Source organism: Sorex fumeus, unplaced genomic scaffold, assembly GCF_029834395.1.
Source record: "Sorex fumeus unplaced genomic scaffold, SorFum_2.1 ptg000030l, whole genome shotgun sequence".
Taxonomy (NCBI): domain Eukaryota; kingdom Metazoa; phylum Chordata; class Mammalia; order Eulipotyphla; family Soricidae; genus Sorex; species Sorex fumeus.
In genome coordinates this window covers 11714566-11786654 of record NW_026606087.1, presented here as the reverse complement: position 1 = coordinate 11786654, position 72089 = coordinate 11714566, and the positions used below count along the sequence as shown (strand labels likewise).

Genomic DNA, 72089 nt, shown 5'->3' with positions numbered 1-72089 from the left:
GAGGCTGCTAAAATCTCAGGGCTGGGACGAATGGAGACATTACTGGCTCCCACTTGAGTAAATCGATGAACAACAGGATGACAGTGATACAGTGATAATATATATTATGTAATATATATTATATATATAAACTGGGCATTTTTGAAGAAGGAAATTTAAAATGTCATTTAAGGGCTTAAAGGTAGCTCTAAAGGCCAGAGAGGCATGTTTTTCATAAAGGAGCCCTGAACCCCAACACTGTATGGACTCTCACACATTGACAAAAGTGAGCCCTCAGCACTAACTTTGGAGAAGCCCCTAACCAACACTGAATGTGGCCCCCAAGACAAGAAAAGACTAATATAAGTTAATTAACTGGTGATATTATGGTTTATACCTGAAACATAAAAATCAGTGTTATGTCAATATAAAATTACATGCATATAAAAATAAAATAGCTAAGACCATATGATGTCATAGAAATAAAATTTTGAGAAGCTTCCTTTATTTCTTTTGTTTTGAATACGAGTATGAATATGAAAAATGTATTCTTAAAGAAATAATAACTTTTTTTTTCTTGTGGGTCACACCTGGAGATGCACAGTGGTTACTCTTGCCTCATGCACTCAGGAATTACTCCTGGCAGTGCTCAGGGGACCATATGGGATGCTGGGAATCGAACTCAGGTCAGCCATGCGCAAGGAAAACTCCCTACCTGCTGTGCTATCACTCCACCCTCAAGAAATTATAAATCTTATAAGTACAATTCAACAAATAAAATAAAAGTTAAATAAATTTGACCTTGTAAGTTTATTTGTTTAAAAGGTATTTGTTTTTAAAATAATCTAGTAGCTCTATAGAAAACATAAAAATCAGTATATATGGACTAGAAAAGTAATGTAAGATTAAAAATATAGATGACAGTTGAGCTTGTGACAATGTAAATCTCTGGGCTGCTTAATTAAAAAGCATTTAAAAGAAAGATATTTTATAATAATTAATAAGGATTTCAAACAGAAGCATATTTTTCATAATTAATTTCATAATGCAGTTTTTTTTTGTTTTCATTTTGGGAGCCACACACAGTTGCACTTGGGGTTTACTCCTATCTCTGAGCTCAGGTATCATGACTGGCAGGGTTTAGGATATAATATGTGGTGCCAGGAGTTGAACCCGTGATGGCTACATTGAAGGCAAGCACCCTACCTGCTGTACTTTTCTCTGGCTCCACCTATTTTTATGGAAATATCAGAAAATTTTAACCGTAGGGTAAAAAGTTATATGGCTCAGTGACTGGAAAGGTAGTATAGGGATTGTAACTGCATTTACCAACTCAGAATCTATTTCCTGGTGCCATATATGGCTCCCTGGGCACTAGCACGGTTTACTCATTAGCACAGACCCAGGAATAACCCTGGCCACACCAAAATACAAAAACCCTAAACCTCATAAGAAGTTAATTATATAACTTAGTGTAGCGTATTAAATTTTAATGCCTATATGATGATTACAACTTGTAATACTCTTTTTTCCCACTTTTTTTAAACACTGTAATTTACAAAGTTGTTCATGATGCATTTGTTACAGGCATTCAATAATCCAAAACCAACCCCACCACCATTCTGACCTACCTTCCACCTATGTCTCTATTTTCTAAGCCACCCTTTAAACCTGTCTCCATGGCAGGCCCAAAATAATTTATTTTATATTGCTTGCTATCACTAAATGGCTAATAGAATGATCAAAATTATACTTTACTTAATTATACTTTAGTAAAATAAAATTTTGAAAATTGTTATATCTTACCATGGGGACATTAAGTCCTTGTCTGAGGATTTACTAAGTTGTTGTGACTAGTTGAGCTTTCTGTGTTAATGTTTTTGCTAACTGAGCTTAGTTGGCTTCTATGTTACATTGCTGTCTCATTTGGTGTGCTTCTACTGTGGCCAGCACTCCAGAAAATCCAGACTATTTAATTGGGTGGTCTGTAAAGTTGGGCCAATAGATGAGCTTACAGGGCAGTTTGTGGAATGTGGGTGTGGCTTCTGAGGCTTCCGGAAGTATGGATGGGGAAGGGGTTGGTTACTTGCTTCTATTCTGAGAAGGCCTCAGAGTTCTCAGGTAAAAACAACAACAATAACAACAACAACAACAAAACAACACAAGAAAGCAGTGTACTATGATTTTTGTGTCTCTGCAGAACTCAGTAGTGACGTGGTTGAATCTGGCAGTTGGCATGGCAGTAGCTGGGTGTGAGTGTAGCTTCTGTGGCTTCAGAAGGGCAATGACTCGGCCTGCCCCCTCCAGAGGGTGTGCCAGAGTTCTCAGCAGGGGACCAGAGTATCAGAGAATTTTTGTGGCTAGTTGATCTCTTCGGAAATTTAATCATGAGTCTGTAAAGCTGGGCCAATAGATGAATTTACAAGGTGGCAGTTGTGGGATACAGGTCTGTAATAGTGTATTTGACAACCCCTCCTTACCCTCACCAAAAGAGAGAGAGAGAGAGAGAGAGAGAGAGAGAGAGAGTCGAGTCCCTATCCTTAGGAATATATAGTTATGAGGCTAAAAATAATGAAGACTAGGAAAGCAAAACAAGTTTAAATGAGTTAGAAATTTTTAGTTAATAAATTACCTTAATCTCTAAAGAATTGAACTAAACATTATCATATGGCTTATGCAAACATAATCTATTATATAGTTTGAATTAATTAAAATTGAAATTTTTAAAGTAATTAACATTAAAGAGATGCAGATATCAGGGACTGGACATTTGGTTGAATAGTAGGGCAGATGGTTCAAGGACCTAGGTTCGATTTCAGGAAGGAAGGGAGGAGGGAAGGGAGGAAGGAAAGAAGAAAGGAAGGAAGGAAGGAAGGGAGGAATGGAGGGAGGGAGGGAGGGAGGGACGGAGGGAAGTGGGAGGGAGGGAGGGAGTGAGGGAAGACAATTACATCAACAAACTGATTAAAATGTGTGAAGTTGTTTCCAAAATACTGGGGTAATAATTTGTAGTATGTTGTCATACTTAAACTCTTGGTAGATCATATTTCATTAAATCATCTATTCCATGTTTTTGCAGAGCCACAAAATATCCATCAATCTTTTATAATTTAATTATGGGTAAATGAAAGCATGTACTAATAGGATATTGATCTCACCTTTTTAAATTAAAAAATATGGAGAGTGCTGTTGAAAATTAGGAAAAATCCTACAAATTCAGAAAAAAGTATTTAAGCAAAATATGTTTTGTGTTTTCTTGTCAATGCCAATCCTTCTTTTACTTGAAAAAAGTAGCTTTTAGTGAACAGTCAGTAGTTTTCCTTAAGGCCTTACTCACAAGTATTATGTGCAAAAATTATATAGGACTAAAGAATGAAATTATATGTAATTACATGTAACATCAATGTACATATATATTTGTATGTTAAATTATATAATTCAGTTATCTTCCTTTATTGAAAGTCTCTTAAAGGATATATTTGAAGTAATTCAAATTATATTTTTCCATGTAATTGTATGTATATTTAAATATAGAATGAGTGCATAAATTAAAAAAATAATTTTCTTTCTCCCTACCATGACAAGTTTTAAATGCTCTTTATTAACTCATTTCTATTAGAAGTTAAAAGAAGTCTCTCACTCATATTTTTCTGAATTTCAAAAGCAATGAAATGATATAGTATCAAGTTTATAAGAAATCAGTTCTGTATTCCCCTTGGAGGAAAGAAGATCACAAGCATGGAACTGACTCTAACAGACTCTATTTAAGACAGAGAAAACTTTTACATTTCCTCTCTAAGACAAAGAAGACTTTTAAAATTAAAGGAAAATTGAGAAATATCTTTCCAATAAAACTTTAAACACTAATTGGATAATGTTTGATTATTTTTTAACATCATAAAAATAAAACTATTTTATCTTTGACTAGTCTATTAGAGTCCTGAATATTTCATCTACTGCTTATAAAAGCTTAAAGTCTGCTATAACGGCATGTTTTCTTTGCTTTCTTATCCATAAATGTCTGTTGTTAGTATATTTCTAATTACTAACTTTAACCAAATTTGGTATTTTTTGAGGCTGAGTCAACTGATGGAAAGAAAGGAAATGTGTGTGTAGTTTCAGTAAGAATTTTCTCTTAAGAAAAGAGCTCGGCCACTTGTCATGGTTTTTTTAATGGCATCCTTGGCTTCCTTATTCCTCAGGCAGTAGATGATAGGGTTGAGCATGGGGGTTAAGACTGCATATATAGTAGAGATCAATTTGTTAGAATTGAATGAAGCAATGGCCCGTGGTCGAACATACATGAAGATCACAGCTGTGTAGAAGATGACCACCACTGTGAGGTGAGAGGCACATGTGGAGAAGGCCTTTCGCCGCCCAGTAGCTGAGGGGATATGCAAGATGGTAGAGACAATGAAGGCGTAGGAAAGGACAGTGGCTGAGAGTGGAAACACAAGGATGACAATGGCTAGTGCAAAATCTACTAACTCAGCCTTGGAAAAATCCTTGCAGGCTAACTTGAGAATAGGGGATACATCACAGAAAAAGTGGTTCAAGACATTATTTTCACAGAAAGAAACTTGGGAGATGAAGTATACCTTAGCCATGGAGATGGTGAAACCACTCACCCAGGAACTGATAGTCAGCTGAACACAAAACCCTGTGGTCATCATCATTGGATAGCGAAGAGGCCAGCATATGGCCACATAACGGTCATAGGCCATAGCAGCCAAGAGCACACATTCAGTACAGGCAAGTGAGATGAAGAAATAAAGCTGGGTCATGCATCCCAAGAAGGAGATGATATTGGGATGAAATAGGAATCCAGTGAGCATCTTAGGAACTGTTACAGATATATACCAGGTTTCCAGGAAGGACATGGTGCCTAGAAAATAGTACATAGGCTTGTGGAGGGAACCAGTGACCCATACAGTGAGGATGATAACTGAATTTTCCAATAGCACAAATAGGTAAGTGATGAGGAAGATGAAGAATAGCAGAGTCTGTAACCAAGGGGAAGTAGGGAAGCCCACCAGGATGAACTCACTTAAACGGGTAATATTTTCCTTCCACATAGTTAGGGCACCCAAAATCAAAGACTTTAATGATAACAGCACCAAATTGAAGAGTGAGATCCACATTAGCAGCGAAGAGCCTTCTAGCTATAGCTACTTTATCATTAAACTTGATCCTACTGCCAGAATTTGTTTCCAGGTTATGGCTTGAATGTCACAAGTTAACTGGATCCAAGAAACTTTGTGGAATATCAGTCGTCAGAACAGGATCTAAAAACAAAATCCAGCATAAACACAAAGTTAAAAATATCATAGCAGAATCATGAAGTTAGAGTTGAAGTTCATATCTTCATATTCTTATCAAAAGGATCTTTAGTTATTACTGGAAATAAATTTATAATCAATATATTCCCAGATTTCAGGGGAAACTATAAGATAGGCAAATATAGTGATTAAAATAAGTGTCAATTATGGTCCTAAAAGCAAGGCATGGAAGCAGAGAAGTTCAAAATCTGAAGAAAATAAAAACAGAACATTAAATGGGTAAACACTCCTATATAGAAGAATCACTCACACCAGTCTACTTCTAGCTAAGTAAAGACTTTTGAAGAATCTGTCTGGAGAAAGTGATTAATAATTTTCAATTTATAAGATTGTGGTTGAAAAAATTAAATAAAAATATACTTCCTCTTATAAATTTTTAGATGGATTATAAAACTAATAACATATACATCTGTGTATATATGTAACTGCAGCATTTTGTATATACCTTTTAATAGCTATATACCTATAAAGGTTTTATTGTACACATATATAAATTATATGCATATGTAGTGATTATATATTATTTTAATTTAGAATTTTAAGTAATATTCAAAATTCATTTATACAATTTAGCTATACACTTTCCAAATATTGTTTCAGAGCTTTTATACTCCAGCTAGAATATTAATGAATTTTTTATTCTGAAATTTATTTTTTTGGTTTGTTTTGTGGTCACACTTAGCAGTGCTCAGGGGTTACTCCTGGATCTATACTCAGTAATCACTCCTGGAGGTACTCAGGGGACTGTGTGAGATTCTGGGGTTGGCCACACAAAGCAAACTCCTTATCAATTGGCTAGGAAACTCCTTACCAATCGTGCTATTTCTCTAGCTCCTGAAACTCCTTACTTTTACGAACACTACTTGAAGACAAGTTGCACTGAAGGAACTGCCTTGGAATTAGGGGATGAGGAGATTCAATATCTCAGAACAGTCCCAAACATTTTAGTGTGCATTAGAAGCTGAAAAGAAAATTGAAATTTTCTTCTCTAGCTGGAATAGAAGAAATAGTTGAGTTAAATTTTGCTTGAGATTATAAATGAAATTGAAAAAAAAAGAGAAACATGCATTTCAAGGTTAATCAAAGAAATGACTAGTAAAGGGAATGATGGAATTCAGGAACCTGGAAAAGAAGGTAAATGTAGAATTTCCTAGATGTTTAACAGTTACTTCTGATTTACAAATACTTTGAAACCTAATACCCTAGATATACAATATAGTATTTTCCTGAGTTTGTTGAGAGATTATCACAATGAAATGAAACTCAATTTTATTTTTTTCCACTATGAAGTATTATTATTTGATTAATTTTAACAGCTCTCTTTGGGAGTTAGTTTGTACCCAAGAGGTAAGAGGCAGTATGGATGCACATAACCTAAATCTCTAAGCCTGAACAATTACAGAACAAGGCTGTGAAGGAATTTTTACATGTGAATGCACACTCACTCTTGTCTGGTATTTCTGAATCACAAATAATGAAAATAACATAATTAGACTCAGCACATTGAAATCGTACTATTTCTCTAGCCCCTGAAACTCCTTACTTTTTTGAACACTACTTGAAGACAAGTTGCACTGAAGGAACTGCCTGGACCCCCTAACATTGAAACTATACTAAAACCCACATTAAGGAAGAGTGAATTCCAGTTCATGATATAATTCTTACTAACTTTACAAACAGAAAAAATATTTCAACTTATCTAACTTTTAAATATGTTAAAACTGAAAAATGTCTATTATAATAATGTAAGCAACAAATGATAATGCAGATTATTTAAAGGATTGTAAAATAAATACCTTAAGAATAATAATTGGAGTTTTACTGTATATTGAAAATATAAAGATTAAAAAGGTCATATATTGCCATCCATTCTGAGAAGGAACTAAAAAAAAGTAAAGAAGTCATTATATTTTACTTACATTATATTTACTGTTGTCCATGTTGTCAGACAGTACATGGATGAAAGTACTAATCCTGCCTTTAAATTAGCCTTCAAAAAGTTCCTGCCATTGAGGCAGGCTGGGAGGAAGAGGGTGGTGGGAGGGAAACTGGGGACATTGTTCGCGGAAAGTATACACTAGTGGAGGGATGGGTGTTGGAACATTGTATGAATGAAACCCAACCATAAACGGCTTTGTAACTGTGTATCTCCAAGTGATTCAATAAAAATACAACCAAACAAATAAATAAATTGGCTTTCAAAGACAGAAATGGGATTGCCTCCTAATCTATACATAGGCAACTCTGTCCTACTGGGGAATAGATCACAAAGAAGGCAGATGATGTCAAAAAAATTATAGTCATGGAATTCAACTGGTTATCAATAATAACTTTGGCTCTTCTGAACTATTCACTATTTTAGATCAAACAAAGCTGTACTTGCCTCAAATACTCTTGTCTCTACTCTCAATCTGCAACTTACTCTTCCCCAACTCTCTGCAGAAATTCAATTTCTTAATTTTCAAAGACAAATGAAATGGTCAGATGTGTGTTTACTTAGCTTCTAAAGATTAAATCATTATGGTTAATTCACATGACTCCATTAGTTCCTTTCTTATCTAAATTTGATTTATCCATCTTTCCTACAAATCTTTTTCTTAGGAAACTTTATCCATCAGAAATATTGTCTATATGTATATTAAATCATTCTTTCAGACTGAAGAGACACCTCAAAGAGCTGGAGTGCCTATTTTGCATATAGGAACCCTGGATTTGACACCGCATAGTTCTTTGAGAAGCGAGAGCGATAACACAGTGGTAGGGCGTTTGCCTTGCACGCAGCCAACATGGCCGACTTGAGTTCGATTCCTCCACCCCTCTCGGAGAGCCCGGCAAGCTACCGAGAGTATCTTGCCCTCACGGCAGAGCCTGGCAAGCTACCCATGATGTATTTGATATGCCAAACACAGTAATAACAAAGTCTCCAATGGGGATGTTACTGGGCCCCCTCGAGCAAATCGATGAACAACGGAAGGACAGTGACAGTGACAGTTCTTTGAGAACTATGAGAAGTAGTTCTGAAACACTGCCAGGGGTGACCCAAAACCAAAAAAACAGTAATTCTCATTGCAAATATTCATTCAGTTCCTAGACACTGACAAACATAATTTTAGATGCTTGGAATAACAAATCAAAGAAGAAGAGCAAAAATAGATTTATTTTTAAATTACATCTTAACAGAGGAATGCAGGTAGCCAATATGTTCCTTTTCAAGACTTCAAATAAAAGAATACAAATTTAGCACTTGATTAGTTTTATGGAGAAAATTAACAAGATAAGAAAAACCAGAAGTTGGGACTGGAGTGATAGTACAGCAGGTAGGGTGTTTGCCTTGCATGCGGCCAACCCTGGTTTGATTCCCAGTGTTTTATATGGTCCCCTGAGCACCACCAGGAGTAATTCCTGAGTGCAGAGTCAGGAGTAACCCTAGTGCATCGCTGGGTGTGACCCCCCCCAAAAAAAAAAGAAAAGAGAAAAAAGAAAAAACAGAAGCTTAGGGCAAGTTCACAAATTAAATAGGATTGTTGGAATGATTTTACTGAGCAGTCCATAGGATGAAGATATTAGTCATCTCACTACCTGGTGGAAGAGCTTTTCAGACAAGGAGTATGTGTTGTTAACTCAGTGACTTCAAAGAACAGCAAGACTAACTAGAGGGAGCAGAGACAGTGAAAGGCAGAAATAAAGTCAGAAAAGGTGAGCATGAATTTATCCACAAAATCTTTTTAAGCCATTTGATCCTGTTGATTCTTACTCTAAGTGGCCTGGGGCTATTTGGAAGATTTTTCAACAATTAACTATACTGATCTTATCAATGTACTAAGAATTCTTCAGGTATATTCATCTTATTTAAATGATTTCTTAAATTCTTAAATATATTCACTCTATCTCTCTTTCTAAAAAATATCATCCCTTACTGTTCATATTTTTATATCTACTTCAGAACAAGGTGCCATCAATAGACCCTTCTCTTTCCTTATTTTGGACTGCTTACTTTCTACAGCTACTTCTAAATCTCTGGTAATATCCAGATTGTTCCCATGTTTAAAGTTATAGTTTTGGTTTTCTACTCCCTGACTACTTCCTTCTCTACAGCCCCTAAACCTTAAATCCTGCCATGGAACAGGTACTTCCAGGCACTGAAAATACCAAGACAGCTAGATATGGAAAAAGAGTTACATAGAAAAAGAGTTAGAGAACAAAACTAATTATTGGGATCTATTAGGATCTACTTTAATAAAGCATTACAATAAGATACTGATTACTGGGAACCCAGGTTGATAGAGAATAGCAATTTCTGTTGGAGAGGCCCAAAAGCCTTCACAAAAGAGGTGCTATGTGAACTAAAACGAAACATTATAGATTTTTTGATGAGGAGAAATATCGAGAGAAAATAAAAATAAATATACAAAAAAAGATAAAAAGGAATTGAAAGAGTATTTGCATTTTGATTAGAAATAATTGGTGACTTAAAGGTGATAAATAGACCAAGAGAAGGCTTGAGAATGGGTTAGATACATGTACAGTAATTATACAACTGTAGCACTATAGCACTGTTTTCCCGTTGTTCATCGATTTGCTCGAGCAGGCACCAATAACGTCTCCATTGCGAGACTTGTTGTTACTGCTTTTGGCATATCGAATACGCCACCGAGAGCTTGCCAGGTTATGCCGTTCGTGTTGGATAATCTTGGTAGCTAGCCAGGCATTTCGAGAGGTACGGAGGAATTGAACCCAGGTTCGCCGCGTGCAAAGCAAACACCCTACCTGCTGTGCTATCATTCCAGTCAGTCCAATTATACAATTAGCTTTCTTGATATTTTTTCCCTGTTTACTAAGTCTTCTCATTTCTGACATGCTGAGTGCTACACTTAAAAAAATACCTCCTGTGCTTCTTGCATATGGGAAACAATGTGAGTCCCATTTATATATTTTCTTGTATTTGCCTAAATTCTCTTATATTTAAGATTTATATTTTATTTTTGAAACTGAGTAAGTTATTAGTACCGTACTGACTGTCCCGTTGACTAAATCTCTGCATATACCCCACCATTCTGGATACATGAATGAAGGTACCATGGGGCCTCCTCCTTGCTATACAAATGCTCACTTAGTTTTTTATCATAATTACTCCTCATTGTGTATAGATACATACATTACTCCTCAAATGTTGTGTATAGATACATCTATAAATAGTAGATATCTCTCATCTAAGGATTTGTAATTATTTGGGGGTATAATCATTTGGGGATGGTTTGGGATCACACCCTGTATTGCTCTGGAGGCTCCTTCTAGCTCTTACTTAGAGGTTCACTCCAGGCAGTGCTCAGGAGATCATGTGGTGTTGGAGAAAAAAGTGAAGTTGGTCACATACAAGACAAATTTCTTAACTCCTGTACTAACTCTTTGATTCCCCTTTCCATATTTTATCTTGCTAAATTCTCAAAAAAGCACTAACAACTAATATTATTTAACATATTACATATAATACAGTAATTGCTTTGGGAAAAGTTTTAAAGTTAATAGGCAGTACATAGGATTATGTACTAAGACTAGTCTCCAAAGTCAATTATCTTTGCACTAAATAATAACCCTTCTTCTTGAAGCATTGCTTCCTGTCTCATTCTCTGCCCAAGGACATAAAACCAATTTACATTCCAAATATTATATATCAATAGTCTGTCCTTTTCCTACATCTTTATCATCTTACTCTTTTCCTGATTCTTGCTATGTCAAGACCTCATACTGAAACTTATTTTTCTTTGTGTTAGTCTTTCATGTTCAAACTCATATATAAATTTTATGATCAGTTTGAAGCTTCCAAAATCGAACTTTTCTATGGTTTTCTGTGAACAACTTGCTTGTCAGATCTATCTAATATTCAAGACATCTGTACATATATGATATTTTATATGACCTTTATGTATGTTTAGAGTCTGAATCTAGACAAACCTTATATGATATACTGAGCTTCAGTTTAGCCAATGACCTGGTATGTCCTGTTTAGTCTTTGTCCACTTCCTACCTTTAAAAGTTTCTTTTAGATAGTGTTGGTTATAAGTGGTGGGCTCATCTGTTGAGTCAAAGGAATAAATTAGTATGAATTCTTTGGATAATATAATAGACAAAAAAAGATTTTTCTCTTGGTGGAACAAGGTGTTGGAAGAGAAGGAGCAATATAACACAAACAACAGGCAAGAGGTAATTAAATGGAAGGTAGAATAAAAACAAAAGTTTGAAAGTTCAAGTTTTGAAGATAAGAAAAGAAAGACCCTACAAGAACAGTATATAGAGACTGAAAAACAATCAGTTGTCTGTTTAAGGCAATATTTATAGGTGTTAAATTGTATTCCTGTCTTTCTACACTGAGATAACATGCAGAAATATAAAAATGAATATTTATTTCTCCTAGTTAAATTTTTCAATGTTTATGCATAGCAAAACTTTTCACCTTACATTGTGGGCTCCTCAGGATCTGAACCCCATATTCCTAATGTTCAGTTAATCTCTTTTTATCAAATATACAACCCAAGTTCAAGTCACACAGAAAAAACTGCATTTGTGTCTTCATCCCTAACCAATTTCTATTATTTATTTATCTCCTCCTATCCCCAGCAATCTGATCTTGTAAAATTTTGGAACTTAAATAATAATATAACACACAAAATATTACCTACCAGTCACCATACTAGATCTACGAATGCCTAAAATATATACATTTTATTCAATTTCAGATTGTCTTTTATCATCTCTATTTTGTAGTAGTTTCTGATGTGTTGGAAATCAATAAAAAAAAAATTAACTATTTTATTAAGACCAGTCAGCTTACCCTAGTGCATTCTATTTACTTCTGTTCAGGAACTTCTTATGAAGTAAGTCATTGTTGAGTCTGGCTTGAAGATCTTGGTGCAAGAGACCAATGAGTTGATCTGTGAGGAGGTGTTCTCATGAAGATAGCCTACGTCTTCCCTGTGAGTCTTTACTTCTCCATTCAAGAGAAGTTGCAGGTAGGTCATCAGATGGAAAAGGAAAAGAGAAGGAAATAAAAGAGATGACTTGGAATTATCTGAGTTATATTTTAGAAAACCACAAGAGTTCTATAAATTTTGCCACCTAGGAAAAACTCTAGAATTCAGATAAATGATAAATTTTTTTTTAAAAAGTTATTTTTCTATTGATTCAAAGAAAGAGTACCATCAACCTAATTCATATTTGTGGTAATACATTTAAATTAAAAAATCCAGTGTTTACTTCTAGACCTGTTAGATGCCTCTACTGATTTTTAAGTACTTGAGATGAGAGAGGTTTTTAATCTGTTTTTTCTGTTGTAAATGGATTTTTTCTTATCTATTAACTATTTATTTTTTCCTACTCTCTCTCTTACTCTCATTTTCCCTGTTTCTCTACCTCTCTATACTTGAGCTAGTTTTGGATATTAACGTCTCCACTGTCCTCTTGCAGACAGAACTGAGAACTGCATAGGGCCATGATACAATGAGTACAGACAATTATTCTTTAAAAGGACCATCCTTGGGGGATCACTTTCACAAATGGTGTAGGATTTTCAAGAATCAGAATGGCACAGTGTTAGAGATTTTCCCTGGTGATCTCCAAAGGTCAACAAACAGACAATATGATTATCAGAAGGAGAAACAGACGAAAAGTTTGCAAGTTTATTGCAAGTCAGTCTTTACTAATACTAATACTAGTGTCATACATTACTTATAATACCTTACTGACTCTCATACTTTATTTACTAATACTAATACTAGTCCCATCTTGATTTTTCTTTTGTTCTCAGTTCTAGGAAGCAACTAAAGTCAATGCTTTTCATGTGTAAGGCTCTGGGTTTGTTCCCAAGTACTACCAAAAAATAAAATTATTCAAAACGGATAATATTGAGAGATTTAAAATACATTAAGCATGATTTAAAACTGTTAATTATATATACTAAACTCTAAGGAGAGAAATAACTTTCAACTCCCTCTACCCAAGATCAGAGCTGCCCCCATAAGAATCACAACTTAAGAAAGTACTTTCTTTATTGCCTATTAAATACTATTTTATTCAATATGAAATGAACAAATATAAGTGGATTGACATGTGCAATTTTGATGCCATTTTTCAGTTTTCATGTAAACATTTTACTAGACTAAAATTAATGTGCAAGAGCAAAGATTTTTATTTTTATAGAAATAGTTATATCAGTTCATTCTATTAATACCATTTATTGAAAATGCAATTATGTAAAATAATTATAAAATTCAGCAGAAATATATAGGCATTTCTATAATAACCTGTGTAGAATTCACCTAATATACATGTTTATTTTATATTCTCCCATATTTGCTTTGAAAGAAACCTACTTTTTACTATTGATAAGATTTACTACTTTGATTATTTTGCTTATCAGTTGCTAAAACATTATAGTTATAGGAAAATTCCAGATACTTTAGGGATTATTAACATTATATCTTCAATATCATATGTCATAAAAACTTAATTTTTTCCTAAATTTTATTATATTCTTACCCAGAAATATGTTGGTCAATCAGACTAAGAACACCTCTTCTTCAAAAACTAAAGGACACTCATCAATAGAGATAAAAAGTATTAGTAACTACGTAAGAGCAATTCTTTGCAAATAACTGGGGTTAACATTGTAGCACTGTCCTCCCATTGTTCATCGATTTGCTCGTGCAGGCTCAGTAACGTCTCCATTGTGAGACTTCTATTACTGTGTTTGGCATATTGAATACGATATAAAACTACTATGTGATTAAAACAATTTTACACATTGTGTGACCTAATTTAACCCTTCTGAAAAGTTCATGAAGTATTATTAATATTTTTGGTTTTGAAAAAAATTGAGGCTCAGAATAAAACATAATTTTTTAAGGGTAATTGTATCAGTATAGATTCTATTACAAGTAATGCAAATTACCTTAACTCATTTAAGTTGGTAGAGAGTTTTATTCTTATGAAAACTAGAAACTGTAAAGGAGAATTTATGCCATACCTCAGGAACATCTGAAATGTGTTCTAGAAGTCTATTAAAGTCTCTTCTCTCAACCACATGAGAGAAAGTACTGCTGTAAGAACAGAATTAGCTAATTCTACTGCATGAAAGAAGCTATCCAGCTGCTGACTTCTGAACTTTGGCTATAAAACACATCAACTAAATTAATGCCTTACAAGGGTTTAGATCATCTTTGAATTATATTGTAAAGGGGAAACTGAAAGAAAAGAAAACAAAGTCTTGTTTTTTTTTTTTAATTTATTTTTTTAGTTAATTTAACTGCACTGCACTATAGCACTGTCCTCCCGTTGTTCATTGATTTGCTCAAGCAGGCCCAGTAACATCTCCATTATGAACCTTGTTGTCACTGTATTTGGCATATCGAATACGTCACTGGTAGCTTGCCAGGCTTTGCCATGAGGGCGAGATACTCTCGGTAGCTTGCCGTCCTCTCCGAGACGGGCTGAGGAATTGAACCTGGGTCTGCCTAGTCGGCCGCATGCAAGGCAAATGCCCTACCATTGTGCTACCACTCCAGCTAATTTAACTGACGTAGTTAAATTCCTTAAGTACACTGAGTACTTATGTGTACTTAAATACACCTAAGGGCCTGAAAGCTAGGTCCTAAAGAGATATGATTAAAGAAGACTGAGTGTTTGCTTCATGTACTTCTACTGTCACTGCTTGCTTTTTCAGCTTCTGTAACAATGTTAACTTTGCTGCACTTATGTACCAGGACATGATGATGTAGACCTTGTAAGCTAAACAATTTTTGCAAGTGCTTAGGAAGGTGCTCAGGGCATCAGGATGAGGTTTCTTAACAAAAGGCCAGTGCTTCTGCTTTGTTCGAGGTTGCAGCTCTTATCTCAAAGGACATCCCGCCACCTGGTGTCAATAAAGACTTGTCCAAATTCTGATTTTTGGTCTCTGGTGGTCTTTGGATTGCGACCCTACAACATTAAGTAAATTGAAAAGAGAAGCTAAATATGAATGAAAACCTGAGAGTGGCAGTTCAGTATAATTTGTGAATATTTTGAGAGTACAGATTTAAAATTGGAAATAGTAAAGTAAAGTAAAGTAAAGGCCCTCCCGTTGATCATCGATTTGATCGAGCAGGCCCAGTAACGTCTCCATTGGAGACTTTGTTGTTACTGTGTTTGGCATATCGAATACATCACGGGTGGCTTGCCAGGCTCTGCCGTGAGGGCGAGATACTCCCGGTAGCTTGCCGGGCTCTCCGAGAGGGGCGGAGGAATCGAACTCGGGTCGGCCATGTTGGCTGCGTGCAAGGCAAATGCCCTACCGCTGTGCTATAAATATGTTAAAAATTTTGGAAAATGTACCAGTGAGTATATAAAGATCATAAATGATAATACAAGAATTTTTCATAAACTATCTATTGACCAATTTAATATAGATTGTTTTTGTAAATGAGTCATAAAACATAATGAGATGCTTGTAATATAAGAAAGTTATGTTATATATTTGCATAATTGTCAATATAAGAAAAAGATTGAGAAAATTTAAAAACTAAGATAGTGTTGCTTTTTTAGTGAAGCAAATAGTTTTTATTTATTTTTTTCCTTTAAATTTTTTTATTAAAGCAACATTGATTTATAACATTATGTAAAAGTTTTCAGGTGGATAGCATCATATATCAACATATGTATATACAACATTAAGCTAGTCAAAAACCTAATTAAATCCAACTGTACATTTGACGGCCTCTTTTTTTAAAATTTTTATTAGTGAGACACATGAGGTACAGTTGTAGACTTATGAATTTTTGTGAAGCAAATAGTTTTTAATAGAATGAAATTTAGAGAAATATGATCAGAGAAAGAGAGAGAGATACATGTTCAAAAAATCATGGATTGTGGGCTGGAGCGATAGCACAGCAGGTAGGGCGTTCGCCTTGCACATTGCTAACTGGGGTTCAATTCCCAGCATCTCATACAGTCCCCTGAGCTCTACCAGGAATAATTCCTGAGTATAAAGCCAGGAGTAACCCCTGTGCATCACCAGGTGTGACCCAAAAAGCAGGGAAAAAACGGTGTGGTAGGGGGTGCTACTCCAAGGGGAAAAAGCAAAAAATGACTTTTGGGAGAAGGTTCTATACAATTTTTCCAAATTGTCTTGGCCTGGACTTCTCTGTATACATAAAGGTTACTTTGGGAAAGGCCTGAACTCTTTCATATTCTCTCTCTCTCTCTCTCTCTCTCTCTCTCTCTCTCTCTCTCTCTCTCTCTCTCTCTCTCTCTCTCTTTCTCTCTCTCTTAGTGAAACACCAAGAGGTACAGTTGTAGACTTAAAACTTTCGTGCTTGGGTTTCAGTTATACAATGATCGAGTACCCACCCCCCACCAGTGCCTATTCTCCACCACAATGATCCCAGTAGCCCTCCCACCCCATTCCGCCCACCTCACCTTGCCTCTGTGGCAGGACATTCTGTTATGCTAACTCTTTCCTTTAGGATGTTTGGTCTTATAGTCTACTTTCAGCACACATCTCGCATCCTGAGCGAGTCCTCCAAACATCCTTTACTTGGTGTTCCCTTTACTATCTGAGCTGCCTTTTCCCCCATCATGTGCTGCCAGCTTCCAAGTCTTGGAGCAGACCTCCTGGTACTTGTCTCAGTTTTCTTGGGTGTTCGACTCCCATTCTGTTACTTTATATTCCCCAGATGAGTGCAGTTTTTCTGTCTGTCCCTCTCTTTCTAGCTCATTTCACTTAGCATAATACTTTCCATGTAGAAACACTTGTATGTAAATTTTGTGACTTCATATTTTCTAAAAACCTTGTAGTATTTCATTGTGTAGATGTACCAAAGTTTATTAACCAGTCATCTGTTCTCGGGCACTCGGGGTTTTTTTTCCAGATTTTGGCTATTGTAAACAGTGCAGCAATGAACATAGAAGTGCAGATGTAATTTTGACTGTACTTTTTTGCCTCTCTGGGATATATTTGCAGAAGTGGTATTGCTGGGTCTAAAGGGAGCTCAATTTCTAATTTTTTGAGAATCGTTCATACTGATTTTCAAAAGGGCTGAACCAGTTGGCATTTCCACCAGCAGTGAAGGAGAGTCCCTTTCACGCCACATCCATGCCAACACTTGTTGCTTTTGTTCTTTTGAATGTGGTGTGTGAAGATATCTCATTGTTGTTTTGATCTCCATCAACCTAATGATTAGTGATGTAAAGCATTTTCCCACGTTTCTTTTTGACATTCGGATTTCTTCTTTGGGAGTTTCTGTGCATTTCGTCACCCCATTTTTTATGGGGTTGGATGTTTTCTTTTTATGGAGTTCAACCAGTGCTTTGTATATCCTTGATATCAACCCCTTATAGGATGGGTATTGGGCAAATATCCTTTCCCATTCTGAAGACTGTCTTTGTATTTTGGTCACTGTTTCCTTTGAGGTGCAGAAGCTTCTAAATTTAAGATAGTCCCATTTGTTTAATCTCTGTTTTCACTTGCTTCACCAGTGGTGTGTCATCTTTGAAGATACCATTAGCTTCAATGTCATGGACGATTTTGCCAACTTTGTCTTCAATGTACCTTACGGATTCCAATCTGATGTTGAGGTCTTTAATCAATTTTGATCTTACTTTTGTACCTGGTGTTAGGTAGAGATCTGAGTCAATTATTTTGCATATAGCAGTCAAGTTTTGCCAGCAAAATTTGTTAAAGAGGCTTTTCTTATTCCACTTCACATTTTTTGTTCCCTTATCAAAGATTATATGATAATTTGTTTGGGGGAGATGTCAGTATATTTAACCCTGTTCCATTGGTCTGCAGCTCTGCCTTTGTTCCAGTATCATGCTGTTTTAATTATTACTGCTTTGTAGTAGAGTTTGAAGTTAGGGAGGCTGATTCCTCCCATTTTCTTTTCCCCGAGAATTGCTTCAGCTATTTGTGGGGACTTATTGTTCCATATAAATTTCAGGAGTGTCCATTTCTTTGAAGACTGTCATGGGTATCATTATAGGGATCACATTGAATTTGTACAGTGCTTTGGGGAGTATTTCCATTTTGACAATGTTAATTCTCCCAATCCATGAGCAGGGGATATCTTTCCATTTCCTCATGTCCTATTTTATTTCCTCAAGTACCATTTTGTAGTTTTCTTTGTACAGGTCTTTTACTTTCTTAGTTAAGTTGATTCCTAGGTACTTGATTTACTGGGGCACAATTGTGAACGGCATTGCTTTTTTCATATCACTTTCTTCTCTCTCAGTATTTGCATATAGGAAGGCCATGGACTTTTGGGGATTGATTTTATAGTCTGCAACTTTACTATACAAATCTATTGTTTCTAGAAGTTTCTTGGTACAGATTTTAGGGTTCTCTAAGTATAGTATCATATCATCTGCGAAAAGTGAGAGCTTGATTTCTTCCTTTCCTACCTGAATTGTCCTCAATATCTTTTTCTTGTCTAAATGCTATTGCAAGTACTTCCAATAGTATATTGAACAGCAGTGGAGAGAGTGGTCATCCTTGTCTCTTCCTGATCTTAGAGGGAAGGCTCTCATTTTTTCCCCATTGAGAATGATGCTTGCCATAGGCTTGTGATAGATGACTTGAACTATATTGAGGAAAGTCCCTTCTATCCCCATTTTGGCAAGGGTTTTTTATCATAAACAGGGGCTCAATCTTGTTAAATGCTTTCTCTGAGTTTATTGATGTGATCATATGTTATTTATCTTTTGTTTTATTGATATGATGGATTATGTTGAATAATTTCCGAACGTTAAACCATCCTTTCATCCCTGGGATGAATCCCACTTGGTTGTGGTGTATGATATTTTCGATGAATTGTTGAATTCTATTTGCTAGTATTTTGTTGCGTATCTTCGCAATTGTGTTCATCAGGGATATTGGCCTGTAGTTTTCTTTGTTTGTGGTATCGTTGTTTCCTTTTGGTATTAGAGAGATATGGGCTTAATAGAAACTCTTTAGAACAGTTTCTGTTTCTTCAATTTCCTAGAAAAGTTTGAGAAGAACTGGCAATAGGTCCTCTTTAAATGTTCAGAAATATTTGCTAGTGGATCCATCTGGGCTTTTGTTTTTGGGAAGACTTTTGATTACAGTTTCAATATCCTTGATGTTAATAGGACTACTCAGGTAACCTAGATCTTCTTGATTCAGCCTTGGGAGATTATAGGAATCCAGGAGTTTATCCATTTCTTCTAGGTTCTCTTGTTTCATGGCATACAGACTTTCAAAGTAGTCTCTGATGATCCTTTGAATTACTTTGGTTTCTGTTGTGATATTCCCCTTCTCATTTCTGATTCGGTTTATTAGTGTTCTCTCTCTCTTTCTTTGTGAGTCTTGCTACTGGTTTATCTATCTTGTTTATTTTCTCGAAGAACCAGCTCCTGATTTCATTGATCTTTCGGATTGTTTCTTTGGTTTCCATGTCATTGATTTCTGCTCTAAGTTTTATGATCTCTTTCCTTCTGCCTGGTTTGGGCTCCTTTTGTTGGTCCTTTTTTAAGATCTTGAGCTGTGAAGTCAAGTTGTTCATATGAACCCTCTCTTCATTCCTGTGAAATGCTTGCAGAGCTATAAATTTTCCCATTAACATGGCTTTAGCTGAACATAGGTTCTGGCTGCTCGGGTCCTCATTCTCATTTGTTTCCAGGTTTCTCTTGATTTCGTCCATGATTTCCTTCCTGACCCACTCCTTGTTCAACATTGAGTTGTTTAATTTCCAGGTGTTTGGTTTGGTTCTCCGTGTCTGTGTGTAATTCATTTCTATCTTCAGTACATTGTGGTCTGAAAAGATTGTTGATATTATTTCTATCTTCCTGATTCTATGAGGTATGTTTTGTGTTCTAGCACATGGTCTACTTTGAAAAATGTTCTGTGTGCACTGGAGAAGAATCTGTATTCTTTATTTTGGGGGTGTAAAGCCCTCTATAGGTCTATAAACCCTCTCTCTCCTATTTTTTTCCTTCAAAGTCAATGCTTCCTTGCTGAGTTTTGTTCTTGTTGATCTATCCAGAGGTGATAAGGCGATATTGAAGTCTCCGGCTACTATTGTGTTGCTAGCAGTGTGCTCCTGAAAATCTGTTGGCAGTTTTTATTTTAAACATTTAGCTGTTCCCTCATTAGGTGTGTATACATTTAAGAGTGTGGTTTCTTTCTGTTGTATGTATCCCTTGTTAAATAGAAAATGACCTTCAATGTCCCTTGTAATCTTTTTCAACCTAAAATTTATGTTGTTGTATACTAGTATGGCCACCCAAACCTTTTTTGAGGGAGCTGTTTGCTTGACAGATTGTTTTCCATCCTTTAACTTTGAGTCTGTGTTTGCTCTGACTGTTCAGACGAGTTTCTTGTAGGCAGCAGAATGTTGGGTTCCATCTCTGAATACATTCTGCCACTCTGTGTCTTTAATTGGTGCATTTAGACCATTAATGTTGAGAGAGATTGTTGTTATAGGGTTTTGTGTCATCTTTCTTTAAGGGTCTTTTGAGCTTCTAGGGTTTGTCTTGTATTATAGCCCTTCTTTTAGGTTTGGTTTTGAGTCTATGAAGTTCCTGGGATGCTATTTATCCATAAAATAGTGTACTGTTCCTTTGAGTTTGAGTGAGAGTTTAGCTAGATAGAGTATTCTTGGTGAAGTGTTCATTTCAGTGACCTTTTTCACTATATCCCACTATTGATTTGGGCTTGGAGGCTTTCCTCTGATAGGTCTGCTGTGAATCTATGGGTTGCTCCTTTGTATGTGATTTCCTTCTTTGACCTTGCAGCTTGCAGTATTGTGTCTCTATGGGCGGCACCCATCATTCTACCTATGATATGTCTTTGAGTGTTCTTGTTAGGGTCTCTTTTAGCTGGCACCCTTCGGGATCTTTGAATCTGAATGGCTGCATTGTCCAGCTCCTGGAACTTTTCAGCAATGATTTGTTTAACCGTTACTTTTTCATTGGGATTGTTTCCCTGAGCTTCTGGTACTCCAATGATTCTAATGTTGTTCCTCTTAGAATCATCTCCTAGGACTCTGATTGTCTCTAGAGCTATTTTGAGGTCTCTTGCCATTGTTTGTTGTTGCCTTTTGACTTGGTGCAACCGATCTTCCAGCTCACTGATTCTGTCTTCAGTTGTGGTCATTCTGCTGTTGAGGGCACAGACTGAGTTTTTTTTATTTCATCTACCGAATCTTTTATTCATGATATTTCTCTGCATAGCTTTCCAATTTCTGCTCTCATTTCTTCCTGTATTTTCTCTCAATTATTTCTCTCCTTTAATTTACTGGATATCTGTCTCACTGTTTCATTGAGTTTATTGAACATCTTCATTACTTCATACTGAATTCTTTCTCAGAGACGTCCCTTAGGTGAGTAGCACCTAATAATGCTTTTGGACTCTTCATCATCCTCCACTGTTGGTGGGGATTTGCATTGTTTCTTCATGTTTGTGTGGAGGTACAGAGCCTGAGATGTTACACAAGAATGCTGGGTCTGAGTAAATTATCTCTGGCCACATGAGCTTCGCCAGCACCAAATTAGCCCATGCCCACTTCTGAAGAGGCCACGCACACTTCTGAAGAGACTGTGACCCCTATGGGAACCTGGTTTGTGTGGGGTGTACAACCTGGGGGAGGAAGAAGACCTGGCACAGCGTTGGGGACAAACAGGAAGAGGTTCGGGGATGGTGAACAGCCCAGGGTCCTAGAGGCCACCTGGGGCACATAAAAGAGGAAAGCCAATTCCCAGGTTTGAATAATGACTGACCTGGGGGAGGTAGAAGACCAGGCATGGTGTTGGGAACAAACAGGAAGAGGCTCAGGGATGGTGAGCATTCCATGGTCCTAGAGGATGCCTGGGGCACATACGCGAGGAAAGCAACGTCCTGGGTTTGAATAATGAATGGCCTGGGGGAGGAAGGAGAGCAATTTCGGTATTGGGGACAAACGGGAAGAGACTCAGGCATGGTGAGCATCCCAGAGTCCTAGAGGACACCTGGGGCGCATACATGATGAAAGACAAGTCCTGGTTTAGAATAATGACTCAGTCTTTCATATTCTTATCATGACCTTTAGATTCTCCTGAGTTCTTTGGAGAAGGAGGGGAAATTCTGTATCACCAAAGAGCTCAGGATTTGCATCTCAAAAGCATTCATTCCTCATACCTTTGGTCTACTTCAAGACTAGGAAATTTCTTCTTAAATTTTATTTCCCAAAAGCTTATTGCCAGCATCTCCTCTCCCCATTTGGAGATTTCATCTCCTTCCATTTTCAAGGGGTAATGGATGAAGGTCTGGGTCTGTCTTCTGTAATTTCTTTATGCTGACAAAAGGACACAAACCCTGCCTAGTTGAAAGTGTGAAATCTCATGCTAATGTAGCATTAAAAGGGACCTAGGCAATGGTTTATTGGGTTTCAAAGTGAAAGAGAAGTTGTATGTATATAAAGGTAAAAGGTAAAGGCCCTCCCGTTCGTCAATTTGCTCGAGCGGGCCCAGTAATGTCTCCATTGGAGACTTTGTTGTTACTGTGTTTGGCATATCGAATACTTCACGGGGAGCTTGCCAGGCTCTGCCATGCGGGCGAGATACTCTCGGTAGCTTGCCGGGCTCTCCGAGAGGGGCGGAGGAATCGAACTCGGGTGGGCCATGTTGGCTGCATGCAAGGCAAACGCCCTACCGCTGTGTATGTATATAAGTACATTTAATTGGAAACTAGCACTACTGATAGAAGAGAGAATTGATGTAGGCAGGTAGATTAGAAAAGTACCCCTCCCCCCGGTCACACACACACACACACACACACACACACACACACACACACACTATGGCAATGAAATTTCTGGGAAGTAATAAAGCCACCGGTTCTAAGTTATGAGCCATCTTGTGAGTACAGAACTCAATACTGATAAGACCTTCTCCAGCAGTAGACCCTGTGGATACTGGACCCCTCCTTACAGAAAGGACCTGAGGGAATTACATGACTACCCTCAATTCCTTCCTTTAATCTGATTAACCCTCAACTAGTCCAGATCAGAAAAGGCTGGACCTACCCTCCAAGAGAAGATAAAGCAGGAACAAAGGTCAAAAAATGGAGTTTCAAAGAAGATCATTCCCAACTCAACTGACTTAGCAACAACCATGGTAACACACTCTATTCTAGCTAGAAAGCCACATCATGTGGAGTGGCTTGGAAAAAACCTATAAAAACCACCTGTGTTCCATATGAATTTCAGGAGTGTTTGCTCCATTTCTTTGAAGAATGTCATGGGTATCCTTATAGGGGTCGCATTAAATTTGTACAAAGCTTTGGGGAGTATTGCCATTTTGACAATGTTAGTTCTCCCAACCCATGACCACAAAATATCTTTCCATTTACTCATGTCCTCTTTTTTTTCCTGAAGTAGCGTTTTGTAGTTTTCTTTGTACAAGTCCTTTACCTCCTTAGTTAAGCTGATTCAAAGGTACTTGATTTTCTGAGGCACGATTGTGAATGGGATTGATTTTTTTTGTGTTCATTTCTTCTCTCTCATTATTTGCATATAGGAAGGCCATGGACTTTTGGGCATTGATTTTATAGCCTGCAACTTTACTATACAAGTCTATTGTTTCTAGGCGTTTCTTGGTAGAGGTTTTAGGGTTCTCTAAGTATAGTATCATATCATCTGCAAATAGTGAGAGCTTGATTTCTTCCTTTCCCATCTGAGTGCCCTTAATACCTTTTACTTGTCTAACTGTTATTGTAACTACTTCCAGTACTATATTGAACAGAAGTGGAGTGGGCATCTTTGTCTCATCCCTGATCTTAGGAGGATGACGCTTAGTTTTTCCCCATTGAAGATGATGTTTGTGGTAAATAGCTTTGACTATATTGAGGAAAGCCCCTTCTATACTTATTTTGGAGAGAGTTTTAATCATAAACGGGTCCTGGATCTTGTCAAAATGCTTTCTCTGCATCTATTGATATGATTGTATGGTTTTTAGCTGTTCTTTTGTTGATATGATGGATGGCTGGAGCAATAACACAACAGGTAGGACGTTTGCCTTGCATGCAGCCAACCTGGGTTCGAATCTTCTGCCCCTCTCGGAGACCCCAGCAAGCCACTGAGAGTATCCCACCCAAGTTAACTATGACGTATTCCATATGCCAAAAACAGTAACAACAAGTCTCAGAATGGAGATGTTACTGGTGCCCGCTTGAGCAAATCAATGAACAATGGGAGGACAGTGACAATGACAGTGATATAATGGATTATGTTGATTGACTTCTTAATGCTAAAACCATCATTGCATCTCTAGGATTAATACCACTTGGTCATGGTGTATGATCTTTTTGGCGAATTGTTGAATTCTATTTGCTATTATTTTGTTAAGAATCTTCGCATCCATGTTCATCAGGGATACTGGCCAGTAGTTTTCTTTGTTGGTGGTGTCTTTGTTTGCTTATGGTATTAGAGAGATATGGACTTCATAGAAACTGTTTGGGAGAGTTTCTGTTTCTTCAATTTCCTGGAAAAGCTTGAAAAGAACTGGCAATAGGTCCTCTTTATTTTTTTTAACTAATTTATTTATTTATTGAATCACTGTGGGAAAAGGTACAAAGCTTTCAAGTTTAAGTCTCTGTCATGCAATCATCAAACACATTTCCCTTCACCAGTACTTATTTTTCACCACCAAGAACCCCAATATACCCCCTCCTAACCCTCCCAATGCCTGTGAGGCAGATGAATTCTAGTTAACACTCTATCTACTTTGATTAGATTCACTGTTTTGACAAAAGATGCACAACTATTATTTAAAGTTTACACCCCAAAATCAGATCTGCTGAAAAGGCATTGTGAAATAATTTGTTTTCTACAGCAGGTTACAAGAAGCAAATGATGTCGCGCGGCCGCAATAGCAGCCACGTGATTTTGGATTTCTGATATTTTACTTATTAAGCCTGGAAGTATTTCTGCCGAGAGTCAGATAATTATAAGATTGGTCTCTATGGCTCTAGAGCCATGGCCGTGCTGAAGAGCCGCTCATGGGGGGCAACTCATGACCGACCTCGGTAGGGCGTGAAGTGTGAGCCAGGAACGCCTCCCTTCCCATGAGGTTTCATCTCATCATGACCGGCTCATACCTGGCTTTCCAAAAAGCTCAGAGGCGGCCACCACCTTGTTGTCCAGAAGGAAAAAGGTGGAAGGGAACAACACCCTTTCCTTTCCAGGCAGGCTTGGTGGCGTGGATTAATGCATAGTCCATTCACTTTTCTGCTGCAAGCTTCCGGGCTCTGCATTAAGTCCTTGTGCTTCTGGAGCCATGGCCGTGCCAGAGAGCTGCTCATGGGGGGCAACTCGTGACCTTGGTAGGGCATGAAGGATGAGCTGGGAACGACCCCCTTCCCATGAGGTTTCAGTCGCCCTGTCATGACTATCTCATACCTGGTTTTCCAAAAAGCTCCGAGGTGGCTGCCACCTTGCTGTCCAGAAGGAAAAAGCAATAGGTACTCTTTAAATGTTTGGAAAAAATCGCTAGTGGATACATCTGAAACTGGGCTTTTGTTTTGGGGAAGACTTTTGATTACAGTTTCAATTTCCTTCATGTTAATAGGACTAGTCAGGTAATCTAGATCTTCTTGATTCAGCCTTGGGAGATTATAGGAATCCAGAAATTTATCCATTTCTTCTAGGTTCTCTTATTTCGTGGCATACAGACTTTCGAAATAGTCTCTGATGATCTTTTGAATTTCTTTGGTTTCTTTTGTGATATCCCCCTTTTTCATATCTGATTCCATTTATTAGGGTTCTCTCTCTTTCTTTGTGGGTCTTGCTAGTGTTTTATCAATCTTGTTTATTTTCTCAAAGAACCAGCTCTTGGTTTCATTGATCTTTCAGATGGTTTTTTGGGTTTCCGTGTCATTGATTTCCGCTCTAAGTTTTATAATATCTTTCCTTCTGCATGGTTTGGGCTCCTTTTGTTGGTCCTTTTCTAAGATCTTGAGCTGTGAAGTTAAGTTGTTTATAAGCCACAAGAATATCTAAAACAATTCTTAGGAAAGAGAAAATGGGAGGAATCAACCTCCCTAACCTCAAACTCTACTACAAAGCGGTAATAATTAAAACAGCATGATACTGGAACAAAGGCAGAGCTGCAGCCATTGGAACAGGGTTGAATATACTGACACCTCCCCCCCAAATATATGATCATCTAATATTTAATAAGGGAGCAAGAAATGTGAAGTGGAACAAGGAAAGTCTCCCATTTTCTCTTTCCTAAGAATTGTTTTTTATGACTATAATGCAAACACAAAATTTCAATCACTTGTAACTGTACCCCATGGTGATTCACTAATAAAATAAATTTTTTTAAAGAGACTCTAAAGTCTCTTTAAAGTCTCTTTGCTGACAAAACTGGACAGCTACATGCAAAAAAAAATGAGCTCAGATCTCTACCTAACACCATGTACAAAAGTCAGATCAAAATGGATTAAAAACCTCAACATCAGACCAGATTCCATAAGGTACATTGAAGACAAGGTGGGCAAAATTCTCCATGACATTCAAGCTAACGGCATTTTCAAAGATGACACACCACTGGCCAAGCAAGTGAAAACAGAGATAAACAAATATCTTAAACTAAGAAGCTTCTGCACCTCAATAGAAAGTGACCAAAATACAAAGAAATCTACAGAATGGAAAAGGATATTCAAACAATATCCATCGAATAAGGGGTTTATATCAAGGATATACAAGGCATTGGTTGAACTCCACAAGAAGAAAACATCTAACCCCATCAAAAAATGGAGTGATGAAATGAATAGAAACTTTCTTAAAGAAGAAATCTGAATGGCTAAAGAGCACATGAGAAAATGCTCTACATCACTAACCATCAGGGAGATGCAGATCAAAACAACGAAATATCTTCACACACCACAGAAACTGGTTCACATCTAAAAGAACAAAAGCAACCGGTGTTGGCGTGTATATGCGGAGAAAGGTACTCTCGTTCACTTTTGGTGGGAATGCTGACTGGTTCAGCCCTTTTGGAAAACAGTATGGACAATTCTCAAAAAATTAGGAATTGAGCTCCCATTTGACCCAGCAACACCACTCCTGGAAATATATCCCAGAGAGGCAGAAATGACATCTGCACTGGTATGTTCATTGCTGCAGTGTTTACAATAGCCAAAATCTGGTAAAAACCCGAGTGCCCAAAACAGATGACTGGTTAAAGAAAGTTTAGTATATCTACACAATGAAATACTATGCAGCTGTTAGAAAAGATGAAGTCATGAAATTTGCGTATAAGTGGATCAACATGGAAAATATCATGTTAAGTGAAATGAGTCAGAAAGAGAGGGACAGGCATATAAAAATTGCACTCATCTGTGGAATATAAAGTAACAGAATGGGAGACTAATAACCAAAAGTAGTAGAGATAAGGACCACGAGATCTGCTCCACAGCTTAGAAACCGGCCTCACATGCTGGGGGAAAAGGCAGCTCAGATAGAGAAGGGAACACCAAATAAAGGATGTTGGAAGGACCCATTCGGGTTGAAAGATTATGCTGAAAGTAAACTATAGACTGAACACAATGGCAGCTAGATACCTCTATAGCAAACCACAACACCCAAAAGGAGAGAGAGAATAAAAGGGAATGCCCTGCCTGAGGTGGGGTGGAGTGGTGGGGATGGGGTGCTGGTGGGTAGTGGGTAGTGGGAGGGATGCTGGGAACATTGGTTGGGGAGAATGGTCACTGGTGGAGGGATTGGTAAATGAACATTTTATGACTATAATGCAAACACAAAATTTCAATCACTTGTAACTGTACCCCATGGTGATTCACTAATAAAATAAATTTTTTTTTAAAAAAGCCACCTTGAACAAGGAAGGGGATATGTATGCTGCCCCAGCCCATGTGCTGCCTGTGCCCATGTCACATGTGGCACCTGAGCACATGTGGCACCTGAGCATATGTGGCACCTGAATCTCCCCACTTGAGGTGTGTACTTTCTATCTAATGCTGGGGTGTGTGTAGAGGCTTTCTCTGCCCCGGGAGAAGCTCAACTTCTCCTTTGAGCTTATTACTCTCTCCCACTTTGCCTTCTTCCTCCCTTTCAAAAACTTCCAAATAAAATCTGTTTCACTTTATGCTCGTCCATTCCTGAAGTTCTTTTCTGTGAGGCAAGTCAAGAACCTGGTAACCCTGGGTAAGGTCTAGGGTTTTCTTTTCTGCAAAGAGCAATTTCTTGCCCAACCTGACTTTGTAGCTCCCTACGAAATATGGTGGCAGGGATCAACTCCCTTGCGGAGAAGACCAAACAGATATCAGATGTAGCTTGGCCCATGCTGAGTAGGGGCTCATGACAGACTTTATGAGTCCTAATCTAATCTACCAAGATGGGTCTCAGGGTGGTAGAGGTAGATCTGGAGAATGTGATAATTTCTCTCTCCTCGCTTCACATAAGCCACTCAGGATAATTCAGCATAAGGGGAACTATGAAAAAAATTTAAAAAAAACAAAAACAGGGAAAGAGCCATGCAAGAGTTGGGATTGTGACTAAGTTTTAAATACAGAACCAATTATATTTATCTTGCTGTTTGTGAAATAATTTAAAATAGTGTGTATTAAGATGTATTTACATAAATTAATTCTAATATAATATTCATACCAACTTTGAAGGGCTGGAGCTATAGCACAGCGGTAGGGCGTTGGTCTCACATGCAGCCAGCCTGGCCGAGCAGGGTTCGATTTCTCTGCCCCTCTCAGAGAGCCCAGCAAGCTACCAAAAGAATTTTGCCCACGCAGCAAATCCTGGCAAGCTGCCTGTGGCGTATTCAATATGCCAAACACAGTAACAACAAGTCTCAAAAAAATGGAGAAATTACTGGGCCCGCTTGAGCAAAATTGATGAACGGGAGGACAATGTTTGTTTTTAAGGTAGATATTATGACCCACATTTCATAAATAAACTAAAGCTCAAAGGAACTAGTTGTAATCACTCTTGGAGAACGCATGTTAACAATTGCTGATGCCGAACTCTTAAGTTCCAAGCACCATTTTTCTCCAGTTACCACTGACTTAGTTCCCAGTAAAACTTTTATAAAATTTCTGCATCAGATATTGATTAGAAGATAGTTAACTGTGAGTTAATTAGACATGCCAGGAAATATGCTTTGGAGGAAAGGTCCCCTAGAAATCTTGAAATAGTCTGAATAGTCTGATTTGCCTTGATAAGAGAAGTAGGACCAACTGCCCCCCTCCACCCCATCCCCAGCACCATGTAATCCCATCAATGGCCAAGACCCAGAGACTATAAAACCCAGCTCCCAGAAGAGAACAGTACAGAATCTCCTGCTCCAGCACATGGCTGTCCTCGCCGGGGCCCCTTGGAGGGGGGTGGGTTGAGCTTCCCTCCCCGCCTCAAGCAGAGCCCCGGCAGTCAAAGACCTCCAGAACCAGCCACAACTATGCTGAGACCACTCTCCACACGCATGAAGGTAACCGCAGAGGAACAAAGGCATGCGGGTCCCAGGGCTGAGATCTCCAAGCCTGCTCTGATTGGGGCTGAGCATCCTCCACTCAATCCTCCACCTTTCAGTAGGCAGGGGTCACAGCCACCAACTACCCCCCAGCGCCGTGTAATCCCATCAACAGCCAAGACCCAGAGACTATAAAACCTAGCTCCCGGAAAGGCGCAGGCGAATGCTTATTATCTCATTCTTACTTTGGACAACCTGGCAGGCTACCGAATGTAACATGCCCACACGGCAGAGTCTGACAAACTCCCCGTGGTATACCCTATATGCCAAATACCAGTAACAATGATGGAACTCATTCTCCTAACCCTGAAAGAGCCTTGAATATGGCACTTTTAAAAATCTCAGGGCAAGGGTGAAGGAGACGTTACTGGTGCCTGCTCAAGGCAATCGACGAACAACAGGATGATCGTGATCGTGAAGAGAAGTAGAAACTAAAAGGGGGAAAATACAGGGTATGTTCTGTGCAGTAAATTTACTTCAACAGATTATAAAAGAATGGTAGTAAAGTTGGACATAATATATTCAGCACCTAAGTTTATATTTGCTAAATGTGTTTATTCAGAGATTGCAGAATGAATCCCATTTGACATCATATGGGTGGAAGAAAATTAAATGTTCTTTATAGAGAACTACTTGAAAATGTAATCCTGTGGGCCCTTATGGAGCTGTTTTTATTCAAAACACTCCATTGAAATGTATTTCCATGTCTACTGTCTTATCATTTGGGATTCCATAAGAAACAAAAGTGTACCTGATAGAATTTTTTTTTGCTTTTTGGGTCACACCTGGCGATGCACAGGGACTACTCCTGCTCTGCACTCAGGAGTTACTCCTGGTGGTGCTCAGGGGACCATATGGAATGCTGGGAATTGAACCCGGGTGGGCCACATGCAAGGCAAACACCCTACCCGCTGTGCTATCTCTCTAGGCCCCTGATCGAATTTTTGAGTAGAACTAATTGTCATAATTATTCACTGGAGCAATAGCACAGTAGGTAGGGTGTTTGCCTTGCATGAGGCAGACCTGGATTCGATTCCTCCATCCCTCTCAGAGAGCCCAGAAAGCTACCAAGAGTATCCCACACACAGGGCAGAGGCTGGCAAGCTCCCTGGGGCATATTTGATATGGAAAAAACTGTAACAACAAGTCTCACGATGGAGACATTACTGGTGCCCACTCAAGCAAATCGATGAACAACAGGAGGACAGTGCTACAGTTCAGTGCTACAATTATTCACTGAGGTTGAGCAAAGTGAAGACAACCAAGAAGGGTGTTGACCCACATTTGGACAGTGCAGAAACTCATACTGCAGCCTTGAAAGGGCACCTCAGTTGCAGGAGTTATAGTTGGAGCTGGTTTTGAAACAATGGAAAAGGGAAGAACCCTTTGTTATCTCTTTTCCTCAGTTTCCTCTTGTTGCCTTCAATTGGCCCAGCAAATTGGAAGTTAAGAAGGCAACAAAGTCAGAGTGATGCATCAATTCCTTTAAGTCCTAGAAGCAGCTAAACAATATAAAGAAGTGGGAGGTGGAAAAAAAAGATATTCAGCCCCATTGCCAGGCACTGTGGCTGATATTGCAGATTCAAGAGCAAGAAGAGCAAGTTTAACTTTAGTTCTAGAAGAACTCAATCCAGTGGGAATTGACATCTGTCTCTCAGAATGGAAGAGCTCTGTCGCGAAGGCTGAGTGATCAATCAGTCAAGTCACCTTGTCCCTACTTCTGTCAGTAACTGCCTTATTTTCCTGGTAGATGCACTGAGTTCAAGATTCATTCTTGCAGAAGCTGAAAATGCCTCTCAATGGCTCATTATATACACATGAATCTATATCACCTATATTGTTTTTTGGGGATTGGGGATGGGGGCTCTTTTCCTTTATTATTTGGGGTTTCTCTGTAAGGAAACAGGTGACCCCCAACCCATGCCTCAGTGCCTCTGGTACTAGTTCCTGGAGTGTTCTCTTAAAAGTTACCAGTGTAAAAAAAGGGCGGGTGGGGGGACCTGCCCACCATCCTGAAGAAGTGACTCGGAGGGGCAAGACATAGAACAGGAGGAGGGACTGAGGAGTGACTGGTTTCTACAAGAGAGGGGACAAGCCTGGGGTCCCTGCCCGTCCAGGCCGCAGACAGAAGAGCTAGTGGTTATGGTTGAAAGTCTGTGGGGAAATCAGTGTGAACTCTGCAGTGAAACGAGGGCACAAGCAGGGACTATCTGCTCCCCCATCTCCAGCGGAGGCACCAACAAGCAAGGGGACTCCCAGACTTGGCAAGGAGCCCCCAGCTGTTCCTGGAGCATGTGGCTGAGAAGTACCAGACAGGGAGCCAGGAGGGCAGCTTCCCCTGTCCACATGCAGTGTGGTGGGGCGGGCGGGAGGGGATGAGGTGGGATGGGGAGATTTGGCAAGTGAGGGAGGACGAAGGACGCAGCTGGGGTCCGGGTCCCATCTATATCACCTACATTGTGAGAGGAAATTCACAATCAGTAAGAAACTACTTTCTTCTGTAACAACTTCTCATAGCTCTCTAAATTGTCAAAAAAATTATCATTTTTATAAGAAACACCTTTTAGTTATTTGAGTGTGCTCTTATTTCTTTTGACTCTTAGATTTTCTTCTTTTTAAACATACAAACTTTATTAAAAAAAAACTATATTGTAGTCTAGGTAATATGGTTACAACAGTGTCAAATGTTATAGAATTGATGCACGAAGTTTTGCACATCACCACCACTGAAGTGCCTGTGACCCTCCACCACTGACCTTATGGTCTGATCACTCTTATTCTCAGACCCTCCCACTATTTGGCAGGGAAGGGGTCCACATTCAGCTGTGCTTAGGGCTTAGTCCTGCCTTGATGCTCAGGGATCACTCCTGGGTATGCTCAGGAGACCTTATGTGATAATGTCGATCAAATCCAGGTCAGCCATGGCACAACAAGCACCTTACTGCTGTACTCTATCTGTGTACACACACCCCTTATTCTCTTTCCCCACCCATTGTTTGTTACAAAATTTCGTATCTAAATTCAAAGGAAGGCAGCAGAGGGTGAAAAACAAATATTGCATGATATCATTCACCCCAGCTTTCCTCCTGACAGCCCCCAATTTTCCTCTCTGTCTTTCTCTCTGACTCTGTCTCTGTCTCTCTCCCAGCCTCTCTCTCTCTTTCTCTCCTTCTTTTGGACATTATCGTTTGCAATACAGAAATTGAGAGGTTATTATGTTTTTTCCTTTACCTACTTTAGGCACACAGATCTTAGTGCAGATCTATATGCTCATGTATGATGTTCATTAATTTGCTGATAGTCATAAAATTTTGTGTCCAAAGAAAGTACCCAAAAAGACAGCAACTGCCAAAGTTGACATAATACTGGATCTTTTTCTCTCTTACAAAAAAGTTTAATTCTGCTCTTATGTTAAGAAATTAGCTAATCTGAAAGAAGGAAAAAAAATCCTAGAAGTAGTAATATGCAATGATCAGCATTCTTATTTAATATTAATTGTTGCTTGTCACCACTAACACAATTTAAATGCAAATAATATTCATCAATACTATCATTTATCACCATTACCACTCCATTATCAATTATCATGGCATCTATACATACATTACTGACTGGATTATTTGTAATCTTCAGTTATAAGTATTTATTAACTAATATGCCTCTAGAACTATTAAAGACTGTCTGTAGCACTGTCTTCCCGTTGTTCATCGATTTGCTCGAGCGGACCCAGATCAAATCTAAACAACATACTATAGTGCTAAGCTGCTTGTATTAAAAAAAATTAATATAGTAAGTGTGCAATCTTGGAAGCTTTTGCTTCATTTTTTTTGGGGGGGACACATCTGGCAGTGCTCAGGGGTTATTCTTGCTCTCTGCTTAGGAGTCACCTCTAGTGGTGTTCAGAAGCCTATATATGGTGCCAGTAATTCAAACCAGTCACAGCAAGTGTCTTACCTCCTGAGCTCTCTAATTCTTAGTCAGCTTATTTAACTTCTTTGTGTTCTCATAAGTTCCCTGATCTGTTAAATTCACGATCACGATCACAATCATCCTGTTGTTTGTTGGTTTCCTCGAGCAGGCATCAATACCATCACCTTCTTCCTAGCCCTGAGATTTTAAAAGAGCCATTTCAATGCTCTTTCAGGATTAGGAGAATGAGACCCATCATTGTTACTGGTATTTGGCATATTGAGTACGACACGGGAAGTTTGCCAGACTCTGCCGTGCGGAGTTAATCTGTTAAATTATATACGTAATAATAATTAACTCATAGAGGTGTTGTCACTGTCACTGTCCTCCCGTTGCTCATCAATTTGCTCGAGCGGGCCTAACAACATTGTAAGACTTGTTGTTACTGTGTTTGGCATATCAAATATGTCACGGGTAGCTTGCCAGGCTTTGCCGTGCAGGCGAGATACTCTCGGTAGTTTGCCAGGCTCTCCGAGAGGGACAGAAGAATTGAACCTGGGTCGGTTGGGGCTGCATGCAAGGCAAACACCCTACCATTGTGCTATCACCTATGACAATAATTAGAATAAAATTGTTTATTATTATAATGAACATGTATAAGTTTTGGTCAATATTTATCATTTGTGATTTCAAAATAATTTTAACTATATATAGTACATGTTAAAATAATTTAATGGTAAAACCATATATAATAGAAACAGTATCCTATTTCCATTACTTTTTCTCTTTCCAGCTTGTGATTTAAGAATCTTTATCTATAGAGATACACTAAGATAAAAAGTCATAATAAGAATTATAGGAATGCAATCTTCATGGGACATTGTCACTTCCTCCACATGACAGAGTTTAGCTTAGCAGAAGACATTTTTTAACCCCCAACGGTCTTCTTGATAGCATTCTTGACTTCCTGGTTCCTAAGGCAATAAATGAAAGGATTTAGCAAAGGTGTGAGGACAGCATACACAGCAGAGATCAGTTTGTTGGAATTAAAGGATGCAATAGCTCTGGGGCGAACATACATAAAAATCATGGCTGTGTAATAGATGATGACTACAGTGAGGTGAGATGCACAAGTGGAGAAGGCCTTCTTCCTTCCTTGGGTGGAGGGTATACGTAGAATGGTGGAGACAATGTAGACATAGGAGAGGACAGTAGTAATAAGAGGGAAGACAAGAATGACAATAGCCAAGGCAAAGTCCACTAACTCAGCTGTAGACATGTCTTTGCAGGCCAGTTTGAGGATTGGTGAGATGTCACAGAAAAAGTGATTCATAACATTGGAGCCACAGAAGGCAACATGAGAAATAAAGTAGACTTTGATGACGGAGATCATAAAACCACTGAAATAGGAGAAAGCCATCAGCTGTAGACAATAACCAGTAGTCATGATGACTGGGTATTGGAGAGGGTGGCAGATGGCTACATAGCGGTCATAGGCCATGGCGGCTAGGAGCACACATTCTGTGCAGGCAAGTGAGATGAAAAAGTAGAGCTGAGCCATGCACCCTGTGAAGGAGATGCGCCGTCTCTGCAGGAGAAATCCATCCAACATTTTAGGAACTGTAACAGATACATACCAGACTTCCAGAAAGGACAAACTACACAGAAAATAGTACATGGGTTTATGGAGGGAGCCAGTGACCCAAACAGTAAGCATGATGATGAGATTCTCTGCTATCACCAATAGGTAGACCACAAGGAAGAGAAAAAAGAGTAGAATCTGTAACCATGGGGCAGTGGGAAAGCCCACCAGGATGAATTCACTGACCAGAGTGATGTTTTTCTCCAGCATGACAACAGCACTGAGAAGTACAGGAATCTTCTATGATAATGACACAACTGATGGAGTTAACTGTGTATCAGACAGGAGACCAATATAAGTTATCAAATCAGTCTTTGTTATGAATGAAACTAAAAAGTAACTTCTTTTCATTTGGAGTATGGAATCCTTCCAATTGTGATGGATACATTTCTGTCAATTTATTATAATGAAGTTTCAAGAATCACAGTGATTTCCACACCACTCACTCACCTGACAAAAGACGTAGTATTACTTCTCTCACTCTCTTCTGAGTTTCCTTGTCAATGAACTTAGACTACAAATCTCCCTGTTGTTGATTCCAGATCTTTGTTTAATTAATAAATCACAGGACATAGAGGTTTTCCTCTATAAGGAAACATGGGAGATATTGCTTCAGAAAATGTTCCTTGAGTTTAATATTTGAATTTTCATTATCTTCCTTTTGTCAGTTTCTTCAGCATAGTCTATGAATATTATAAAGTGATAGTCACTTGAGACATCCCTTAATAAGTCTCCATTGCCTTTAGAAAAGAAAATGGAAATGCTTTTGCTACTACATAGAGGAGCACTACATATTTTAATCCCTATTTGTCTAGCCTTATTGTTATGAACCTATAAATGGTATTCCATGTTCTAGACACATCCTATTAATTTTTTATCTAATGACTCCTATAGACATATAATATATACACATATATATATATATTATTGTATCACTGTATCACTGTCATCCCATCCCGTTGTTCATTGATTTGCTCGAGTGGGTGCCAGTAATGTCAGTAACACCAGTAACATCTCCATTCATCCTAGCCCTGAGATTTTAGCAGACTCTCCTTACTCTTCCTTCCCAACGGTGCCGCATTGGAGGCTCTTTCAGGGCCAGGGAAATGAGACTCATCATTGTTACTGTTTTTGGCATATTGAATACACCATGGGGAGCTTGCCAGGTTCTGCCATGCAGGCAGGATATTCTTGGTAGCTTGCCAAGAGTTCTGCCCTGACTCCCCAAAGTGGGTACTGGTGTTGGTCATCAGGAGCGCCCTGCTGAAGCCTGCGAGCAGCAGTGGGGAGCTGAAGTCGCCACCACTGCTCATCCTCACCAGCCCTGGGTGAAGAATATATAGAGACCGGCAAGCTACTGAGAGTATTCGATATGCCAGACACAGTAACAACAAAGTCTCCAATGGAGACGTTACTGGACCCGCTCGAGCAAATCGACGATCAACGGGAGGGCCTTTACCTTTACCTATATATATATATATATATATATATATATATATAATAGTCTGGCAAACTCTCCGTGGCGTACCCAATATGCCAAATACCAGTAACAATGATGGGTCTCATTCTCCTAGCCCTGAAAGAGCCTTGAATATGGCACTTTAAAATCTCAGGGCTAGGATGAAGGAGACAAGAGTTACTGGTGCCTGCTCGAGGCAATCAACGAACAACAGGATGATCGTGATCGTGATATAATTGGCTTGAGGCTATACCTACTGGTGTTTAGGGGCTACTTCTGGTTCAGAACTAAGGGGAAATATATCAGGAATCAAATCCAAAATATCCTTCTGTGTACAAAATATTCTTCAACCCACTTATCTATCTCTCTAGCTATCTATAATAACTTTGTACTTTGTGTATATTCTTCCCTTCTTCTATTAAATCCATTGTTCAGTCCTTGTCTGCTGATTAAAGATTCCAGTTAAGAAAGATCTCATCCAATCTGTGTCATGTACCTGAACAGCATTTGCTCCCAGTGCATCATCCCTCATGCAGTGAAATTTTTTTCTTACTGTGCTTTACCATTCAAAACTCAAAACTCTGTCCTTCTAGACTATGATCACAATTTTTGGAATAGTGACTGACTAGCACAAAAATATTAAATGAATATGCAATAATACATAAATTATCTAATTTCTAGGACCTCTGCAACTCACAGAAGTAAATCAGAGGCAAAGTAATACTATCCTCAGTATATTCACCAGCACAAAGCATGGACCCCTTAGTCTATACATCTTTGGGCACAATCCCAACTTGTACATATAACATACTTCCATGCCAATCATATCTGTGGTATCTAAGGACACCGAAGAGTCTATGGTTGTCTGACAGTCTCTGGTCATTTGGTAGGTTAGGTCTTTTAAAAATCAGCCATTGTTCTCAGTTCTACCTAATCAAGTAAGTGAAAGGAGGCAAGAAAGCTTATGAATATAAATTTAGAAAAATAATCTAACACCAAAGGAAAGAATTATATGTGAGATAGCCCAATTACTTAAACTGTATTAAAGGAAATATGTCATGAGGAGTAATTACTTAAAAAATTAAATGACATATTTTTATTAAATACCATGCTATTCCACAAAGACAGAACTCAGGTCCTACCTTCATATTATTCTCTGCCAATCAACTTGTCACCATATTCCCATCAAGCACATAGAGAGCGGTAGGTCAAATAAGGTTATTTAATTGGACTACAAATATTCTATATTCTGACCGTGATTCATGAAAAGGGACAGAAGAATAAAGTACTAAAATTCCTAATATTGGTGCCACTGTCTCTTTTCCATAACAGCATATGGTGGCAGAGTTTAGTATAATTGCAGGGCAGAAAGAGACTTTATCTTATCCAGCTTCCCGACCAGCTCCTTTATCAATGAGGCAGACCAACAGTGAGCAGTTCTGATCTTGATCCTTGACCCAATATCTCACTTTGGAAAAATCTCTGGTTCAGAAAGTAGGTTTTCCCTTGTTTCTGTCCCAATAGCGAAAGTATAGAGATTTTGCTTTAAGAAAAATAAAATTCCATATTTTTAATGTAAGCGGCACAATTTTCCACACACCTAGCTTTGTACACACCTGTTAAAATTACTGATTTTTAGGAGAAAGTTCATTACCTATGTCATCCTAAAGAGAATATTTATCAATAACATACTTCATATCTATTTCTATTAATATACAATTATATTAATAATGACTAATTTCCAATTTGCTATAAAAGTAAATGTGATATGCACCAGTAAGTACTTAATAGGGGAATTGGCCCGTGATAATACTCTTTCTGCTAACATGTATTTAGTAAACTCATATATGCTGCTTACATATGTTTATATAAACATACTACTGTTTATCTTATTCTGTTATTCATATTTCTCTGCTTCTAGGAAAATGTGATAACCACATTTCCTGAGAATATAATTATAGTATCTTTAAAGTGCTCTGACAGGATATCATTTATAATTTTTTCATGGTCTTCTCTCTAACATATTGATTTTATATATTTAAGCACAACTGTATTCTCCACATTTTACAATGAATATTTTTTACAGGCTCTATTGTGAAACGTGGAGAGATGCACAATTCTCTCTTACTTTTCTTACTTTATTTTTAGAACTAAAGCATTGAGTTCTAGAATTTTCATTATATTTGGGTAAAGAAATCATTTGTCTTATAGTGTACATATTTTGAATTCTCTCTTACTTCTCTTACTTCATTTTTAGAATGAAAGCATTGAGTTCTAGAGTTTTCATTATATTTGGGTAAAGAAATCATTTGTCTTATAGTGTATATATTTTTCTTTTCAACAAAACACTGCAATGCCACCAAAAGACTTTTCTGGTGAAAATATGTCTATTTTTTTGTGCCTTGGTCCAGTAAAAATCCCATGCCTGCCTATATTATCCCAATCTTGGGTACATATGTGCTAAATTATCATTTCCACAAATATTCTTGAAAACGGCTTTTCTTCTATCTGCTAACGGTGTTTGCATAGATCTCCTCAAATATCTTTATCTTTCTTGTGACTTTCGACAGGAACCAGCAAAACTTACCTGGTACCTTCAATCTCTCACTGGAGTCCACACAACTAGTTTTTGAGCACAAAAAAATGTTCAGACATTTAATCTATGTATGGCAAAGTAGATTGTTACATAGATTTTCTATTCCCAAGAGATTGATGTCTGAACTCTACTTTCTGCAGCGTAGGTATTGCAGTACCAGTACAAAAAGGCAGGAAAGAAAGCAGGAGAATATATTTAATACACCCTGTAATTTGGTCCACATCTTCTTCCCAAGAGGCTAGTTCATCCTCTTCTGACTCTAGGGAAACTTTCTGCTGCCAAGACTTTGTCCAGGGGACCTGGACAGGAAAGCTGAATCTACATCCACCTATTAACTCCTTATACCTGTATGTAGGGTGTGACCCTTTCTTTATATTCGTGCAAGATAATATAATACTAAATTATAAAAACTAACACATAAACAAAATATTAATAATTAATAATAAGGAATCCATTACATTTATTTTCTCATTCTCTAGAAAAATAGCATCCTTACTTTATAAAGCTCTTATGAATAGGGTACTGTAATATCAAAAAATGTGTAGAATGTAAGTCATGCCTTCATAACCTAACATTCTAAGTAAAAAAAGGTGGCACACTATACATGTACATTTATATAATTATATAATAATTAATACATAATTTAAGAGCACATAGCACACATGAGCTATAAGAGAGATGCAAAATTTAAAGTGCTCTAATATCTCCAATGACAGAGGAGATGATTCTGTCTGACTTAGGAACCTAAAAAAGTATGGAAAGTGACATTTTATGCAAGGAAGTTAGTTTGGAAGTAATATGATGGAAAATAATTTTAATTTAGACATCAGAAAAAATCTGGTTCAAATCTATATTGCTTCATTTTTAAGACATTAAATATTATAAAAATATCTTTAATACAGTTTCTTTTCTTCTTTTATTATTTTGCTTTTGGGGTTACACCCAGCAGTTCTCAGGGTATACTACTGGCCCTGAGCCCAGAGGTCACTTCTGGGTGGCTCAGGAACCCATAAGAGTACCAGGGATCAAATCTGGGTCAGTCACTTACAAAGTCAAAGCTCTACTGTACTACCACACCAGTTCCATAAACCACAGTTTTTTCTTATCCATGAAAATGAGACAATAAAACCTTTTTAAAACCAATGTCATATCAATGTTAGATTCAAAACTAATGTGTAAAAATATAAGGAGCAATTATAAAACTGCTTTATGTAATATAACAACAGATATGTGAAGCAACACTTTTGTTGAACTATGAACCACATCCACAATTTGATCAGTATAAATGAAGTAAAATGGGGCCAGACTTATAGTGCAGTGGGCAGGGCACTTTCTTTGCATGTGATCAACCTGAGTTAGATTCCCCAGCACCCCATATGGTTCCCTGAGCTCCAGCAGAATTGACCTCTGAGCTCAGACCTAGGAGTCAGTCCTAAGAATAGTCAAGTGTGGACCCCTCAAAAAATTGTTTTTTAAGTAAGTGAGGTGAGAAAAGTTTGAGAGGAGAGTGATTGGCACAAAAAGAGTCGTCATAACAAAAGGTGAGGCAATGGGCTAATAAGGCTCCACAGTGACTAGAACTCACTGCTTGCATTCCAGACAACATTCACCCATTTGATGAATGCTTGTAAATTGTCAATCGTGCTCAGAACAGTGCAAAGTGAGGACCCTTATCTATTATTGGTCAATGCATCTACAAATGAGAGAGCCTACAGATCACTGTTCTGAATTGTGCATCAGTCACTGTAAAATTAAATAAAAATACATGCTAGAAATTTTATAAGAATGATGACACAGAAGAGACACTTGTTTCTTTGTGAGTAACCAAAGGAGAATGAAGAAAGTAAATCAGCGGTAGATGAGTATCCCAATCTGCTCTGCCCAGCAGTGGAGTCTAGGTTTGATGCCCTACCCAGTGCTCTGGGTGCCAGAAATCTAACTTCAGAACTCATGCATGTAAAGGCTTCAGCTGCTTTGAGATATATTGCCATGTTTAGAATTGTCATATTTTTCAGGAAGTTTAAAATTTTTTTCACTGTATACTGTGTTCAATATGAAATGTTAACAATTAAAAATTGGATTACTAAGTTCAAATAAAGTTCATTACAATCTAAAATTTATTCACATGGTCTAAAAACTATATAATTTTTAATTATCCTCAAATTAAAATAAAAGTATATGACTTTTAAAATAAAAGTAATTATCCTCAAAGTAAAATAAAAGTCATACTGTGAAGAAAGATAAAAGGTAGACTAAGCAATGGAGTTTATTCAAAGTTGTAGAAACTGGCAGATATTTTTAAAGCACAGATACTCATACTTATTCCATGACACAGTTACCTCTGACTGCACAGTGTTTCTCTTTTCTCAGTGATTTTAGTCTTACCCAGTACAGCTACCTTCTCTGATATAAGAGACACTGAAAACTTTCCCAGACAAAGCTCTGGAAAAGAGGACTTATAATGAGTCATGGTTTTGTTCACTATTTCAAAAGATTGACAGATAAATCATATACATTAGTTTATTGTCAATAAACCACAATAGGTGGTCTGAAATAGAATAAAATGTATCAGGGATAAAATTAATTCCTTTATTAGATTTAAGAGCAAAAAGCCAGTTCTTTCAGCGGAGGAGGAATACTTAATCTAATAATTATTAGTCCAGTTGAAAAAAAATATCATGTTTCATTGTAATACATTTTAATGTGAGTCTTGAAGATCACATGACTGAAATCCATATCGAGTTCACTTCATATCTCTCCTGTCATAATCCATATGAATTCTAACATCTCATTTATTGGCAGTACAATAGATCTTAGGAAATTAAACAACACTTTTCTATACCTTTGTATTTTATTAGAGCTGAACCATCTAGTTTCAAAATTTAAGTAAGAATAAGAATTTTTTTAAATATTAAACAAAAATGATTATTTTATTGTTAAAAAAGATCAGGAATGAAGAAAAGCAGTATCTTTTTTAAATTTCTTTTCTATTAGCTAGATTTAACTTTTAACGTTGCTTTAATATCTGTAATGGTGATGCCCACAGGAGGACACTCAGTCTAGATTACTCCCTCCCCAACAAAACACAAAAACTCCATAGAAACTGTCTCTGGGGGAAAGTTGGGAGATGGACTTTTGATGCATTGAATTAGCATTGTCACATAAACTACTATAACAAGATACTTATAACTTTATAGAACTGTATATTTTGGCACAGGTAGGTCATATATCATAATTTTAGTAAGTAGGGACTAGCCACAACACTAACATCATTGCTAGTAGCCTTGAACATACTTTATTAAGATGAAGGTAATTGTGTAGAGACCGTCTGTAGCTACATAGCATCATAACTTTGGGGAGAGAAATTTTATGTTGCTTGTTGCCTTCAGAGTTCTGGTTCTTCAATGCTTTAAGGAGCTAAATTTATGTAAATTATTTTTACCATCTTCCCAGCTATGTCAAGAACAATAAAATTTTGCTTCTTACCCATCTTACCTGTTGATAAGTGTTTGCTTAAATATATGTGCTTTAAAAAATATCTGTGGGGTCCAAGAGACAGTACAGCAGGTAGGGTATTTTCCTTGTATGTAGCCAACCTGAGTTCAAGCCCCTGCATCCCATATGGTCCCCTGAGTACCACTGATTCTTGAATGCAGAACCAGGAATAACCTCTGAGCATCATCAAGTATGGCACAAAACAACAACAAAAAAACCAACAAAATCTTTGGTCCAGAATGTCATTTATAAGAGCAACGGAGTCCATTGCATAATTGCAGCCAGTCAAATTCCTTCAAGTTTTGTTTAAACAAATAAAAAGGTGATATCTTTAATACTGTTGTGTAGCTTACTCTTGTCATGCATTCTATTAGAAATATTTTTCTTCTATTTAAATGATGCTATTTTATTTTTATATGTTCCATCCAGTGTATAAACTATAACATATTTATCCACATTTTCTTGTGTAGTATATTTTCCATAGATGTTGTGAACAAAATTACACAGAACATTTGAATCATGTTTTCTTTTCTTTTCTAGCTTTTATGACATATGTTGACAAATTTTTTTCCAGCAAGGCTGAGATCTTTTGAACATCCTCAGACCCTAGTAAAGTATGAAAGGCTGAACCTGCTAACTCTGTCTACAGGTGTTACACATATGTCTTACCTAAATTATATTCATTTATTTTATGACAGGTATTATTCAAGGTCATGGTAATATGATCCAGCAAATATTATCCCCACTGCTGTGAGGCTTACAGTCAACTTGAAAATAATGTTAGAAAGCCTGCAATCCTGGAGATGTTGCCAAGAGAAAACTCTCTCCTCACCTTACAACTCACACTAGCATAATCACCTACAGCAACTGTTACCTCATAGACAGTATACTTTATGAATAGAAAAATATTCTTCTAGAAATCTTCTAATGCTTTTTAAAAATGAAGTTGTGTTTCCTTGTAATTTTTCTTCCATCTTCTTTTTTTCTGCACCTCTGCCTCAGAATGAATGCCTGGGGACAAACTCAGGAAAGGTCATTGAGCGAGACGCCAGTTTTACCTCTTAGCTTGTTTCACTACTGCAGTGCACAGAGTCTTGTCTTCTACTCATAATCTGTGTTTCTCTCACCAGATGCATATTTACCTCCACTGTGCGAATTATAATGGAGCAGAAAACAGGACCAGCCTCTAGACTGTGTTTTATAGTCCTGTCTTACATGAAATACAGCTATTAACTGATGATATATCCTTTCTCCTTCTGAATAGTTTCTTGGTGGATCATCTAAAATTCTAGTCCCTAAGAGTTCCACTGGAGTTCAGAGAAAGTATATCCCAAGTATAACAAGCATTTTCTAAGACTTAAGCTTCCCTTCTAACCATCTCTGCTAGTTTACCCAGACTTAGTGCCCTGGTCCTGGTGCATATGTAAAGTACGCCGTAAAGCTCTTTTGACCTCTTGGTTACGTAGGCAGTAAATTATAGGATTAAGCAATGGTACAATGACAGCATAGAGTACTGAGACCAGCTTATTGGTGTCAAAAGCTGAGAGTGCCTTTGGCCGGGCATAGATGAAAATACTGGCTGCATAAAAGATGATCACCACAGTGAGGTGAGAGGCACAGGTGGAAAAGGCTTTATAACGACCAGAAACAGAGGGAATACGCATTACAGCACCAGCAATGGCCATGTAGGAAGCCCCAATTACAGTAAGTGGCCCCAGCAATATAAAAATGGCCAGAACAAAGTCTGTAAGCTCCGACGTAGACATGTCAGTGCATGAAAGGTTGAGCAACGGCGAGACATCACAGAAAAAATGGTTGATAATGTTGGGGCCACAGTAAGAGAGGCGAGAAATGAGAAAAACTTTGACCATGGAGATACCAAAGCCTCCAGTCCAGCAGCCAGCTGCCAGCTGCACACAAAGCCGGCCACTGACAATAACAGCATAGTGGAGAGGATGGCAGATGGCCACATAGCGGTCATAGGCCATCACAGCGAGAAGCGCACACTCCGTGCAGCCCAGTCCCAGGAAAAAGTAAAGCTGTGTCATGCAGCCCTCAAAGGAGATGAGCTGTCCTTGACCGTCTTTGCTTCCAATAAAGCCAGCCAGCATCTTGGGAATAGTGACAGTCACATACCAGTTCTCCAAGAAGGACATATTAGCCAGGAAAAAGTACATGGGTTTGTGGAGGGTGGAGTGGTTCTTAATGGCCACAATGATGAGTGTGTTCTCCGTCAGCACCAACACGTAGGCCAGCAGAGAAAGGGCGAAATACAGAGCCCGCAGTGGGAAAGGAGCTGGGAAGCCCACCAACACAAACTCACTTACTCTCCCACTCAGGTTTCTCCGCTCCATGGTGTCGTTCTTGTCCACAGTTCTTCAGGAAGGGGAAGAGAGTCTTCAGGCAGCAGTGGCAGCAAGAACCCAGCTTTTCTCTTGGTGGGTTCCTAATGGTAAATCCCGACAGGATATTTGGTATATCATTCAGTTAACTCATCACTGAGCTTAATTCACCTCAATGAGCAGAGGCCACTGCTTTATTTAATCTAAAAAAGTTAAAGCAAAAAATAGATAAAATAAGTTGCTTTGTATTGAAAATAGAATAGGAGATTATTCTGTCTCTTGAATAAGAAGACATTGATAAAAACCAAATAAATGTGGCACTAGTTGGCCTATTAAGAAAATTGATTATAATTTTCAAAGTAGTAATAGTCTGGGTTGCCCAAATATGAGTTTATTTCAGAGTGGAATCATCACTTTGTTTTGAAAAATTAAGTTACAGATGGAAGATTATAAATAATATAAGTAAAACTATTTGATATGTGTTATTTAATATAGGTACTGTTCTAAATCACTGTGATACAGTGATACTGTTTTAAATATTTTCAGTTAGTGAGTCATTTAATTTTCAGAATAACCCCTTGAGTTAGAACTATTATTTATTTATTTATTTATTATTAGTGAATGAGGTACAGTTACATACTTACAAACTTTCATGCTTGCGTTTCAGTCATACAATGATCGAGTACCCATTCCTCCAACAGTGCTCATTCTTTACCACCAATGATCCCAGTATCCCTCCCACCACCCCTACCCCATTTCCCCCTCCCCACTCTGCCTCTGTGGCAGGGCATTCCCTTTTGTTCTCTCTTTCCTTTTGGGTGTTGTGTTTGCAGTAGAGGCATTGAGTGATCATTGTGAGTTAGAACTATTATTAACTCTACTATACATCTAAAATAACTGAAACTTAGATTTTTGTTTGTTTGTTTTTTTGTTTTCCATCTCTGGTGCTAGGGATTGAATCCAGGTCAGCCACATGCAAGACAAGTATCCTACCTGCTGTACAATCACTTTGGCCTGTGAAACAGAGTTTAAGTGACTTGCTCTGGTCACACAAATAACAAGATGTAATGTTAGTAGGTCAGAATATATGCCATAATATTTTAGATCAATGAAGGAAAGACAATAAAATACATTGTTTATATCCCAGAGAAAAAATCTCTGGTTCAGGCTGTGGAAACTGTTCTTTTCCACCAGAAAGAACAGACATAGAAAAGGCCAAGAAGTTCATAAAACTTTCAGGATAAATTCCACAGAGGTTACTGCTTAAGAAATATCTTATTCCCAGGTGGAAATGATATTAGAAAGTTAATTTTTGATGCCAGAAGAACCGAGAATTCCATCAGTTTTGAAAGTTTTACTTTCTTGGAATAAAGGTAAATTGCCATCCTTTTGTATTACAAATGGATAAATTGTTGTATTAAAATTCTTTTATTTCTTTGTTTTTTTATTTTGGGCCTCACTCTGAGATGCTAGGATGTTACTCCTGGCTCTGCCCTTAGAGATCACTCCTGGTGAGGCTTGGGGAACAGTATGGGATTTCAGAGATCAAACTTGTATGTCACTTGTGGCAAGGCAAGCACCCTACCAGCTATACGATTGCTCAGGTCTCTTGCCCCAATATTTTAAAAAGTTTTATTTGAGCAAATATGAATTCATATGTGTCAGGCTAAAACTGAGTGGTTAGGAACATTCCTATATCAGAAATTTGTATAAAGTTTTTAATAGAGCAGGTGAGGATACAAATTCAAGACATAACTTAATTAACTATAGTTTAAGTGCTTGCCTTATCAAGAAAACCTAGTTAGCTGTTATTATATTCCTAGTTTTCATTATTATTAATTTCATAATTTTAACTGTGTTTCATTATTCTTGGGCTGGAGCGATAGCACAGCAGGTAAGGCGTTTGCCTTGCACGCAGCCAACATGGCCGACCTGAGTTCGATTCCTCCGCCCCCTCGGAGAGCCTGGCAAACTACCGAGAGTATCTCGCCTGCACAGCAAAGCCTGGCAAGCTACCCGTGATGTATTCGATATGCCAAAACACAGTAACAATTAAGTCTCACAATGGAGACGTTACTGGGCCCAATCGAGCAAATTGATGAACAATGGGAGAACCGTGACCATGACCATTATTCTTAATTTTCACTTTCTTGGATATGAGTGCATTTCAATTGATTATAAACTTAAACTTAACTTGCTTACATAGGCTATCAAAGCTTTTAGAGGAACCTCGCTATTAAGCCTCCTAGTTCAATTACTTTGTATTAAAGCAGATAGATATAAAAGCATGTGTTTAGTAGACAGCTTTCTTTGTTTATTTTGGTATGAAACTAATTTTTCCAAAATTTCAAACTTCTTTTGGATAAGATGAAATAGAACTTAAACTTTCAGCAGGCCAACTGTTATTTTAAAAAAATACTGCCCCCCTAATATATCTGTAGTCATGGCACTGAAAGGGAGTAGAGAAATGATAAAGAAGAATGTAGAATCAGTTGAGCACCTCCATATTCTATTGCCTTGAAAGATTCCTTAATATTTAGTACTTATAAGGTTAGTATGTTTGTAGTATCTTCACACTTCAAATGTCATCCTACTATTGAACTTAATTGACATACATTTGACACCTAACACTATATACATTAAACATATGCAGTATAGGGCTAGAGTGATTGCACAGCGGAAAGGGCATTTGCCTTGCATGCATTTGACCCAGGTTCAATTCCCAGCATCCTATATGGTCGCCCGAGCGACACCAGGAGTAATTCCTGAGTGCAGAACCAGGAGTAACCCCTGAGCATCATGGGGTGTGACCCCAAAAGCAAAAAAACATGCAGTACAATGATTTGATATACATATATGCTATAAAGTAGACTAGCTACACATTTTTTACCTCACATAATTACCATTTTGTTGTCACAGCAAGAAGCTAAAGTTCTATTCCCATGGTAAATTTCAAGAATATGGTATTGTTAACTAGTCACTATGCTGATCTACTCATCTTATAACTCATAAGTAAAGGATGTCTCATTTTACATTGTCTCATTTTACACTGTGCTTGTATCTGTAAATACCAACTTATATGTTTTTATTTTCCTTTTTTTACTCTGGTGCCAGATATTAAACCCAAGCCCCCACACAAGAGAGGAACTCTGCTACTGTACCATATCCCTGGTGCCATTCTCCTTCAACAAGAATACAAGACGTGGGGAAAAAAGCCTAGATATTTATTAATAGATAAATGGATCTGTAAAATTTAGTTCTTGTACATATACAATGTAATATTATTCAGTCATTGAAATTAACAAAGCCTTTCATTTTAAGACCAGCATATACCTTAAGGGCATTATGCTAAATCAAATAAATTGACTGATGCCATATGATAGGATTTATGTATGTAATTTGAAAGCATGAAAGTTTCTCTTCTCTTTATGCTCTGCCACAATACTTAACCATTATTCATTGCTTGCACCGTTAGCATTTCAACCCTTGGGAACTTTAATGCAACTACAAAAATCCCTATACCCCCATACTTCCTAGCTAGCATTTCTCAGATTCTTTTATTTATTTATTTTTTAGGCATTCGATATTCTAACACCTTCCCACCAACATTATGTCCAATTTTCCCAACCACTCTTTAAGCCTTCCCCCATAGCGGGCCCTCAATAATTTATTTTATATTGCTTGTTACTAATAATTTGCTAATGGAATGATCAAAAAAAATGTTTACTCAGAAGAAAGTTTGAGGATCTCACCATTGCACCAGTAAGTCTTTATTTAAGAGATTACTAAAATGTAACAGGTTAAGCCTTCTGTATTTATATTTTGTTAATCGAGATTGATTGCCCGCTACATTACATCCCATTCAATCTGGTGTGCTACTCCTTGCTTATCAGTATTGTAGAATTTAAGATGTTGCTCTAGGAAGTTCAGAATTTTTAATGGGGAGATACAGCTGGAGTTAAATTTTTAGGATGATATTTTGGGGCTTTTGCATGACTGCCTAAACTTTCAGATTTACAAGGAGATGGGGAAGGTAGCCCATCCCAGACTCCATGAAAGCCTGGAGATCTCAGTCACAAGACTAGCATACCTGAGTTTTTTAGCAGATTAATTTCTGAGTGAGGCCCATCTGGACAGTGGAGTCCATCTGGGAGCATGGTGGCAATTGTGGAGTGTAGAGGTTTTCAGCTGGCCAGGGTCTGTTTGGGTACATGGTGGGCTGATTCCCAGTTTCTTACCATGCAGACTCACAATTTCATTTATTTCAAATATATGATGAATTAACTGTATTCCAGACCTCAAGCTAAGAGTTGCAGCACATAAAAAAATTAACATGATAAATATTAAAACCTTTATAAGCTCATAATCTAGTAGTGGGGAGATATCTTCATCTCTTCCCCAAAAGTAAACTACTCTGTCTACTCCTATACCATATATGGCTTTGTAAATGAAAACTTCAGAATTATAATTGTTCTTCCTAAAGGCCTTGGCTAATGCCAGACTCATTTATGATTTATTGTGCATTTTATCTCTAAATCTCAGACTTTTCTGCTTTTCTTTTAGTCTTCTCTACCTTCATGTCTGATGCTTTACACTTGCAAAAAAAAAAAAAAGGTTAGTCACTCACATGCTCACATGTAAACTCCTAATTGGTCTTGCTGCCCTTGGTCTCTTCACCAAAGTTCAAATTTCACCATTATATTGCATCCTATTTCCTATACAATAATGTTGAAGCTCTTTAACTAGGCATATAAATTCATAATCTGCCACATCTATCACCAAGTAAGAAAATCTTGTCTCTTTCTAAAACTGACATTGTATTTTCTTCTTAGTGCCTCTTGTCATACTAAAAGTTTACCATCCCTGTAGTTTTGCTGAAATCGTCATCATCATGGCTTCACTACTTAGCCTTAAAAATCTTAGTTCATATAGCTTCTCTTTATAAAGATAGCAATTAATTCTTTGTTTTTTTTTTCATTTCCAGATCACTGGTTTGGTGAATTTGTTGTAATTCTTCCAATTGGAGTCTGTGAAAATTTATTTACCTTTTTACTAGCTACATCACTATTGCTATTTTTCAGATAAAAGTGTGTGGCAGAGGCCTCCTTTGTTATCAATAAAATAGAAAAAAATAGACATTATTTCCTGATGTTGTATGATTCCTCGAATAAATTGTGTTGAGAAATATCTTCCTTAAGTTTTTCATTTCTCCATTACAATGAATGACATTAGCTTTTGTGTAGCCATCTGTAGCAGAGGTCTGAAAACTTCCTCAATACTCTCTACCTGTTTCCTAGCCCGTATATATATCCACTCACAAAAACTAAATCCTCTTTAATTATCTCTCCTGTTATATGTTACCTGTTCTAAATTTAAAAAAAAAAAGTAGCAAGGACCTGCCTTTCTCCTTACTCACTTATACCAAACAGATCTTGAATGAATGGTTTCAGTATCCTAGTATGCAGGGTTTTTTTTCTTTCTCTAGCCTCAGTTCTGATCAATCTAATCTCTACTTCTCTTTAGAAAAAATATTTTAAAAACTAAAATCATATCACTGATCTTAAGAGCACCCAATTTGGGGGAAACATACAAAAAAAAATCAAGAAAGAATCAGAATGTATTTTTTAACTGTCCTACAACAGTGCAGTCATTTTTCACATTTTTCTTTTACAAGATTTATCACAACGTTCCTTAACTCTGTGACTTATACATATTGTACGTTTTATCAAAAACACCCAATCTGTTCTTAGAAATTCTTATTTATCTTTCACATTACAGTTCACTAATTATCACTTTATAAACAATCCATGTTTATACAAAGATATATTATTTGATGCACATCAAATGTCTATATATTTATCACTTGACAATAAAAAATTGTGTAGAAATTAGCATGAGTAAATAAGTAAAATGGTCTAGTAAAAGAATGTGAGAGTTGGAATAATACATAAGAAAAACAGACAAAGAGTGTGGATCTGTATGGCCCAAATAAAACATAAGAAAATTAGATTAAGTTCTGAGATTGAAATTTCTGAGAATAATATGAATTATGTGGAGAGGATAAATGTGCTATATAAACATGCTATATAAACATGTCCAATGAAATAAAATTAGATGAAGATAAGATAATGGTAATATGAAAAGTATAGATGAGGAATGAAACATAAAGATGTCTGCCAGAAAAAGACAAACACAGTATGATATCACTTATATGTGATATTGAGAGTAACATGATAAGGAAATGCAGTGGTTTAAATGGGTGATGTTTAGATCATCCTTGGCTCCAGTGTATAGGCAGGAAAAGAAAAGAGACTGAAAGGGAAGGATAGAAGAGATAGATGAGAAGCAAAGTGGGAAGAAGTCAAAGGGACTTAGGTATATATAAGGAAGACTAGAGCTAAATATTCAAATCACAATTGCAGTTTGAATATTGCAATTTTAGTGTTGTTTACTACTTAAGTAACAAAATTTAAGAGGCACCTGTTCAGATAGTATACTAGGGCTGGGGAGAAAGATGGAATCTTGGAACACTGTTGGATAGAAGTTGAAACTGATGTCAGGATCAGTGATGGAACATTGTCAAATAAAAACTAAGAATAACTTCTAATTCATGGTTCTTTAATTAAATAAAATTTGGGGAGAAAAGAAATGGAAGATCATTAAATCTGTAGAAGCGGAGGCAAAGTAGAAATAGAGTTAAGCTATGAGTAAAAAGGGTAAAAAAAGTATCAAGAGAATAAACTTAAATATAGAAAATGCTGATAGGGACTGGATTTTAGTAGGTATAGAGAAAACATCTGAATATAGTGGACAGAAAGAATACATGTAAATATTGGTTACTTTCAGAGGCAAATAAAGTAACCCACTCACTTTATCCAGGTGGCTTTATTATGGTCCTCCTAAAATGACAAGGTTAGTTAGGAATAAAACTACTGTTTGTTAAAAAAAAAAGTCAAAGGATAAAAATAAAGAAAAATACTACATTTTCCAAGAAAAGACTTCATTTCTCTTCCTCTCATTATGAGAGAACCCTTACAAAACAAGAATGATTCTTATATCCTGTAACTCCTTCATTTAGCTCCTCCTACTACTGATTTGGTCTAACTTTGAAACAGAAGCCCAGGAGACCAAAAACGATACAAGAGGCAAGAGAATACTTGGGCAAAAGACAGCAAAAGACAAATATAGGAAACTTGGGAAATGGAGATTGATCAGGAAGAAGGAGAAGATGAAGAGGGTATCAAAACCTCCATAACTTCATGGCTTTTCCTTCTGACTTCTACTTTTCCTTTCTGATCAGTATCAAGATATTTTTATCAAGTCAATTCTAGCTCAAAGAGACATAAAAATATTACCTTTCAGGTTATAAGAGATCAGGTAAAAGAGTCTCAAGAGAATATGATCGAACAGTACTTAAATAATTTATAAAATTTCCCAAAATTTGCAATATATATTTCTTTACTTATTTTAAGCATGTTAACAATGGCTTAAAAATCATATATAATATTAACACTTTTAAAAATTTTAACAGCGGAATCTACTGGCTTCTAAAAATTCTTTCGGTTTGAATAGCACAGCGGGTAGGGCATTTGCCTTACACGCGGCCAACATGGCCGACCCGAGTTCGATTCCTCCGCCCCTCTCGGAGAGCCCGGCAAGCTACCGAGAGTATTCGATATGCCAGACACAGTAACAACAAAGTCTCCAATGGAGACGTTACTGGGCCCGCTCGAGCAAATCGACGATCAACGGGAGGGCCTTTACCTACTATGATGAGTGATTTCTCTAGAAACCAGGATGTAGAGAACATTTTCTTTTGAAACTTGGGAATTATTTAAACCTATTTAAGTTGGTCTCCTTTGACACTTTTACATGTAAAGTAGGCTCAACCTTGTTATTGTCACATGCAGCAGAAGTCTGTATTCATTTTTCATTTCCCCCCCTGATATCTAGTATGGATCTTCTTATTACTGTTGGGCACAGATGGGAATTCTGACTCCCTGTTACCCCACTGATTCACTTCCCTGAGAGGAGATAAGAGTAGGTGCTTAGTTATTGCTACCATGTTGCCTCCACTGACACCACAGCCTTTTGCAGCATAGTGGCAAAAGACTTCTTCAAACACAACATTAACATGAAGGGAAAATGTATCCTTTAAAAAAAAATGACAGAGGATCTGTGGTGGTGGGAAATGGGTACTGGTGGAGGGATGGGAATTTGATCATTGTATAATTGAACTACACTACTTCCACTACCCAGCCGTCGCCACACTCCAGGACGCTTTCCGGACCCGCGCGGCCGCTTACGGCCGTGGGACACATCATAAGACACTAAATACCCATCTTCTGGAATTGTCGTACCATATTTGATAGGGTTCAAATATGGTAACACCTACAAAGGTGATTAGAGGTCACCCCAAAAGCCTCTATCCCTCTCGGAAAGACTGGCAAGCTACTGAGAGTATTCCGCCCGCACGGAAGAGCCTGGCAAGCTATCCGCTGTGTATTCGATATGCCAAAACCAGTGACTACAACTGGTCTCATTCACCTGACCCTGAAGGCTTCACCGACATGGCAGCACTGAGAAGGATGAGAAAGGAGAGGCCGACAAAATCTCAAGGCCGACCTAGGCTGCCACAATGAAAGAAGACAAAAATGATCCTCTGTACTCTCAATGCACGTACGCTAGCATCAGATGCATCCATCGAGGACCTGATGGTACAAGCGCGAATGATCAAGTACGACATCATTGGTCTGACCGAGACAAGAAGGCACGAATCTCGCCATGCCGTTTTCGACACTGGAGAAGAATTGTTCCTCGGAACATGCGATAAAAGAGGTGTTGGAGGCGTTGGTGTCCTTGTCAACACAAACTTGGCCAAGAGCATTGATTCATTCGAATGCCTAACAACCCGAATCGGACGTTTACATTTGAATAGATGTGGCTCACTGCCTGCAGTTTCTATCTTCGTTGTCTACGCACCAACATCTCATTATGACGAAAGAGAAATCGAGAAGTTCTACATGGAGCTAGAGAAGTTCTATAAAGAAGACCACACCTTCTACAAGATCATTGTGGGTGATTTTCATGCCAAGATAGGACCGAGAAGATCAGCTGAAGAACTTCACATCGGGACCCATGGCCTAGAATGGAACAAACAGGGTGAGAGACTGTCAGAGTTCATCATGTCGACCACGACCATCCATGGTAACTCACAGTTCCAGAAGGCAGAATCTAAACGATGGACATGGGAGTCTCCCGGTGGACGATTCCACAACGAAATAGACCACATCATATTCAATCGATGGTTTTGCCTGACTGATGTCGCTGTTGTCCCAAAATTTCAAATGGGATCGGACCACCGTCTCCTTCGTGCAAAATTCTACTTCACAGAGCAGGGAGAAAGGGCTGCAAAGTTCAAAAAGAGAACTCCCAGAATGACCACCAACTGGGAACTCTTTGGTACTATTGCGGCAACATGGGAAGATGCCATTGTTGACAACATTGACGAGGAATACGATCGACTGGTTCAGCACCTCCATGAATGTGCAAGGAACGCCAAGAGAGAGATAGCCACAAAAAATCGCCTATCTTCGAAAACTCTTGAGCTAATTCGCCAGCGTGGTTTGGCGCATGCCTCAGGCAACCGCAAGCTAACGTCCGAGCTCGCAAAGCAGTGCAGAGATGCGATCAAGGAAGACCTCAAAGGGAGAAGAGCAGAAGTACTGGTAGATGCGGCAGAAGCCGGGAAAAGTATTCGTAACGCCCGCCTGTCCTTCGCCAACTATAAGACCAAGATGACTGCCCTCCGACGTCCTGATGGATCCATCACATCCTCCAGAACGGCAATGGAGAAGATTATCCATGACTTCTACTCAAATCTCTTTGATAGCCATGTCCACTTGCCGACATACCAAATTCCACAGGAGGGTATGTCGTTCCCAACGTTCTCCCTTCCGAAATCCGACACGCCATTTCATCGGTAAAGAAACAAACAGCACCCGGCCCAGACAAGGTCAGACCTGAACACCTGAAGAACCTGCCGTCAGTACTCATCAATACACTGGCTCGGCTCTTCATTTGCTACCTGTCTGAATGCAAGGTTCCGTCCCAATGGAAAACCAGCAGGACCATACTACTGTTCAAGAAGGGAGACATCCATGACATTGGCAACTATCGCCCGATCTGCCTATTGTCTGTCATCTACAAGTTGTTCACTCGAATCATCCTAAATAGGATTGGCAGAACACTAGATGAAGGACAACCATGCGAGCAAGCAGGGTTCCGCAAAGGATTCAGCACCATCGACCATATCCACACAATAACCAAGCTCATTGAGGTTTCTCAGGAGTTCAAGATGCCGCTCTGTTTAACGTTCATTGATTTAAAGAAGGCCTTTGATTCTGTTGAGACGGAAGCGGTCATTGAAGCCCTAGCCAATCAGGGCATTCAAGCCCAATACATCAGGATCCTCCGTGAGCTGTATTACGGATTAACTACCAAGATCTCACCATTCTACAAAGAAGTGATCGTTGATGTCAAGAGAGGGGTGCGGCAGGGTGATACCATTTCACCGAAACTCTTCAGTGCCACCCTCGAGAACATCATGCGACGACTGGAATGGGAAGGAATGGGAGTGAAGATAGATGGTTGGCAATTACACCACCTCCGCTTTGCTGATGACATTGTTTTAATAACACCAAACATCAGCCAAGCGGCACAAATGCTGGCCGACTTTGACCGTGAGTGTGGAAAGGTAGGACTACAGCTGAATCTTACGAAGACAATGTTTATGAGAAACAGCCTTGTTCCTGACGCCCCATTCGCTCTCAATGGAACGACCATCTCCGAATGCAATAGCTATGTGTACCTAGGTCGAGAGGTCAACATGACAAATGACCTGGCACCCGAACTGCGCAGGAGGAAGAGAGCGGCTTGGAACACCTTCAAGAACGTCGAAGAAATAGCTAAGAGGACGAATAACCTCCGGCTCCGGGCACATCTCTTTGATTCCACTGTTCTTCCTGCATTAACATATGCCTCAGAGACCTGGGCCCTACGCAAACAAGATGAGAACGCTATTCAGGTCTCCCAAAGAAGAACAGAAAGAGCTATGCTTGGAATATCACGTTTCACTCAAATGAGAGAACAAATCCGGAGTTCTGACATCCGTCGACGATCAAGGATCAGGGACGCTGTCTCATTTGCCAAGGTGTCAAAAATCAGACTGGCTGGTCACGTAATGAGATTTAAAAACGACCGTTGGACTAGAGCTGTTACTGATTGGATTCCACGGGATGTCAAGAGACCGCGTGGCCGCCCACCTACCAGATGGTCAGACTTCTTCGTCAAGATCGTGAACGATCGGTTTGAGACCCTTCATGTTCCCGGAGCGAACAGATGCCATTGGGCTACACTAGCACGCGACAGGGACAAATGGAGACGTTACTGGTGCCCGCTTGAGCAAATCGACGACTAACGGGAAGTTAAGTGATATAAGTGATTTAAGTGATAATTGAAACCCAAGCACAAAAATTGTAAGTCTACAACTGTACCTCATGGTGTCTCACTAATAAAAAAAAAAGAAGGGGTGTTTTTATATAAAAAGAAACAGAGTATATAATTTACTGGTAAAATTAGAATATCAGGCAAACCAATAATAAGCTACACAGCGGGTAGGGTGTCTGCCTTGCACGCAGCCAACATGGCCGACCCGAGTTCGATTCCTCCGCCCCTCTCGGAGAGCCCGGCAAGCTACCGAGAGTATTCGATATGCCAGACACAGTAACAACAAAGTCTCCAATGGAGACGTTACTGGGCCCGCTCGAGCAAAGCTATAATCAAAGCCATTAAATTAATCAATATTCTATATACTAATATTAGTGAACTAATCAATAAAATTAGAAATATTAGCAAAGAAAAATTAATTCATAATACCAAAAGTTTTCATATTTACATAAAATCCTAAATGTGAATGCCTCTGATAGTAAAACTTCTAATAATATTAAACAAACATGGCAGAATTTAAGAGATTATGACAAGTTTGCAAGTATAGTAGTTTCACTAATACTCTCATTTATTTATATAGTCAGTAAAAAACAATTTAGTAAGTATTCAAAATATTTTAACAGCATGTGTCACTCCACATATTTTGGTTTATGTATGAGTTAATGTAGTAAAACTAAAAATAAAAGCCCTATTGGTATAACTTGATTAATTAAATGGAATTTCACATTATATTTCATATGATTTTCCCTTTGTTTAATAACATAGTTTCTGCACTTTTTTGATATACATGCACTTTATTTTGATAGAAAATTACTTCATACTATTTGTTTATCAACATAATACACAAAGTAAATTTTATGATAATAAAGATCTTTATAGTTATTTCCAATTACTTTCCTTAAGAAAGTAACTTTTATATAAATTTGTCAGTATAAATATCAACTTGTGGGTTTGAGCAATAGTACAGCAAGTAGGGTGCTTTTCTTTCATGTGGCCAGCTGTATTTGATACCCCTGCATCCCATATGGTCCCCTGAGCATTGCTAGGTGTAATTCCTGAACACAGAACTAGGAGTAACTCCTGAGCATCTCCTGAGTAACTCGTGACCCTAAAACAAACAAAAAATAAATAAAATAAAGATAAACGTTTGTTAAAATGTTGAATGCATATTATTTTAGTTGTAATAAATTTAAAAATAAAATACTAAGATACATATTTCAAAAAAGCATTATTTTTTATTATCATAGTCTAGGTATTTACAATAGTATTAAAGTTTATGACATCTGCATGCAAAATTACTAAACCCCACCAAAATGCTCGAAACCCTCTAATACTGACCCTTTATCTCATCTGGTCTGGTCTTCTGTTGCTATTTACACTATTTGGTAATTACACTACTTGGTAATTGGTTTTGTATTCCAATGCCCAGTGTTTGTTATTGTTCAATACCCTATTCACTCGTTTTTACTTTCTATACTGTAAATCGGTGAAATGATAGACTAATTATCCTCTCCCTCTGTTCTATGGAGACATCTCAAAAAGGAAGTACAGATAAAACTATCATAAGTCCCAAAGATACCATTTCTTGGCATCTAAACTTAAACCACAAAAACATTAATTCGAAAGGATATACAAATAACACCTATAACCAGTGCAGCGCTTAGTGCAATAGCCAAGTTATGGAAACAATACCAATGTCCAATTATGAATGAACAGTATTTATACACAATGGAGTGCTGTGCAGCTATAAGAGAAGATAAAGTGATGCAGTTTGTTGCATTGTATGAGAAAAGCACCAGTATTTACTTATTTATTTATTTATTTATTGCTTTTTGGGTCACATCTGATGATGCTCAGTGGTTACTCCTGGCACTGCACTCAGGAATTACTCCTGGTGGTGCTTGGGGGACCATATGGGATGCCAGGGATTGAACCCAGGTCTGCCATATGCAAGGAAAATGCCTTACCTACTGTACTATCACTCAGGCCCAGCAACAGCATGTTTTAAAAGAAAAAAATTTTAAAGTTGTATTTAATTAAAGAACCATGATTTAAAAATCTATTGATAGTTGAGTTTTAGGAATATAATATTTCAATACCAATCTCACCACCAATGTCAACTTCCCTCAATCTGTGCTCCTATACTCTCTCCCATCCCCCATCTCTACCCCATGTGCCACTTTGACAGGCATATTTTAAAGCTCTGTAGTTGTAGTTTAGATCTCATATTTCCAGTGTAGTTTTATCTGTGCTTTGGATATATAGTTATATCTATCTACTTTATCATGGATATATCCAAAGCCTAGGACCTCTGTTCCCCTTAACTTCCCCTTCTTATCTTTTCACTTTCCCCCTTGATTTCTTTCTTTCTCTGTCCTTTTCCCTATACTCTGGGATCAAGAGTGATCTAGGAATCCCCTCTTTGCCACATTACATTTCCTAATCCAGCTACTCTATGTACCACAGATAAAGTGATATCATCCTGTGTTTGTCTTTCTTTTTGTAGCTTCACACAACATAGTATCTTCCAGTTCCAACCAGATCACAGCAAATTGCATGATTTTATAATTCCTCGCAACTGCAAAGTATTCTGTTGTGTAAAGGTACAATATCTTCATTGGATACCTAGGTTGATTCCATATCTTAGCTATTATACTAAATGCTTAAATGAATAATGGTGTGCATATGTCCTTTAGAATGAATGTTTTTCATCTTGAAGTAGATACCCAAAATTAGACAAAATGTTGTAGACAAAATTCATACAGAAATACAATTTTTTGTATTTGATGTCTTCCTAAAAAGTATTACTGAATTAGAAAATATATGAGACAAACTAGTTATATAATAAATATAAAAGTTAATTTTAATAATAAAAATAATGTTCATTCTAAATAAATCAGAATCTCTTGATATTGATATCAATCTTGGATATTAGCCCTTTGTCTGATGTATGATGTACAAATATTTTCTTCCAATTAATAGGATGTTTTATTTTAGACCTCATTTCTTTCAAAGTGCAGAAGGCTTTTGGTTTTATTGGTCCTATTTATTTCTGCTTTAACTTTCATTTGTCAACAGGATGTATAACTAAATACTTCCATGCATTCAAGATTTAGGATATCTTGTCTATGTTTTCCTTTACATATTTTATATAAGAAGTTTTATATAAAGGTCTTTAATCTTTTTGGGGGAGGGTAGGGACTTGGTTTGGGGGCCACATCCAGCAATGTTCAGGGCTTACTCCTGGCTCTACACTCAGGAGTTACTCCTGGTGGTGTTTGGGGGCCACTGTGGGATGACAGGGAAAGAACCTGAGTCAGCTGCATGCTAAATAAGAACCCGACCCATTGTGTTTTTGTTCTGCCCCTCTTAAACTGTTTTTAAATTAACCTTTGTAGATGGTGTGAAATATGGGGATTTATTATTATTGTTGTTATTTAATTATTGTTATTATTTGCATGTGTCTCCCCAATTATCCCAGCATTATTTGTTGACAAGGCTCCACTTTGTTCCACCTTTCCCAGCCTTCTAGTGATAAATTGACTCCATACATTTCAAGTTTTATTTTTGGTCTCTCAATTCTATTTCACTAATCTCAGAGTTTTCATTCTAGTACCATGCACTTTTGATTACTATTGAATTGTAGTGTATATTGCAGGCTGAGAATTCAAGGTCTCCCATTTTTTTCTTGGATTTGCTACTCTGAACGTTTTATGATTCCATAGAATTTTAGAAATATCCATTCTATATCCTTGAAAAATTCCATGGAAATTTTGATGGGGATTGTGCTGCATCTATAAAATACTTTAAGTAAAATATTCATTTCAACAATGTTGATTCTTCCAGTAAGAACAGAGAATATGTTCCCATTTTCATGTATCTTATTTTGTTCAAGAGTGATTTATAATTTTCATTAACTATTTTGCTTCCTCTTTAAAACTTTTATAACACAAATTATCAAAAATTAAAAGACACAGCAGAAGTAGTACTAAGAAGGAAGTTCATAACAACATCAACTAATTCAGGAAACTAGGAAAAACTTAAATATGAACCTCATAGTTTAAGAACCTAGGAAATATAAACAAGATTGGAAAACTTTAGACAGATTCATAAAGAAAAGAGTGCAAAAAAACTCAAATCATATCAGAACTAAAAAGGGAGGAACAGATACTTCAGCAATACAAACAATCAAGAGAAAATATAAACTGCTTTATCCTACAAATCTGGAGAATCTAGTAGAAACAAATGCATTATTGAATGCATTATTGTTTGTTTTGTTTATTTATTTGTTTGTTTGAGCCACACCTGATGGTGCTCAGGGCTTACTCCTGCCTTTGCACTCAGATATCATTCCTGGTATGGCTGGGATTGTGGTGTGTAAGATCAAACTCCAGTTTGGGTATGTATAAGGGATATGCCTGAACCTTTGTACTACTTTTTCAGCCCAAAGGATGAATTTTAGAATCATATAAACTCCCAGGACTGAATCAGGGGTAAGTAGCCAAGCAAGCATGGGTTAGGATATTGAAACAGTAGCTTAAAATCTCTCTGAGAACAAAAGTTCAGCTGCAGATAGTTTCATTTGTAAATTCTGCTTAATCTTCAAAGAGTTATTAGCTATATTTCTTAAGATCTTCCAAAATATCGAAGAAACAGGAATTTTTTCTAACAGTTTCTATGACTCCAACATCACCCTACCGAGAGTATTCGATATGCCAGACACAGTAACAACAAAAGTCTCCAATGGAGACGTTACTGGGCCTGCTCGAGCAAAAAGTTAAATTACAGATCAATATTTCTGATGTTCATCAGTGCAAAGATCTTCAGCAATGTACTGCCAAACTGGTTCTGACAATGTATCAAAGAATTATACAATACTATCAAGTGAGAATCACTTCAGGGATAAGAGTTCAATATATGTAGATCAATTGTAAAATCAATGTAGATCAATGTAATAAAGCATATCAACAAAGAAAAGTTAAAAACTATATGAACATATCAATAGAAAAAGAGAAATATTTGTGGGGAAGGGGGGTTTGGGCAACACTCAGCTTAGGGCTAACTCTTAAGGATCAAAACTTGTGGGTACTTTACTATCTCTCCAGCCCCTAATGGGAACTTTTTGATGATATATTTCCAAGAAGAGAGCTTTCCAAGAAAAAGTCTATTTCAAGTATTAGTATAGATATTGTCTAAGTATGAGAAAGCTAACTTTGACATTTATCTATATTTAAGCATTTTAAATAAAATGGTTTCCAATTGTCACTAGACTTATTACTTAAATAACAGTATGTTCAATTTATACTTTTGGATGTTTTCTAAATTTAGTTTTTGCCTTAGATATAACTAATTTCTGGATATCAATTGAACATTAGAAAAATGTATCCTCTCAGTCTCTGGAAGGAAAAGTTCGTTGTTATATAAAATAAATCATTTATTTTCGTTAAAGAGTTTGTAAAATTCATTTAAAAATAATTAGTGGCATGGTGGGCTGGAGCTATAGCACAGCGGTAGGGCATTTGCCTTGTGTGTGGCCGGGTTCAATTCCTTCGCGATTCCTCCGCCCCTCTCGGAGAGCCCGGCAAGCTGCTGAGAGTATCTCGCCCACACAGCAAAGCCTGGCAAGCTACCCGTGATGTATTCGATATGCCAAACACAGTAACAACAAGTCTCACGATGGAGACGTTACTGGGCCCACTCCAGCAAATCGATGAACAACGGGAGGACAGTGACACTGGCAGTGGCAGTGGCATGGCTTCAGTATCTCATTTTAAAATTACAGTTTTATAAATTTCTCTTTAAAATTTATTTTGAATGTGAATATTTTACTTCATAAATCAGAAGGCACAGCAACCAGTCCCGGACAGCAATGCAGCATTAGAGATCCCTTCGTGCCCCATATTCAGCCAATTTTGCTGGGCACCCCAGATGGAGCAGGTGCAGTGTCCCTATCTTCTCCATATGGAATCCTGGCATTCCAAGAGCTCCCACAAGCAAGGCCCAGATATGCCGGTACTAGGACTAAATTTCCAGACTGTATGGTGGCAGAGGCACTGGGTGGTCCCTCCCTAACCCTCCTCTGGTACCACGACCTGACGTTATGCCCACAAGCTTCCACTGAACACCATCTTGGTGTACCAACAGCCCTGGTACAGAGACTCCCAACTGAATCCCAAAATGGATTAGTGCCCTACAGAGATGTCTCTGGAACCCAACATATACAACTTAGGATCCCAGAAGCACGCAGCAGCTTTGCAGCCACACCAGCTCTCATGATATTCGAAATGAGCGATGAAAAATAAATTGTCTAGTGTCTACCCCTGACAGGAAGGCTTGAGTAGTGGTGGTGAAATTATGGCAAAACATAATGTCCAAAAGTAGAGAGAGTATTTGGGAAATTATCTGATATAGAGGCAGGGTGAGGACTGGGATGGTGGAAGAGGGGAATACTGGGGACGTTGGTGGTGGAAAATGTGCACTGGTGGAGGATGAGTGTTTGATCATTGTGTGACTGAATCTCAAATAGGAAAGCTTTGTAACTGTATCTCCCGGTGATTAAATAACAAACAAACAAACACTGTCCTCCCGTTGTTCGTCGATTTGCTCAAGTGGGCCCAGTAACATCTCCATTTTGAGACTTGTTGTTACTGTGTTTGGCATATTGAATAAGTCACAGGTAGCTTGCCAGGCTTTGCAGTGCTGGCGAGATGCTCTCGGTAGCTTGCCAGACTCTCCGAGAGGGGCAGAGGAATAGAACCCGGCTGGGCTGGGCTGGCTGTGCGCAAGGCAAACGTCCTACTGCTGTGCTATCACTCCAGCCCTGATTAAATAAAATTAAAATAAATAAATAAATCCGTTTCATTTAAAAGTTTATATTGTTTAGCAGTGTTAAAATTTTATTAGACCAAATTATCTGCTAAATCACAACTTTAAACCGTGTCAAAATAAATTTAAACTTTCTGGATTTATTCTTTGAAAAGCTATCTTAATTTGAAAAGTTGAATTTTACTTATTTTATTGTAGACCATTACAAATTGCAGAACTAAATAATTAAATTTTTGTCTTCTCACAGATGCTTAACAAAATATTACTTGAGGGTACTTTTCACTCAATAAATTATTATCTTTGGCCTATATAAGCATGTATTGTTTGAACCACAGATATGTTTTATGTGGTTATTAGTGGTGGGGGTCATACCAGCAGTGGTCCTGGAGCAGAGCTAAAGCAATTTCTGAGGCTTTTCAAAAGGAGGTGGGGAGGGTGTTGAACTCAGTTGAGCCACACCATCAGCTCATTGAAGTGCATATTTTTATATTGGTGTGTCTAATGGGGTCAGGCATACTATTTTTGAAAATTGCATAAAATGTCTTTTGGCTTTGATATATATGTATATATGTATACATATATGTATATATTTATATGTATCTTGAATACTTTAGATCTGTTCTATGTGATTGTGCTATATGATTATTTATATGACTGTTCTATCATCTGTTTATATGAATACGTGCAGAATAGACTGGTTTTATATTGTAATTCTATTAGAGAATTTTGTTTTTAACAAGTTCTATATATTTTTAATTTATTATTAAAATTAAACAAACTTACAGAACTTATATATTTATAAATGTATTTTAATTTTACCTAGCTCCCAAATGCCATATCTTCTTCTTTATTATTAAATATATTATTTCCTCATTGTAATACAATTTTTATAATTATTTTTGCGTTTTTTATATTCTAAACTGGTGTTTTGTTAATTTTTTAATGTAGGAGTATTGCTATTTATTCAGCCATTGATTTGGCTGATTGAATTCGGCATGAACTTCACCTTACTTTTTTTTTTCTTTTTTATAAATTTATTTATTGAATCACCGTGAGAGCAGTTACAAAGCTTTCAGGTTTAAGTCTCAGTCATACAATGATGAAACACCCGTCACTTCACCAGTGCCCATTTTCCACCACCAAAAACCCCAGAATACCCCAATCCCACACCTTCCCCCCTACTCTATCTCTACTTTGATTACATTCAATATTTCTACATCAGACCGACCATTATTATTTGATTTTACCCCAACACTCAGATCTGTCAAAAAGTCAACTATAGACAATTTGTTTTCAATTGCTAATTATGAATAACATATGATGTCCCGCAGCTGCATTAGTGGACATGCGATTTTGGAATTCCAAAATTTTAACAATTAAATCTGGAGGGATTTCTGCCCAAACCTGCTGGGTTCTGAGATTTGCTCCTGAGTCTCTGGGATCATGGACATTAAGCAGCTTGATCAAGAGCCAAAGAGACCATTTGTGGGCAGTGACTTAGGGTCTCATTGGGGCGGGGAGTTAAGGGCTGGCTCCACCCCCATCCCATGCAAGCCCGCATGTCTCGTCACTGCTTGCCCAAACCTGACTGTCCAGTGGCCTCTGGAGGATGGCAGCCACCAAGCCGCAAAGGGAGAACAGGCCAAGGCACGAAACCTATTCCCACCTGGGGTGGCCCGGCGCTGGTAGCCTACTGCAGGGACCGGATGCATTTTTGCTCAAAGCCGCTGGGTTCCAAGATTTGTTTCTGACTCACTTGGGTCATGGCAGTTAAGCAGCTTGATCAAGAGCCAGAGATGCCATTCATGGGCAGCGATTCAGGATCTCGTTGAGGCGGGGAGGAAAGGACTGGCTCCACCCCCATCTTGTGAGGCCCCGCTTGTCTCAACACTGCAGTCCCAAACCTGACTGTCCAGTGTCCTCTGGAGAATGCAGTCACCAAGCCGCCAAGAGGGAGCAGGTGGAGGGACAGCACCCTTTCCCCCCTGGGGTGGTCCAGCGATGGTAACCTACTGCGGGTACCAGGCACATTTCTGCCAAAAGCCACTGGGTTCCAAGATTTGTTTCTGAGTCTCTGGGATGATGGTCGTTAAGCAGTTTGATCAGGAACCAGAGAGGCCTTGCCTCCAATTATATAGTTGAGCCAGAGGTGGTTTGTGGGTGTGTCTCACACAGATGCATTTCTGCCAAAAGCCGCTGGGTTCCGAGATTTGTTTCTGAGTCTCTTGGGTCATGGCAGTTAACTTTTAGCCCTTTACTTTCTTGGTAAACTTGGCCCCAAGTTGTTGAGGTCTGGCCCAAGGCACAGCAGCAATTTTGGGGTATATAGAAGTCTGAAGACACCATCAGGCCTTCTGATGCACTGGTGCTTTATTTTTTTAATTTAAAATGTTGTCAAGAAGGCAGGAGCACCACCTAGTAAAAAAGGTACTCTTGCCTTACCATTCCAATAGAAATACTGAATGCCCTGAACGAACACTATGACCTCTTAGTACCTGTATTTCAAACATAATGCACAAAAGGAAAGAGAGAGAGAGAGAGAGAGAGAGAGAGAGAGAGAGAAAGAGAGAGAGAGAGAGAGAGAGAGAGAGAGAGAGAGGAGGAAAGTGCCTCCCATAAAGGGAGGCTGAGGCAGGGGTGTGGTGGCAGGGAAATAGGGGACATTGGTGGTGGAAAATGTATACTGGTGGAGGGATGGGTGCTGAATAATTGCATGACTGAAACCCAATTCTGAACACTTTTTAATAGTCTAATCTCACGGACATTCAATGAAAAAAATTTTTTAAAAGTAGTGAGAAATTCATGCCCACTTAAATCAGCTTAATCAATGGCTGAATAAATAGCAGTACTTCTACATTTCAAATAAATAAATAAATAAAATGTTTACAGGACCATGCAGCTGGAAATTTTTTAATTTGGTTATTGTATTTCCCCACTCCCTCCCTAGAGAAAAAATAAAAAGGCAGGAGCAATAGTATAACAGATAGGGTGTTAGCCTCATATGTGATTGATCGGGGCTAAATCCTCAGTACCCCATATAGTCCAATGAGCCCCACCATAAGTAAGCACTGAACACAGTCAGGGGGGTCCAAAAGAGGCCCCCAACAATGTTTTTAGAAACTAGAATGATAGTACAGTAAGTAGAACTTTCCTTACATGGAGCTGATTTTGGTTCGATCCTGGCACTTTGTCTGGTGTCCTGAATCCCACCAAAAGTGATCCCTGAGCACAGAGCTGGGAGTAAACCCTTGGAATTACTAGGTGTGGCCCCACTCACCCCATCCACCCACCAAAAAAAATTATTTTATGGATCATGATTTACAATGCCATCAGCAATAGAATTTTAGACATATCATGTTCCAACTCTAATCCCACAACAAGTGTCAGACTCCCTCCACTAATGTCCTCAGGTACTCCCTCCATCCCCCAGATATCCTCCAGAAGTGACATATTTTTAAAATTATATATTGTAGTTTGGGTCCCATAATTATATTGACTCTAGTGATTTGATACAGATTCTTCACTTCAATATTACTGTCGTGTTCAAGCTTTCTGGTCTTTGCCCCTATTTTACCTCCAAGGGGGGATTTTTGCCTTATTCCCCCTCAACCACTTTTCTGTTTCCTTGGCCTTTCTACTTTGTATTCTAGGGTCAAGGGCTTGTCCACCTTTGATATCTTACATTCCCCTGACACATTATTCTACATAATCACAGATAAGTCAGTGTAACTGATATTTTTCCTTCTAAATTTACTTGGGATCTTCCAGTTCCGTAAGAGGTGCAACAAATTGCATGATTTTATTACCCTTGTAGCTATGTAGTATTCCATTGTGTGTGTGTGTGTGTGTGTGTGTGTGTGTGTGTGTGCGTATCTGCCATTAGACAACTGGGTTGATTCCATAATTACTAAGTGCTGCAATGGACAAAGTTGTGCATATGTATTTTAGAGTAAATGTGTTTGTACTTTAGAAGTTGAAGTGAAATCATTAGTTTGTATGGAAGATCTATTACTTTTTATGAGAAATCTCTGTACTATTTTTCTAGGGGCTAAACCAGATAACATTCAGACCAGCAGTGAGTGACAATTTCTATTTTGCCACATCCCCACCAACGTAGGTTGTGTCTAATATTTTTGATATGTGCCACTATCACTGGTGCGAGATAATGACTCATTGTTTTAATTTAGATTTCCCTTATAATAAATGCTGATAAGCACCTTTAAATATGCCTATTGGCCATCCTTCTGCCTTTTTTAGAGAAGTATCAACTTATTTCTGTCCCCATTTTTAGATGGGGTAATTGGATTTTCTGTTGTTGATTTTTGTGCATGCTTTTTATATGCTGAATATTAACCTTCTAGCTCACATATTGAGCCCAAATATTTTCTCCCATTTTTTAAAAATTTTAGCCACCATTTATATTGCCATGGAGAGACTTTTTTATTTGATATAATCATACTTATTTACTTTTGTTTCTGTGGTGTTTGCCAATGGAATCATACCATTGAAAACACCCTTGAGATCCAAAACTTAGAGAAAATTGCTTATATTTTTCTCATTGTATTTTATGGATTCTGGTTTAATTCCAAGATCTTTGATCCACTTTGAATAAGTTTTTTATAAAGTATGATACTTTGATCTAGTTTCATCTTTTTTTTGAATGTGGCTACTCAAATGGTATCTTAGAAAATATTTGCTATGCTTGCTATGCTTTATTTGTTTAATACTAAGTTTCAAAACATCAGTTGTGTATCTTATAAATGGAATATTGGATGATAAATTTGATACATTTGAAAATAAATTTTCTATCAATATTGTAGGCAATGGAGAACTGAGTTTTGTTGATTTCCCCCATTTTTATTAAGGTACTGTGATTTATAGTACTGTTAATGATAGTTTCATGTATACATTGTTCCAATACCACCCCTATAACAAGAGTGCTTGCTTCTTTCTACCAGTACGCTAAGGAATTTTGACATCCTCCCATTCACCTCCCTCCTTTCCGAAGTAAACTCAGTTCTCAGACCAGTTCTCAAGTTCTTATTGCCTTTGGCCATTAGTTATTCCCTTACTATGTTCTTTATATTGCACATGAGAGAGACCGTTCTGTATCTTTTCTTCTTCTTCAGACAGACTTCGTTCAGCATGCTCTCCAGTTTTAACCATGCAGAAACAAATTGTGTGATCTATTTTTTTCTTAGAGTCTAGTTTATTTTCCTATGTACATATTTTATGATTTTTTTATCTAGTGATCGGTTCTTAGGCACATAGGTTGTTTCAAGATTTGGGGTATTTAGAAGAGTGCTGAAATAAATATAAGAGCACAACCATCTTTTAAAATAGAATTTTGAGGGATTGGGGGAAAGATGCCAAAAGTGGAATTGCTGGGTCATATAGAAGCTCAATTCTTAGTTTTTTTTGACAAGTAACCACACTGCCTTCCAAAGATGTTAAACCAGTCATCAGTCCCACAAATAGTGGGAAAAGGTCACATTTCTCACACATCCACTCCAACACTGATTTCTTCTATTTCCTTTTGAAGTGATGTGTTTTCTTATTTTAGGGTGATCCAAAAAAAGGCATTTTTTTCTCATGTTTATTGATCATCGGTATGTCTTCTTTGAGGAAGTTTATTTTCATATTTTATTCTCATTTTTTGATGGATTGTTTTCATAGTTACCAAGTTTTTAAGTGCTTTATGTACCTTGGATATTAACCCTTTGTCAGATGAGTGGTGAGCAACTGATTTCTACCATGCCGTGGGAGTGTCTTGTTATTATTCTTCATTCATCATTTAATTTGCTGTGCAGAAGCTTTTCAATTTGATGTAACTGCTAATTTGTGTTATTTGTTTATTTCACTTATGTTTGTTTGGCTATTGAATCACTGAATTTACCTTTAGATTCAGTTTCATGAAAGGTTCTACGAATGTTTTCCTCAATGTAATTTGTAGATTCAGGTCAGAGATTGAGGTTTTTAATTGACATTTATGCATGGTATCAGATAGAACTATCAGTGCTCTCTTTTTCTCTTACTTCTTTTTTTCATATGACAAGTTTTCTAATACCATTTGTTAAATATGTTTTCCTTTTGCATGCTACTAGCCCTTTCAAGATTGTCTCTGGACTCTCAATTCTATTCCATTAGTCTTAGCACGTGTCTTTATTCCAGTACCAAACTTTCCTAATTACTATAGATTTATAGTAGAATTTAAAGTTGGGAAAACAAAAGCCTCCTGGCTTCTTTTTATTCTAGAATTATTTTGGATATCTGGGGGGTTTGGTATACTATATCAATTTTACAACATTTGGTCTGCTTTTTAAAAAACATAATAAAAAATAAATAATAAAGAAATAAATAAAAATAAATTTTAAAAAATCTCTGTTATGGAACCTAGGCTGACAGGAAAATTAAGATAATAGGCAATTATGCCTGGAGATATTTAGACCAGCTAGAGATCCTTATAAATTCCTGTCAACCAATAAGGAATGCAAGGAGTCATTTAGGTATTTTTATTTATTTATTTATTATTATTAGTGAGACACCATGCTAATCTTCTCTGTATTGTTCAAATTTTGGTATATGTGCTGGGCTGGAGCGATAGCACAGCGGGTAGGGCATTCGCCTTACAAGCGGCCAACATGGCCTACCCGAGTTCGATTCCTCCGCCCCTCTCGGAGAGCCCGGCAAGCTACCGAGAGTATTCTATATGCCGAACACAGTAACAATAAAGTCTCCAATGGAGACGTTACTGGGCCCGCTCGAGCAAATCGACGATCGACGGGAGGGCCTTTACCTTTTTTTTAGTGAGACACCAAGAGGTACAGTTGTAGACTTACAAACTTACATGTTTGGGTTTCAGTTATACAAAAATCGAGTACCCATTCCTCCACCAGTGCCCATTCTCCACCACAAATGAACCCAGTTGCCCTCCCACCCACCCCCAACACCCCACACCCCATCCCACCGCTATGGCAGGGCATTCCCTTTTGCTCTCTCTTTCATTGGGGGTGTTGTGGTTTGAAATAGAGGTATTGAATGGCCATAATGTTCTGTCTATAATCTACTTTCAGTACACATCTCACATCCCAAGCGAGTCCTCCAAACACCCTTTACTTGGTGTTCCCTTCTCTATCTGAGCAGCCTTTACCCCAGCACGTGGTGCCAGCTTCCAAACCATGGAGCAAACCTCCTGGTACTTATCTCAACTATTCTTGGGTGTTCATCTCCCATTCTGTTACTTTATATTCCCCATATGAGTGAAGTCTTTCTATGTCTGTCCCTCTCTTTCTGACTCATTTCACTTAGCATGATACTTTCCATGTAGAACCATTTGTATGTAAATTTCATGACTTCATCTATTCTAATAGCTGCATAGTATTCCATTGGGTAGATGTACCAAAGTTTCTTTAACCAGTCGTCTGTTCTTGGGCACTTGAGTTTTTTCCAGATTTTGGCTATTGTGAACAGTGCAGCAATGGACATAGAAGTACAGATGTCATTTCAACCGTACTTTTGCCTCTCCAGGATATATTCCCAGCAGTGGTATTGCTGGATCAAATGGGATCTCAATTTCTAATTTTTGAGAATCATCCAAACTGTTTTCCAAAAGGGTTGAACCAGTCAGCATATCCACGAGCAGTAAAAGAGGGTCCCTTTCTTGCCACATTCATGCCAACAGCAGTTACTTTTGTTCTTTTGGATGTGGGCCAGTCTCTGTGGTGTGAGATGATATCTCATTGTTATTTTGATCTGCATCTCCCTCATGATTTGTGATGTAGAACATTTCCTATGTGCCGTTTATCCATTCGGATTTCTTCTGTTCATTTTGTCACCCCATTTTTTGATTGGGTTGGATGTTTTCTTCTTGCGGAGTTCAACCACTGCTTTGTTTGTCCTTGATATCAACCCCTTATCCGATGGGTATTGGGTGAATATCCTTTCCCATTCTGTAGTCTGTCTTTGTATTTTGGTCACTGTATCTTTTTGGTGCAGAAGTTTCTTAGTTTAAGATAGTCCCATTTGTTTATCTCTGTTTCCACTTGGTTGGTCAGTGGCATGTCATCTTTGAAGATACTGTTAGCCTCAATATTGTGGAGGGTTTTGCCAACCTTGTCTTCAAGGTACCTTACGGATTCTGGTCTGATGTTGAGGTCTTTAATCCATTTTGATCTGACTTTTGTGCATAGTGTTAAGTCGAGGTCCTAGCCCATTTTTTTTGCATGTAGCTGTCCAGTTTTGCCAGCACCACTTGTTAAAAAGGCTTTCCTTGCTCCACTTCACATTTCTTGCTCCTTTGTCAAAGATTAGATGTTCATACATTTGGGGTTGTGTGTAGGCATATTCCACCCTGTTCCATTTTTTTCTGCGGTCCTGCCTTTGTTCCAGTACCATCTTGTTTTAATTGTTACAGCTTTGTAGTAGAGTTTGAGGTTGGGGAGGGTGATGTCTCCCATCATCTTTTTCCAAAGAATTG

The 72089-nt window shown here is 37.9% G+C and overlaps 3 protein-coding genes and 1 non-coding gene across 4 annotated transcripts; all 4 read right to left on the bottom strand.

Annotated features, from left to right (window-relative positions):
* Nucleotides 1-4097: 4097 nt before the first annotated feature.
* Nucleotides 4098-5054, bottom strand: LOC130025281 (olfactory receptor 6). The gene has a single exon (XM_056116237.1). It carries the CDS (start codon nt 5052-5054, stop codon nt 4098-4100), a length of 957 nt encoding a protein of 318 aa, XP_055972212.1.
* Nucleotides 5055-34674: 29620 nt separating this feature from the next.
* Nucleotides 34675-35598, bottom strand: LOC130025406 (olfactory receptor 6-like). Its single transcript, XM_056116360.1, has one exon. The coding sequence runs from the start codon at nt 35596-35598 to the stop codon at nt 34675-34677; it is 924 nt and encodes a 307-aa protein (XP_055972335.1).
* Nucleotides 35599-44326: 8728 nt separating this feature from the next.
* On the bottom strand, nt 44327-45292 carry LOC130025278 (olfactory receptor 226). The gene has a single exon (XM_056116233.1). The coding sequence runs from the start codon at nt 45290-45292 to the stop codon at nt 44327-44329; it is 966 nt and encodes a 321-aa protein (XP_055972208.1).
* Nucleotides 45293-70109: 24817 nt separating this feature from the next.
* On the bottom strand, nt 70110-70220 carry LOC130025619 (U6 spliceosomal RNA). The gene has a single exon (XR_008792752.1). It is a non-coding gene; the product is annotated as a U6 spliceosomal RNA (small nuclear RNA).
* Nucleotides 70221-72089: the final 1869 nt, after the last annotated feature.

Excerpts from the sequence above, each read along its gene's own strand:
- LOC130025281 (XM_056116237.1), bottom strand. The coding sequence starts at position 5,054 with ATGTGGAAGGAAAATATTACCCGTTTAAGTGAGTTCATCCTGGTGGGC.
- LOC130025406 (XM_056116360.1), bottom strand. The coding sequence starts at position 35,598 with ATGCTGGAGAAAAACATCACTCTGGTCAGTGAATTCATCCTGGTGGGC.
- LOC130025278 (XM_056116233.1), bottom strand. The coding sequence starts at position 45,292 with ATGGAGCGGAGAAACCTGAGTGGGAGAGTAAGTGAGTTTGTGTTGGTG.